At 41.6% G+C, this 72,089-nt stretch overlaps 2 protein-coding genes across 2 annotated transcripts in view; both read right to left on the bottom strand.

The window, feature by feature from the left end:
- The window catches only part of sost (sclerostin), a 6,554-nt gene extending 6,419 nt beyond the window's left edge, over positions 1-135 (bottom strand). The window contains exon 1 of the mRNA XM_049564475.1: positions 1-135. This exon is cut by the window's left edge and continues 298 nt beyond it. The gene's annotated coding sequence lies outside the window, so the exon portion shown is untranslated.
- A 28,150-nt stretch (positions 136-28,285) lies between these two features.
- On the bottom strand, positions 28,286-58,224 carry dusp3a (dual specificity phosphatase 3a). The gene is made up of 3 exons (XM_049564476.1): positions 57,831-58,224; positions 44,760-44,992; positions 28,286-38,369 (listed from the first exon to the last, which is right to left on the bottom strand). Exons 1-3 carry the CDS (start codon positions 58,013-58,015, stop codon positions 38,140-38,142), a joined length of 648 nt encoding a protein of 215 aa, XP_049420433.1. The 5' UTR covers positions 58,016-58,224; the 3' UTR covers positions 28,286-38,139.
- Positions 58,225-72,089: the final 13,865 nt, after the last annotated feature.

Genomic DNA, 72,089 nt, shown 5'->3' with positions numbered 1-72,089 from the left:
GAAATGAAGTCAGAGACGCGCGAGGAGGGTTAGAAAGACTCACGCGATAAGGAGACAGAGACAGAGATGCCCGCCTGGATAAGTTGGTGAGGTCCTCCCTCTGTGCACGAGGCGCACGCGGTATTTAAGGCTCCGCGAGTTCCCGTCAAAGATGATAATTAAGCTCTTACACGGAGTGGGCGGGGCCACGGCTTCATTCAGAAAGCACGAGGGAGAGGAGTGGGAGAGGAGAGAGGACAGGAGTAAGGAGAGGAGGAGAATAGAAAGGAAAGGAGGAAAAAAGAGGAGAGGGAGAGGAAAGTAAGGAGAGGAGGACAGAATAAAGGAGAGGAGGGGGAGAAGGGAGAGAAGAGGAGTAAAGAGAGGAGAAGAATAGAAAGGAGAGAAGGAGAAACTAAAGGAGGAGAGGAGAGGAGGAGAAAAGAAAGTAGAGAAGGAGAAGGGAGGAGAAGGAGAGGAGAAGAGTAAAGAGAGGGAGGAAAGTGGAGGATAAGAGGAGAAAATAAGGGAGAGGAGTGGGAGAGGAGAGGAAGACAAGAGTTAGGAGAGGAGGAGAAAATAAGGGAGAGGAGGGGGAGAGGAGGAGAAAATAAGAGAGAGGAGGAGACAAAAAGGAGAGAAGGAGAAGGGAGGAGAGGGAGAGCAGAAGAGTAAGGAGAGGGAGGAAAGTGGAGGATAAGAGGAGAAAATAAGGGAGAGGAGTGGGAGAGGAGAGGAAGACAAGAGTTAGGAGAGGAGGAGAAAATAAGAGAGAGGAGGAGACAAAAAGGAGAGAAGGAGAAGGGAGGAGAGGGAGAGCAGAAGAGTAAGGAGAGGGAGGAAAGTGGAGGATAGGAGGAGAAAATAAAGGAGAGGAGTGGGAGAGGAGAGGAAGACAAGAGTTAGGAGAGGAGGAGAAAATAAGAGAGAGGAGGAGACAAAAAGGAGAGAAGGAGAAGGGAGGAGAGGGAGAGCAGAAGAGTAAGGAGAGGGAGGAAAGTGGAGGATAGGAGGAGAAAATAAAGGAGAGGAGTGGGAGAGGAGAGGAAGACAAGAGTTAGGAGAAGAGGAGAAAATAAGGGAGAGACGAGAGGAGGGGGAGAGGAGGAGAAAATAAAGGAGAGGAGGGGGAGAGGAGTAAGGAGAGAAGGAGAAAATAAAGGAGAGAAGAAAATAAAGGGGAGAAGGAGAAGAAAGGAGAGGGAGCGTGCACAAGGAGAGGAGGAGAAAATATAGGAGGAGAGGGAAAAAGACGAGAAAAAAGAGAAGAAGAAGATAGAGGTTGGGGGAAAGAGAGGAGAGGAGGGAGAGAGGAGTAAGGAGAGGAGGAGAAAATAAAGGAAAGGGGGAAAAGAGGAGAGGAGAAAAGACAGAACAGGAAGATAGAGGTGAGGAGGAAAGAGAGGGGAGGGAGGAAAGTAAGGAGAGAAGGAGACTATAAAGGAGAGGAGGGGGAGGGGAGTAAGGAGAGAAGGAGAAAATAAAGGAGAGAAGAAAATAAAGGGGAGAAGGAGAAGAGAGGAGAGGAGAGGGAGCGTGCGCAAGGAAAGGAGGGGAGAGGAAGGATGAGAAGAAAAGAAAGGAATGGAAGAAATAGAGGAGAGGAGAAAGAATGGAAGGGGAGAAGGTGAGGGAGAAAGAAAATAGAGTAGTGGCGGAGAGAAAGATGAAAAATGAGGAAGAGAAAGGAGAAAGAGAGGGGAGGGAGGAAAGTAAGGAGAGAAGGAGACTATAAAGGAGAGGAGGAAAAAAGAAGAAAGGAGAGAAGAGCGGATGGAGAGAAAGTAGAGGAGAGGGGGAAAGAGAGGAGATGAGGAGAAAAGGAGGGGGAGAGGACAAAATAGGGGAGGAGGAAAGGATGAGAAGAAAAGAAAGGAATGGAAGAAATAGAGGAGAGGAGAAAGAATGGAAGGGGAGAAGGTGAGGGAGAAAGAAAATAGAGTAGTGGCGGAGAGAAAGATGAAAAATGAGGAAGAGAAAAAGGAGAAAAGAGGAACGGAAGAAAAAGATGAGGAGAGAAAAACAGAAAATAGAGGAGGCGGAGGAGGAGAGAAGGGAGGGGTGGAGGAGCGGAGGGGAAGATAGAGGTGAGAGGGAAAGAGGAGGAGAGGACGGAATTGAGGAGAAAAGAATGAGGGAGAGAAGAGGAGATGAAGATAGACGAGAAAAGGATACAGGAGGAGAAACGGACAAAAAGAGAGGAGAGAAAGATAGAGATGAGAGAGGAGAGGAAAGGAGAAAATGGAGTAGAGGTGGAAATAAAAGAGGAGAGAAGAGAGGAGGGGGAGAAGGCGAGGGGTAAGAAAGAAGAAAGTAGAGGAGGAGAGAAGGGGGGAATATAGAGGAGGAGGAGAGGAGAAAAGAAATGGGATAGGAAGAAAATAGAGTTGAGGGGGAAACAGGAGGAGAGAAAATGGGAGGAGAAAAGAGGAGGGATGAAAGGAGAATAAATTATGTGGACGGAAGAATGAAGGAGAGGAGAGGAAATCTTAAGGTGAGAGGAGGGAGGTGAGGAGACAAAAAATAGAGGAGAGATGGAAGACAATAGTAGAGGAGAAAACAGGAAAAAAGGAGGTGAGAGGAGATGAAAGGGGAGAGGTGAAGAAAATATATAGGAGAAAGGAGAAAAGAAAGGAGGATTAAGCAGGAAAGAGGAGGAGAAGAAAAAGGAGAGGAGAAGAAAAAATAGAGGGAGGAGAAAGGAGAAAGGAGAAAAGAAAGGAGGATTAAGGTGACAAGGAAAGCTGAGAGGAGAAGAAAAGGAATAGGAAAGGAGAAAGGTGAGGAGATAGCAGAAATATAGGAGAGAAGAGAAGAAGAAAAGAGGAGAAAAGATGAAATGGGAGAGGAGAAGAAAATAGAGGAGAAAAGAGGAGAGGAGAAAACAGGGAAAAGGAAGGTAGAAAGAGGGAAAACTGAGGAGAGGAGAAGAGGGGAGACAAAAACCAGAGGTCATTGAATAGAGGACTATAGAAGAAAAGACAGGAAGAAAAGGGAGGCGAGAGGAGGTGGCAGGAGGAGCAGTGTGTTAGACAGCAGGTCTGAACATCTCTGTGCTGTTGTTAAATGAACTAATGAGTCTCCTCCTCCTTTAATGATTTCCGCTGCATTACGTGTCTCAGAAGCATCCAGCCGTTTCTAAGATGGTTTATTTTGGACTGCGTCTCTCAAGTTGCTCCCACATGCTCCTCACACTCCTCCTGAGAGTCCTCCTCCTCCTCCTCCTCCTGCTGCTCCGTCATGATACACAACAAGCTAATCATTAACTCCTCACGTTAATGACCCATCACTACAGCTCTCTGCAGAGACACACTGTGACGAAGTTGGGCTCCGTCTGACCTGTGTCACCTCCTTCCTCCTTCCTCCTCCTGCAGCGAGACACAACTCATGTGTACATGATTTGAGTTTATCTGCTGATTTAATATTTCTATATCCCTGTATCTGGTATGAATATGGGCCGAGGCCGGCTGAGCGCTCTCCTCCGAGCTCTTGGCATCCGTCACCTCTCAGTGATGTGATGAGTGCTGACAGATGGAGGCTCTTTCATTCAAACACTGCCCTCTGGAGGGAGAAGACACAAGTTCTTTAAAGGAGGAAGATGAGATTAAATCTTCATTAGCATCTTTAATGTCCAGCAGAGACGAGTCAGGAGCTTTAAGGATTAAAATAAATAAATAAAGTCCGACACATGAAGGGGAATATCCCTCATGCCTGTGTCAATATCTCTGCCTGTCACATCTTGTACCCATTCATTTGAGGCCCAGTGACTCTTCCATAATCATACACATACTCCTTACGCTCCATATACTTTTATACAAGCCTTAAATCAGGGTTTGCAGAGCTGCGGCCAACTGGTTGTCCGTCGCAATTTAAAATGGTGTACGTGATTGAGGACAACACTAAATTAAAGTAATGATATTGTAAGATGAGGCTTAAATATCGTCCGTCAGCAACGTAACTCTTTTCTCACAAAGGACCAGTGACAACAGCGAAGTCTCGTTAAGTCAAACGACACTGAAACAGTGACCTCTCTGAAGTCCGACCACAATAAAGATCTTCACGATTAATAAATCCTTAAATGTATCTTCTGTTATTCAACAGCTGCCTGCTGCCAAGTTTGTGATGTTGGTACAGTATAATTCCTGGAGTTGTTCAACAGAGAGTACGTTAAGAATTACATTAATTCATATTTCATGTGGTTTCGGTTACAATTAGCGCAAGGAAATGAAACCCAGGGACATTTACAGGTCAGAAGTAAATATATCATCAGTATGATATCCAGTGTTATTATATATGAAATTAAAAAAGGGGGACAATTCTGGTTTCATGTACTGCAATAAATTAAGGTGCAGGCCGACTGATAAAATAGGATACTAAGTGCCAGAGGGAACGACGTGATTCTGCCAAGTAGGAAATGTTTCTGGACCAACATTGCAATCAACCAATCACAGCCCTCTGACGTCATCATTGTGCTGCACCTGTGCGTCTTTTAAAATTCCTTCGTGCTTCTTTAGCGTTATGCTAGTTTTCAGAATCGAAGTTGAGACAATTGAATAAACTCCTCAGTAACATTAAACAAAAACCTTATAAGCTACTGCAGGGTTACTAACGAGTACGTTTTGAATAGGCTGTAAAAAAGGAGGGAAAATGTGTTTAGCACATAGCCTGGAAATCCAGACCCAAATCTAGAAAGATTTAGGGTCTGGCTATGAGTAATGCAAATGGCCCAACTCGAGGGGCGGCACCAAGCATGCATTTGTAAATATTGCTGCAGGCAATTAGATAACACTACGACCAATCAGAACAATACACGGAGTGACGTATCCTAAGCGCTACCAGTGGAGCTAACTGGTACATCGGACTCTTGCCGTATCCGGTCGGCAAAACAGCAAAAACAACAAACAACAACTGGTGTTCAACCGTAGCTATCTTGCAATGTTTACTGACTGATTCCAGCGCTGTCGTACTCTGTTTAGCTCGCCTCTGGCCCGCCTATATCAGATACACCGATGTGATTGGTGCAGCTCGGCTCCAACGGCATGGGTAATGAGCATCATTGACTTGCTGTGACTTGCTGAGCAAATTCAAATTGTGCTCTCACGAGAACTCTGGATTTCCAGGGTAGGCCTATTTAGCGCAGGTATTTGCAACTGAAAAATTATATTATCCACACTGTCGTTTCACTTTTCGAACAATATTCTAGCCTATCGGCAAGCTTACTCAATATTATACTTAACAGCATAGCCTTCCTCGTTAGCAAGCAAGATTAAACAGGCCGCAGTGAGAGTCTCTCCATGGGATATTAAAAAAATAGCAGATTTGTGCATTTAGTCCTTCTCAGGCAAGCTCAGGGGTTTAGTGTTGCTGTAGCCCACAGGAACAACGCTCCATGATGCTTTTTTTCCCCTCTGAGTGAGGATTAAATATATGCAGCTCACAAAATCCGGTTGAAATTAAACACTTGAAGATCCACTCATTACTAAAAGTGTTGTCACATAAAAATTGAAGTGTTGGTCAAAGTTGTCACAGTGAAATTTAAGGTGTGTTGATGGATTCATGTTGTCAACTCATACACTGAGTAACATTACAAGTAAACGTTCCACCTTAAAAGTCACTGGCAGTCGGCCCAGTGAATTAACTTAGTAAAACATCCTTTCATTTTATAGTTACAGTTTACTAATAAAACTCTCCACAGTATGAACAGTGGTTACATGAGCCTCAAAACCAGACACAACTCAGCCCTGAGCAGAGTGACCGTCCTCTACTGACCAATCAGACTGCAGTGTTCACAGCTCCACCTTTTAGTACCAGATCTGTGTGCTAGGTACCCCAACAGAGGGGGGACCAAACATGGGGACGGTACAGAACGGTTCCAGCTTAGAGGCAACTGTGTCTTTTGGAACAAGTGCAAAACCCAGAATAGTTTATGCATGTAAATGTTGTCACTGACGGTGCAGCTTTAAGTAATTACACATTTAAGCATTAGTGGGTAACAGTGCAGTATTTGAGTTCATTATGTGTGTCCAGGGAATCATTGAGGTGTTCACATTCACGAGTATTGATGGGGCTGTTGTAATTCTGCAGCTGAACATGATTCTCATCTCATAAGCCAAGAGGTCTCAAAGTAACTGGAGCAGACTGCCATGTCCTCCTATTGTGTTCAAGCTCTGAGGCTGTGCCAGAATTTTTTTAGTGAGCGATGGATGGTCCCACTGTCTACACAAAGCCAGCTCTGATTACAGCCTTCTCGCCGACGTCGTGACCGATGTCAGTCCCAGTCTCAATTTAGACCTCTCTGGGTTTCTTTATAGAGCCCTTGGGCCCCAGCGCAGTGTTTTTTATCATGATAACAGTACAATGAGGTCCAAATAACAATCAGATGCTCCCCAGATTGCAAGAAAGCCTCCAGCGCTGCAGAGGATGGCAGAGCGTCAGTTTTATGGAAATGGAGAAAAACACTGTTTTCAGTCCATAAACAAAGCGTCTCTGCTCCTCATGTTCTGCGTTTGCTCGAGTGATTCAGCATACAAGTTTGTTAACTACTTGATCATACAGGTTAGACACAAACTTCCCCTTTTTTCCAACACAATCACGGGCCAGTGAAAGTAAATAAGGAGATACTGTTACAGCGCTGTGTGTTCGAAACTCTGCAGTGTTTAACTCAGAGTTTGAGACGGTGAATTATTCATAATGTGTCTGCCACAATTATGCAAAGTAGGTTCAAGTTCAGCTTTCTGGCTTCCCACATTAACCCTTACAAAGACATTACAGTGAAGGCTTTATGAATGTGAGTGAGAGTGAATGTGTGGAATAAATGGCAGCACATTACTGTGTCCCTGCCACATATTAAAAAGTCAAATTCATATATTCATTCCATCAGTGCTGAGAAGGGCTCGGTGAAGGACTTCGAAACTATTTTGGTACCAGCTGAATTGTGTCAATTGCACCAAGTATCAAAAACTGTCAGCTACTTAAAGTCGGCAATAAATGCCTGGACAGATTTTGACACACAGTCGTTATACCTGACGGCACAATCAGGTGCTAAAGTGTCTAGCAGCTACCCTGGAGACCAGACGGACATCCATCAATGCCCCAACTCCTGCTTTATTCCATCCCACAATTACAAGAAGGTTCGTCCACAAAGGTGCAAAGTAACCCAAGTAAAGTAAAGTCAGACAGCAGCCAATGGGGAGGGAACCGAGACTGTACTGGCAGATCTTATCAGCGCCTATGCTTCCCATCTGAGATCACCTCTACTAACCTCAGACCAGACCTCGTGCTTTGGTCCTCCTCACTGCACCTTGTCATTGAGCTCACTGTGCCCTGAGAGGAAGCTACGGAGGAGGCCCATGAGTGCAAGAGCCTTAAGTATCCCGAGCTGGCTGGAAAACAGAGGTTTACCCAGTTGAAGAGGGCTGCAGAGGCTTGATAGGCAAGTCAACTACCAGGCTGCTTACAAAAATGAAGCTCTAGCAAAAGTTCAGTTAGGAAGACAATACTTTTCATGCTCAGGCTGTAAGTTTCTTTCTCATCCTGCCATTCAATACTTGCATGTATGCTTACCCACTATCTCTAGGTGTCATTGTCTGGGTTTGTCAACTGAGTCATCAGCTGATTCACAATCAACCAACAACACAGTGACATACCTTCTCTGTCAGCCTATCATCTTACTGCTCCTCATTTGAAATATGGTTCTTTATTGCTGCCGTTGTGCGTACCTTCCACCTCCCGATCACCACCTAGTCTTTATTCATCAGCCTTATCCACCTCATCAGCCATCAGCCTCAGAGTCATCAGCCACCACCACCTCCACCAGTGCCTGGACTCCATGAGGGGGATTTATCCTGCTGCCGCCCAGATGTCCCTCGATTACAAAATATCTCCGTCTGGTATCCAAGCACCAAAAACTTCAACAACAATCAACCAGTTAGATAGCTAGAGGGGGAGAGTTCAGTCCAAACAGACGTCTCTCCTTGGCTCTGCTTTTCCTAAGCTCCTTTTTACTTTACTATCTACCTTTGCTCTATCTACCGTTGCTCTTTCCTACTTTTCTATCCATCTAATCCTTTGGCTCCCGCTCAGACACCCAGACGGCACTATTACTCCCACTCATAGTCTGTGTGCATCTCAAGGGTTTGTAACATCTAGTTGTAAACTGAACTGAACTCAAAGTAGAATATTAAAAAAACATATTGTTTCGGTACCAATTAGGTAGGGTTATTAGGTTGATTAGTATTGAAAAATGTAAAAAAAAAAAAAAAAAAAATACAGTTTTTGATCCAACTTTACAGAAATTTAGCAAAAGAAAATTCAAGTTGATGCACATTTCTGTGAATATTAGGAAGTTGAGCGCATAAAGATAAACTGCTGATGATGTTAAGTCTCCAGTCGAGTGCAAGTGAACTGTTAGAGAAGAGGAACATGCAACAAGGTGACAACTAAAAAAAGGACGCATTAATACAGCAGCAAACAACAGTGTGTTAGGCAGAGATATAGTGGAGTGATGGCATCTTGAGCAGCAAATGAAGTCATGCTATCACTGTGTGATTTGAAAACCAAGTTTTTCTGTGGTTTGTTGTGGTAAGCTGTTAGCAGTTAGCGGTGATATTGGGACAGCACTGACTTAGAGACTTAGATTAACGGCATTGATATATGGCATTACAATTTTTTTTAATGCGCAAAATACATGTGGTAAAACATACGCATCGATACACAGATCAGCCAAAACATTAAACCCACTGACAGGTGAAATGAATAATATTGATCATCTTGTTACAACGCAATGTTCTGTTGGGAAACTTGGGGTCCTAGCATTCATGTGGATGCCACTTGACACGCACCACCCACCCAAACACCACTGCAGATCAAGCAAACCCCCTCATGGCAACAACACTTCCCAATGGCAGTGATCCAAATCCAATCGAGCATCCTTAGGACATGCTGGTACCTCATCTCGCAACCCACAGGACTCCAAGGATCTGCCATGAAGACCCTGGTGCCAGACACCACGGGACATCCCCAGACTTCCTGTGTCCATACCTTGACATGCAAAGCTATCTCTAACCTGTAGAGGCCCCACCGTGGATGGACGGTACATTTGGGGTATTGGCACGTCCTACGGATGCTCAGTTGAATTGGGAACTGAGGCCAGGTCCATGCCTTGAGCTCTTTGTTATGTTCCTTGGGCGATTCCTGGCGCATTGTCCTGCTGGGGGGCTCTGCCATTACAGAGTCTGCTTGATCTGCAACAGTGTTCGGGTGAGCGGAGCGCATCAAGTAACATCCACATATATGTCAGGACCCAGAACATTGCACTGTAACAAGATAATCAATGTTATTCATTTCACCTGTCAGTGGTTTTAATGTTTTGGCTGATCGGTGTATGTTGTTTAAACCCCATAAAATACAATAAAAGACAATCCATTAACTACATGTGACTTTCATTACAGACCTACATATGACTCAGAGTGTACGAGAAACTACATAAAATGTTACATGGTCAAAACCACATATACTGGATATGTATGGGGACCGGAAGATTCTGCAGTGCTTGTTATATACAGTCATATTTTGAATATTTGTTGGTATTCTTTAGATGTGGTTCAGCGATAAATGTCCTGATGCCTCAGTGCGGTTTATTCCACTTGAAAAGCTGTCATGTGCTGTATATCTAAGAACAAATTGGACCAACTCCTGCGCACAAATTAGGCTTCAAAAGAACGAGACTGTATCACTTGTGACAGAACAAATCTCGGTTAAAGAGCACAGATAAAGTTACAGAGCAGACTATTCTGGAAAATCTGTGGTAGACATATTGATATTTATCAGTGTTTGTGCATTTGAAATGTAGATTGTATCATATCTACATTTCAAGTAGCCGCACATCTGGATGTATTTAGCTCTGTTTGTAAGTTATAGACTTTGTGAACAGGCTGTATTCCCAGTTTTAAATCTGTTGCTCTTCATGGGAGCAGCTTTCTCCACAATTTTACAAACACTACATATGTTTTCTCTCACTGTTATGGCATCAGTACTGAAGTACAGGTAATGTACTGGCATTAGTACTGAACAATGTCAAACAATGCCCAGTGGTAGGGCTAAAAATATCACCTTTTCATATTTTTAATTTGGAAAACAAGAAAAGGAGCCTGCTAAATTTAGTGCCAATTTTAACCACATTTTTGGAAAATTGTCAAAAGAAAATTTGAGCTAATTCGCGGTGTTGCACATTTTTATTATAAACAAATTACATAACGTAAGAAATTAAGAAGTTTTCCATCAACATTTAATGCAAATTTTAAACAAATTTACAGAGAACTGAAAAGTTAAAGTTAATGCATGTTTCACCGTCTACCACTGTTGACTTTGCTTGGTATTGATCATATTTTTGGTACCTTTGATCACCTTTTTCTATTTATTCTGAAAAAACAGCCAGTTTTTTTCCATCAAAATTAAGTGCAAATTTGAACAAAATTTCAAAAAAATTGGCAAAACAAAATTTACATTAATGCACATTTCCATCCACTACCATTGTTGCTCATGGAAGCAACTTTTTCCACAATTTTACAATACATATAAATGTTTTCTCTCTTCGACCTGTTTGGGTATCAAAACTGAATCCCAGGTAATGTACGGACACTAGTGCTAAAAAAAATTTCAAACAACATCCAGTGTTAGGGCTAAAAATGTCACGTAAATTAAAAATAGACAGCTTTTCTTCCAAATTTACTGCAAATTTTAACCAAAGTTCCCTAAAATTGGCAAAATGGGGCGGCAGTAGCTCAGTCCATAGGGACTTGGGTTGGGAACCGGAGGGTCGCCTGTTCAAGTTCCCATCTGGACCAAAATATGGAGTGTGAACTGGACACTGGAGAGGTGCCAGTTCACCTCCTGGGCACTGCCTAGGTGCCATTGAGCAAGGCACTGAACCGCTCAGAGTGCCTGTCATGGGCAGCCCCACTCTGACATCTCTAAAGGTCCTGTTTGGGTAGGACTAAAAATGTTACCTGAAATAAAATGAGACAGTTTTTCATCCAAATTCGGGGCAAATTTTCACCTAATATACAAAAAATTGCCAAAACAAAATTCATATTAATTCACATTTCCATCCACTACCATTGTTGCTCTTCATGGAAGCAGCTTTTCCCACAGTTTTGTTATCACTATATGCATTTTCTCTCCTAACTTTGCATTAGTCGTCCTCACAAAACACCATTACTGACCTTTTAAATACAACAGAGGATACTGAAGTGACATTTATGTTGCTTTTCAGAAACATGCATTCTTTTGTTCACCTTTTCAACACACTCATGATTCATACACATGTAAAGAATCTAAAAACGACTACAAAGAGCGCTGTAATGTTGATCAATGGCTGTGCATCGACCCCTGGATGTATTTGAAAGTTTCATTATTGACAGTGGCTCTGCTTTGTATCACTTTGTATATCCACTGTAGAGAACACCAGAGCTGACTCTCTACACGCTTTCCAACAGCTCAGCTGATTTATCAAGTGTTCATAGTATACACACAGTTCTTTCCAAACCATATCTGTGCATTCTCCCATAATGAAAATCATTTATCACAGTGCAGCTGAACAACAGGAGGATGCAGAAACACTCCTTGTTTTCATGCATCTGATTAAACGACACGATGAAGATTGTATGCTGACTTCTAACTAAGAACTATTTGACGAGTTTCTTCAGGAGAGCAGCAGGTCACGGGGAGGTGACGGACTGAGCTGAAGCCAAGACACGATAAGCCTTAAAGTCCACAGTGGGATTCTTCTTCCACTCTGATCTTTTATGTGGTTTCCACGCGCGAAAACAGAGACTTAAACCCTGGCTGTTATAAATTAGACTCCAGCCATTCCCATTGTTTGTCTTTGGGCTTTTTAGAGAACCATCAAAATAGAAAGTACGCCCATCGAAGCAGCCTCGAAGCCAAGTAGTAGGAACTGTGGGAACTAGACTGGCTGGACCTCAGAGACCACACTAAGCTGTTTACTGACCACCCCGAGCCTCTCAGCACACCGCTCACCACCAGCACGCTGCCTGCCAGCCGGCTGCAGGTGCTATTCTTAGCTGAGAGAGGAATTACCCAACAAATTATTCAGTACACAAAGTGGACTGCTATCTCTCTCTCTCTCTCTGTGAGAGTCTCTCTCTGTGAAATACATCCACAAATAGCCCAGTGTGTCGTCTGCTGGTTTTGTATTAGTATCATGGAGGTTTCATATAGTCCAGGATATTTTTAGATCAACAACTGAGCCTCTTAAGACCAGTTTTTGACCAATTTACAAATATATACATAAATATATGCAGTGGTTGAATGTAACTGAGTACATTTACTGAAGTACTGTGCTTATGTACAATTTTGAGTTCCACTCCACTACAATTTGGAGGCAATTATACTTTTGAAGTGTTTTAAAAGTCATGACCCACATCAAAAAAGCAATCCTAGCCACTCTTGTCCCTTTGTAGTTTGCATATCATCAGAACCAGTCCACTGATGATGCGGTCAACGCCACCATCCACACAACCCTAACACACTCAGAGTGCAAGGACACATATATGAGAATGATATTTATTGACAACATCTCGGCATTCAACATGGTCATACCACACAGATTCTCTGAGCAGCTTCTCATCCTTGGACTGACACCATCCCCCTGTACCCAGGTGCTGAACTTCCTGTCAGACAGACCCCAGTCAGTCAGAGTTGGACACCATACCTCAGGCATAAGAACTGTAAGCACAGGGATCCCTCAGGGCTGTGTGCTGAGCCCACTGCTATACACATCAGCTGCGCATCATGCTGATGTGACAGTACAGCTTTTTTCATCGTTGTCTGACGCTGTAAGTCACTGCCTAGGCGCCACTTCTCGATGACTTCGGAGTGAGACCAGGTTCGAATATATGTAAACTTAAAGAAATAATCACAAGTGTATAATAATAACTAGATACTGGACCAAAACTTTCTAGCTTCCGGGTTTACTTCTGTGGTATGCAGCCCACTGAATATGTGCAGTAGTGTTTGTCCTGCTGGGCCCTCCAGCTCAGCTCATAGAGCCTGTTTACGCCTGATTTCATCATGTGGTTTGGGTAGACAGCTCTGTCCGTCTGGTCGCACCTGGCATTAAAATGCGTCTCCATATGTGTCTCGAACACTTGCTATCAGATCTCACTTCCCACAGTGGGCAACACTGGAAGTTACCAGCACCATGATACCAATGACATCTTCATTACAAGACGCTGATTATTCCACACCACTGGTCGTTCAGACACAAATTTATTACCTGAACCCTGATGAAATGGATTATTGTGTAAACTTAATATCCCGCAATTCTCACATGATCTCGTGTTATCACGTGTGGAGCTTGTCGTGCATGTCAATATCATCACACAAAAACACAAGAACAAACTTAGCAGGGTACAACGAGCAAATCAAATTCATGATTTACGCACAACATCAACAATATTGTGTTAAATGCTGTAAAGGTTTCAGGTTAACAAGACTGTAGATTAGTCTGTGCCTCCAGCCGCAGGCAGCAGCTTCTGGCTGACTCAGCAACTCACATCTTCCCGTACTTCACATACTGTACCTTCCCTTTAATCTAAACTGTATACTGTCAAACAGCAGTGCCATAAAAACTCTAAATATAACCTGTGTAGCAGAGATGGAAGCAAAGAGGGTAATTAACACTGCTGCTGAAGCCAGGCAGACGATCCACTCTTTGTCTCTGCTCGCATTTAGCTGCCTAACATAAAAAAAGCTGTCAGAGCTCAATATAGGATTTGTAGATGTACTCCTCCTAACCAGAAACACACTTTATATACTCTGCATGCACTATATCCAGATTTATATGTATATTGTGAGTCACCTGTAATGTGATACACGCTATGTAAATATCCAAAAGAATATGTCTGACATTTTGGATGTATTTGAGGGTGCAGAAAACGTGGCATATGTACGGCCCCCTAGGCGACTAAAATGTTACACTTAACTTTCATGAACTGAAACACACTGAAAGAGACAGTTGTAGTGACGTGTCAATGGACTGTACCCATGTCACTCAAACTGGCCACGAGTTATATAACACCCCCCCCCCCCCGGCACAGTTGTCATGAATGTTGAAATTAGCTACAGAGACCAAACCCTTTTTTGGTACCGGGCTATAAACTTGTTTTTTTCAGCATGAAAGTTGGGCATTTTAAAATTGGGGTTTATAGGGACTGACTTGCTTTTGGAGCCAGCTTTCTGCGTTAGCTTCATTTTTCAGCCATGGAGGTCACCGCTTGCCTTCAACTAAAGCTGGATTTATACTTAGCTTATGCATCAAATTGATGCCGAACCAATGACATAGGTTCTGCGTTGAAGTAGCGCCTACGCCGTACCCTATGCCATAGCCTGACGTGCACCTCCCCAGAAATATAACTACACGTAAGCTGAAACCATTTCCCTCAGAGGAAACAAAGCTTTTATTTACTTTAATTTCACAGATAAGAAACAATAAATTGTGAAGACAGTAAAGCCTCCACAAAAATAGCATTTTAAATCGTGCATGTGATTTATCCTGGCTTCATATGAGCAGAAGAAATCTCCGCTCGTCGCTAGGCTAATTTATACAATGTAAAATGCCACAGGCTTGTGCTAATAACGTTAGCATGTTGTATTTGTTTGGAAAACGTGTTTAGTATAAGACAGTTGTTTTGCCAGTGTATTTTGAATCTTGTAACCTTACCTTTGTTAAATGTTGCTGTTGTCCCTGGCTTCATATGATTACGGAAGCATCCGCTAGCCGCTAAGCTAATCTTTACAATGTAAAATGCCAGAGGCTTGTGCTAATAATGTTAGCATGTTGTATTTGTGGGGAAAATGTGTCCAGATAAAGACAAGTGTTTGTCTGTGAATGCTGCGAGTTATAGTGAAGCTGATTTGTGTTCTTGTGTTTGAAACTGTCTCTATTAAGCCATGTTTAATGTGTGTTTAATGTGTGTTTTGAATCAACTAAACTTTACAGCACTTCACAAAACCCCCACAGCCGACTAGTGTTTTGGAGGTGTAGCTGCAGAGTGACACAGACACACCACCGCACGGTATAAATGCTCACAACGACGTAGGCTCTGCAAAGAGCTGACGCACAAGTATAAATCCGCCTCAGCAGCTCCAGCTTCATACTTAACACAAAAATATGAATGCGGTGTCGATTTTCTACTTCACTATGAGCAAAGCAAATAAATGGATTTGCCAAAAATGTTGAGCGATAAATCCAGTCAGATTTGACCTTTAACTTTACTTCATACAGTGTGTAAGTCTTCAGTCATGTACTCTGTAATCTGTGTTGTTATAATACACATTATAGCTTTTCCAGTGTTGCATCAGGTGCCGAGTGACGACTGACAAGTGTTTTTGGAAGCTGAAACAAAAAAATATCAGCTTATGAAAATATCAGCAGAAGCTCGCTGTGATAAATGTAGGTGGTGAATGAAAAATCTGGTGCTGCTCCAGCGCGACAGCTTCCTGACTGTCAGAATCTCCCAGAATACTTTGCAAGGTGTGCTAATTAAGCATGAAAGTACAACCAGGCTCCGAGAACGCCTCTCTGTGCCGAGACGTTTATTTTCAGGGAGTATCGCCCACAACTTTGCTTCTTTTTTTATTTTTAACAAGATTAATAAAACAAGATAACAAGCGTGTGAGAATAATCCGCCGCTCTTGTATTTAATCCAATAAAAGCTAATTAAAAGCAGAGGTATTAAAAGAGGTTGTGTCTCAGCTCGTCACGTGAAGGTGCTGCAGCTTTGCTGTCAGTTCCAAGCCCACCCACTGTGCAGCTTCCTGAGTGAGTCCAGCCTTTGTTTTACACGCAAATGTTGCTTTTCCTGCACCTTTTCACAAAGTGTGACTGAAGTCTGGGAGCAGAAACGGTTGCATGCTTTGCAGATATGATCACCATCATGGTACAGCTGAAAGAACAGTGCAAGAAAACCTTCGCTAGCTTGTCTAAAACAGACTTCTGCGTAAACAGGGTGGATCCGCTCAGTGTGCTAATACTGACTGTGATGTAAGAATACTTAAAGGTGCATTTTGCATATATTCTTAACAAATAAAGTCAGGTTTTTATGATTTCTCATGAACAGGATGCCACTTCACTTCCTCTAAAAAAGCTCACACATGCTTTTCAGGAAAAATAAAAACACTTATTAAAAACCTAAACTGTGCCTCAAAGACAAAGGCACTAACACCCTTATTAATAGAGTGCACAATGCTACAGTATAAAGCTTGAGTAGTTATGAATATGAGGCTGTTAACTTTGAGCAGGTGATAGTTATTGAGCGGTGCAGACCATCTGGAGCTGATTAGGTTAAATGCATCAGTCAAACAGCACAACAGCGAGGATACGGAGCACAGCCCGGTCTGCAGTATTTGCATGCTTATAATGAGCAGATATTTTAAAAGGGTAATGGTTTGGGAATACTTAGTTTTGTTGTGGATTCAGAGCGCTGTGCTTGTGCAGTCAAACATGTTACTTCTGGTGACACAGTGGGTTTTTTGATGTACAGCCCTTTGCAAATAATGTGGCAGCGAAATCTGTTTTAAAGCTGAAAATGAGGCCTGTGTTTCAACAATGTCACCAGCTTCTTTCCACGACTATTAAATGTCACTCTCAGAAACCACAGTTCTCTACAAGGATGTTTTGGTTTATGGATAAATTCAGGATATTGTTCGTCTTGCAGCAATCAAGTGGTTCCTATTAAGTGTATCCTTCGGCGGCTGAAAACAGGCTGTGCTCATGCACTGATCGGACGTTTTCTACAAGAAGTACCAAAATTTGTACATATCTTGAGTAATAATGAGCCAGTAATTAGTGTTAAAGGAGCTATATGTAAGAAATCTAAAGCAAATAGTCGTAAACTCATCCTAATATGTCACAGAGACTAAGGAATAATGTTCATATAACATACTGATCTCACCAACAACAATAGTACAGCCAGAATATTTGCATTTAAAAAACATTTTTACAGTCTGCAAATCATGTTTATGTTTTGAATTTGTGTTTTGGCCTGTTGCACCACCCACCGCCATCTACCAGTCACACAGTCAGTAGAGTCTCAGCATCAGTTAAAGTTACAACTGAGCGACAGCAGCACGGCAAGCAGCGTTAGCAGTGTCCCGGTACATAGCATTAGCAGCCGGCTCCTCATGAGCTGTATCCCGGCAGCAGCGTTAGCAGCAGAGAAGCCGGACTTGCTCTAATGGTCTGCTGGAAAACCGCAGATCAAGGACGCGGCGACGCGGCCCTGCCACAGCAGTCGCCCGTGGGCAAACAAATCAGTCTCCAGCGTGCCGCTGTCCAGCAACCTCGAATCTGTAGGGGAGGGGGGGCGGACACGACTCTCGGCAGTATTTTGAATTTGAGTGCAGTAACCGTTTTGGCCACATTCTTACATACAGCGCCTTTAAACAAACGTATTTAGAAAGGTTGCGATCAGAGTTGGACTTTGTAAAGCTTTAGAGTACTTTGATTACTTTTTGCAGTAACGAGTAACCTAACGCGTTAGTTTGCTGTTTGAGTAATCAAATACTTAAGTACATTTTCAAACAAGACATCAGTTACTTCCGTTACTTTTAGAACGCTGGTCCTTCAGCTCCGAAACAGCAACAGCTGTCGTTTGGTTCTAATAACGGAGATAACGTTAAACCTATCAGTCTGAAAGAAGCCACGGAGCTTGTGGCTCGCTACGTGGTCGGAGAAATGCTGCCGTTGTCTACGGTGGAGTCTAAATAGGTGGAGTAGGACTCGCTGACAGATGTGTTTCAGACTCAGGACTTGCATTATGCCTGGTACACGCTACACGCTGGTACTCACCAATTATCCCGTGTGTGTGATGTCATCGGGTTATTCTTGTCCTGTTTTTATTACTTTGACTATTATTTGAGTCACTGTGTGTGTGCATGTGCCAGCCGACATGTTGTTGTAGTCACCTAAAAGCGCCAGCAGATGGCAGGAGCTACATTTTAAGTGCCATATGTAAACTATCAAGCTACTGTATCTTCCACAGGAAGTTCTGACAAATGTTTCAGAATAAAGGCCTATTTAGAAAATGGAGGGATTCTCTCAGCCGAGGTTATAAGGGGCTTTTAATTTGAAACAAGTGTTGAGTTTGAAATGATGGTGCGATATGTTAACTTTACAAAGACAACGGAGCGGATAAGAAGTAAATATATAAACACACAGAGGGATTAATAAATAACGGAGCGTCTATAATGTAGTTTGTTTCAAATGAAGCTGGGAGCCTCTGCAGTTGTGGTGAGTAAAAGCCCGGCGCTATTTGTTAATGTTATTACTTTATGTCCGACCGTGAGGATGTACCATTGTTTGCTAGCTTGATGCTAATGACAGTAAGGTTAACTCAGCGGGTTGACAAAGTGCCTCTGCTGTTTCACACCATCATTTCCCCCTTTTACTCTGTGTGGTAACATCCCTAGAGGAAATATTAAAAACGCTGGGGTGTTGTTGTCATACAGTTGTCTACCGCAGCAGATAGTTCTGTGTTTCTACTGGTCAAAGTGACGGCTGTGATGGGAGAATTGGATCTCAGTGAAGGGCAAGTGGTCTATAACTTTAATTTTGGAGACAAAAAAATGTAGGCTTAGCGCCCTGTGGTCCATTGCCCAATAGGAAATGTAGAATACTCAAAAGTACTTTAAAAGTGCTTGAGTTACTTTTCTCAGGGAGTAACGTTGGAAGTACTTTTAAAGTAATTGAGTTACTTTACTCAGGGAGTAACGCAGTAAAGTAACTGGTCACTTTTTAAAAAAGTAACGCAGTAACGTACTTTGATTACTTTTAAAGTAACCCTTACCCAACACTGGTTGCGATCATGTGACCAGTGGGCTGACAGACGTTAAGAATAAAGAGGGAAGCTGTCACCTTAAGAGGCAGGATGGGGCAAAGGATGGATCACAAAACACAGGACTTTCCCCAGAAGACTGGTGTTCAGAACCTTGGGAAATCTGAGTCATTTTAACGTACGTTGTCACAGTGTTTCTTTTCCTAGACCTAACCTCTGTAAATTTACGTTAAGTGCATCTATTTTCATCCACTTATCCGAGCTGGGTCACGGCAAAGTATTCGAGACGTCCCTCTCCCCAGCAACACTTTCCAGTTCCTCCTGGAGGACCATGAGGCATTCCCACACCAGATGAGATATGTAGTCCCTCACCCAGGAGGATCCTGATCAGATGCCCGAACCACGTCAACTGACCCCTTTCGATGAGAAGGAGTAGCCACCGTACTCCGAGCTCCCTCCAGATGTGCAAACTCCTTACCCTATCTCTAAGGCTGAGCCCATACACCCCATGGATGAAACTTATTTCGTCTGCTTGTATCCACGATCTTATTCTTTCAGTCACTACCCAGAGCTAATGACCACAGGTGAGGGTTGGGAGGTAGCTGGACCAGTAAATCAAAAACTTTGCAGAGCTTTCATTTAACATTAATATGTAACGTAATTCGTGGGGCGCTAATCTGTAGGATATCATATAAACCGCTGTATGAGGATACGTTGCCGAAACGTGCTGCAGCTTCAGAAACAAAGCCAATTCAAAAACCCATTCAAAAAATCCATAACAAATACAACAGAAGGGGTGGGGAGCTTGACTTCAGACCTGAAAGAGACATGACAAAAGTTTGTTCTGTTTTTGAAGCAGGAAGCAAAGTAGAGTGTCAGGAGTTGACATAAAAAGGTATGCATGCTTTTTTACACTTGGCCTCAGGCCTTGTCTACATGTATACAGATATTTTTGAAAACTGATTTTCCTTTACGGTTTTGCCTCTGGTCACATGCAAACGGAATTGTAGGTCACTAAATCAGAGAGTTTTTAAAAAGCCTTCTGCGGTGCAGATTTTTCAAAACTCCAGTTACTGTTAAACTGTGTAGACACGTAAAACGTTTGGGAAATGACGTCATCTCCTTCATTTGGACATTCCCATTGTTGCATTGTGCAATGAGCATATGCTGGAAACAACAACAGCATGTTTTGTTAGCACTGCTTGGTCTAATTACTACTTTTTCACATTTTAAATAATGAAGCTCAGCCTAAATTCAATCAGAAGACTTTCTTTGTGCTCATCCATTCACGGTTATCTCCATCACACTCCCACCGCTTCCTCTAATCAGCTGACTTTGGGTGGTCACTGTTCTAGTTGTCCAATCAAACTTTGCCACGATCTCTTTCAGCCACCCTGTTCACCTCCAGCCATCATATTCAGAGTCCGGGACGAGCTCATCAAAGGCCCTTTCCCTTCTCAACCAGATCATCGGTACTTCATCTTCTCTAGAACTTCACCACCTCTACCACCACAAGCATCTAGACCCCTGAGATGGTTTCCTATTTGACTATGGATTCATCACCCTCCTTTAATATATAACATCTCAATGGGGTCTGATCGACTGTTCACATTTTTCATGCTTATGTGCACAAGTAAATAAATATTCTTTTCACTAAAAAATTAGTCTCACCTGATTGAAGCACTGCTGCACCACTTCACTGTTCAACAGAGGCCTCTTCTGCGCCCAAGGTTATTTGGTCCACCTCTGCATCTGCGGTTTAAAGTCCGCCAGAGACAATGGTTTTGGATGAGGCCCAGTCAAACCAGCAGATGGTGGGACACTTTCCAGATTGGGATTGTTGGTGAGGAGGAATGAGGGAATGTCCAGAGCATCACTTGTATCTTCAAGTGAGCTCTACCGCCCTTGTATCTTAAAGGACTCAACAGTGATGAGATCTCCAGAAGGTGTTTTGAAAAGCATAATGTTAGCCTGTGTGCTTTACTACGTTAGTGACCAGGGGCAACTAGTGAAGACAGCTACAGAGACTGAAGACGGCAGGCCAACACATTCTCACTCCAACTTCTCATTGACGTTTGGTCACGTCCACATACGATGTGTAAGGTACCCTGGTTGCATTGGTTGTTGACGTTCTGGGACACTGTGTCAAGTTCTGCCCGTTACATGTATTGTCTTCTCTCAAAATACACTTCCAATTTCACAGGAAATTTAACGTTTACATACAGTCTCTTTTAAAATAAACGCACTACACCAGTACAACACCATGAATTGACGTTTGGGTTTGGCTTTAGAATCTTACGGGATGCTAATACTGCTCTCCTTGGTGAAAGTCGGTTGGTGTTGGACCCATCCACCACCCCTCCCACCTGCCCTAGTTGGACTTTCACTGCCGTAACTTTTGTTCTGTCCTGCCGTGTTACTGTGTGACGTGTAATGTCGACGTCAAAGAATGGCTTTTTCCGTTGGTTTCTGCCCAAGCGCCGGATTTCGATGACCTCGGAGTGAGACTGGGCTCGGCAGGGGCTTTGTCTTTTACATTATCTTTAAAAGAGCAACAGATTTACGTAGCTACTTAGCGCACTTTGCGTTCCCCTCAGAGGCCTCGGGAATGTCCGTTGTGTTGACCGGACATGCAGCGTTTTCCTGTTGCATTTTTGGCGGGATCTGTGTTTTTCTGAATTTGCATTGTTTCTTTATTTGCAGCACATTATTTTCATTTGCAGCATGTTTTCGTTGTCATTTGGTTTGGATTTGTGTACATTTTTGATTTGATATCATTTCTGAAACGGCAGCACGTTTCTCTCGATGGAAATGTTTGGGACCATTGTAGTGTGTTTGCTTTTGTCAATCACCGTAGTTTCCCATATCTAAGGAATTAAGCATGTAACGTAAAGTTATATAGTTTTAGGAAGAGAAACATGGAGATGGCGTTTTTTAAAATAACTCAAAATTCACTTGTTTCCACACCGGACACAAACACGCCCTGTGTTTGTTTGATCCATCCGTCACACCAACCTACCTCCTCTCACAGACTTTAACTCTTTATAAAACTTCCTTCTTTACTCCTGTCAGCTCATCGGTCACATGATTACAGCCTTCATGATTACATGGGTTATATACAAAGTGTGTTCGTTCAACACCTCATGTCCCAAAAGAACTTGTTAAGTGTCTTTTGTTGGGCCTGACATGGCAGCCTTGTCGTCATATGTGTGTGTGGGTTTGATGTATAAACACTGAACCTGCTGGATCAACACACAGCACAGCAAGTGCAGTAAAACAGCACTTGAGAGACGGAGATGAAACAAGCAACACCACCACGGGCACAGGCACTTGGAAGAGGATCTGACGCTCGCTCAGCTCCAAAGCCCATTCTCTCTTTCTCCCCTCAATATTTCCTAATAATTAGCGCTGCGCCGCAGATGTGCGTTTCTCCCTCCTCGCCCTGCTGCCTTTCAATCCTCTGACTGTGAATGTAAGATATTAGGAGGACGATTTAAAGAGAGCATCATATGCTTTCTATTTCATAAAGCCATTAAAACTGAGGACAAAGATTAAAGCTGACTGGCCCATATGAGGAAAAAAAGCTGTAGAGAATTATAGTCAGGCGTATTTAGGGACTGCAATCATATTTTAAGTAGTCTGATGAACCCAAACATATGGAGGAAAAGAGAAGAAAAATGCAAGTGACTTTGGAAGTTTGAAAATCAGTTTACTGGACTTTATAGAGCCGGGGGGAAACGGGATAAATGAGTCAACTCGCAATAAAAAATTTCAAAGGCAACTGATAATTTTATTTAGTTAGATTATGGGAGAAAAATTCATCAAGGCCAAAAGTATCTGCAATGTCCTGTTTCTCAGCAATGAATCATTTCCCCCATAAACAAATACCAAACACAAGCTTCCGCCCATATTATTCAACCGTGATGAGTGACTCTGAGGTCACATGATGGAGGACAGACGAGACAGTGATTCAGAGCACAGACAAGAAGAAATGTGTTTTCAGCTAATACTTTAATTTTATTTAAAAGGGACAGCATGTACGATGTAGTGGAATCTAGCGGTGAGGACTGCAGATTGCAACCAGCTGAAACTGTGTGCAAAGCGTGCACTCGTTCCCTCAGTGTTTTGTTCAGGAGGTTTTTACCAGAAGCTGAATTATTAGCAGAGGTCTCTTCCTCTCCAAAACAAACAGACCCAGTGATTTAAATCAGTAGAAACACAGAATAAAAGACTTTCACATTACAAATCAGTGTTTCTCCAATGCTGTTTGGCACGTAACACATGGGTCGCTAGCCCAGCACTTGCTAACGTGAGCTCACCTAATTTCCAACCCAGACATTCAGGAGGTTTTTATTGGAACTAAACTGTCCACAGAGGTCTCTTACTCCTCTAACACAAATGGACCCAGTGATTTAAACCGGTAAAAACACTAAGTAAAGCAGTTTCATGTCACAATCTTGCCGCTAGGTTACTAGCCTAGCGCCTGCTAATGTGTGCTCACCTTTTTTTTTAAGATCCAGATGTTCAGGCGGTTTTTAACACAAGCTGAATTATTTGCAGAGGTCTCCTCCTCTCCGCAACAAACAAACAAACCTGGAAATTTAGACAGGTAGAAACAGTGAATAAAGTCAGTTTCACATTAGAAATCAGTGTTTGTCCAACGCTGTTCTGCACGTTCTAGACAGGCTACTAGCCCAGCAGCTACTAATGTGTGCTCACTGTATTTATCTGATAACCGGACATTCAGGAGGTTTTAACTAGCGGACAAATTATCCGCAGAGATCTCCGCCCCTCCAACACAAATGGACCAGGTGATTTAAACCAGTAAAAACACTGAATAAAACAGTTTTGTATCATAAATCACTGTTTTTCTGATGCTGCTCATCGCTTAAGAGCTGCTAACTACCGTGGCCGATGTGAAAACATGAAAACAAGAATGGCCCTATCCAGAGCCAGTGTTTGGTTTGTTCATTCTTGGCTGTCTGTAGAAACATGGCGTTACAACATGGCGATCTCTGTGGACGAGAACCTGCTCCCAATGTAGTTATAAACCAGGCCGTTCTCACCCCCAACTCCACAAATACCACTGCTTTGTCAGTGATGTGGGCGTCAGACAGCAACACACAGAGGCACCTTTTGTAGCAGTATGATACACACCAGGGGTCTCATTTGTAAAACAATGAATAGGATCCAAACTAAAAATCTACGCTGGGAGAAATGCAAAAAATGGTGTGCGCCCAAAAACATTCAACCATTTCTACAATCAGGCTTCCACCTCACCATCTGCGTTGCCAATTTCCCGTCTCCAAAATGTTCGTAAGCATGGGTCAAAGTTTCTCCCATCAAGTCTGTCTTTACAGATCACAACTTTTGCGTGGGAAGTGACGTACACCTCTTTCAAGGCCTCCTTTTGTGTGTACGCAGTGTTTATAAATAAGACCTCAGGCACGTCAGGTCAACTACCCAACTCGTCAAATACCGGCGCTTCGTCAGTGGACGTCGGCGTCAGACACAGTGACAACCTTCTTGGCTGTATAAGACACACCTAGCAGCAGCAGATTGTAACGCTGCCCACAACTAGCAAAATGTAAATAGCAAGTAAGTTCATATGAGGTGGGCAGGAGGGCAAGAGGATGGGCCCAACAAACTCCAGACTTTGACACAGGAGCCTGCTGTTTGTTTCCCGTGTGAATTTTCAGCCAAACCATGATGTCTTTTGTCACCTAAACTTAAGGAAATAAACTGAAAAACAAAGCGCTTTACCTTCACTGTAAGTTTATTTTGAAAAAGACTGTACATTTCCTGTGAAAACAGAAATGTATTTGAAAAGACTCAAAACATGTAATAAGCGTAAATTGACACGCTGTCCCTGAAAGTCCAAAACAGATGCAGGAGTGTACCTGGTGTGTCGAATTTAGACATGTAGGTGTACTGACCAAGCAGTGGTATTTGACGAGTTGGGATGAAAGGTGTAGATATAAATGACTTATTCTAAGGAAACAAAAACAACTATTTTCAGGAGATTATACACTAAAGAAAACATACTTAGTATATTCCATTTCTGTATGTCCCCTAATATTCCCCCTTAATCTTACACACTGAACCTTTAATCTAAAACAAACCTGCAACCAAATCCATCTTAAATTTAAACGTATCCTTCCTTAAAGTCATGTTTAAAGTGTCAGCAGCACATGTGACTGAAGGCACGAACTTGTCTGCTCTTGTCTGCTTTAGCTCTTTGGCTATAAACATTTCCATGCTGGAAGAAAAATGCTGCTGCACATAGCTGAAATAAATGGCACTTCATCACACGAAGCCCGGCACTGTTATTGATGAGATTTTGGGAACAAGCATCCTGGATTCCTTCAAATAAGTGTCAGAGAGGGACCTATAACCTGCTGCAACACATAATCCCTCCATTTTACTCCAGCTACTTCCTGACCCTCGCCTCTCCCTCGTGAACGCTGCACCTAGCATATTTCTGCATCAGACACCCTGGATGTGGAGCTGCGGACGCAGGCTAATAGTTCTTTTAAATTTCAGTAACAAAACATCAACTGTACGCCTTTTCGAAGCTTCAACAGGAATAAAATGGCTGCTTTCGTGCTAAAATTCTGGACTTGTAGTGATAGTTTGAATTCAGCCAGAGCAGGGAGGAGGTCCCTGGTTTACAGGGGCCCCTGAGGGACCACACAGCTGGTCTGCAATAATTGCTTGTGCAAGCGACCATGGAGAGAAAAAGACCAGTGCAGAAGGTAGAGAGAGTTAAGTCCAACTGGTAACCCTGCTGTGTGATGATCCGTCCCCAGGTGGGTCGCTACAGTCTTGTGAAACATAAAATAGCATTTGCATCAACACTTGGAAGGATTTCTAATGTTCTTTAAGTCAACTCATTCCCACTCTTGATGTCATTTTCCCCTCTGACCCTCCTGCTTTCTCTCACTGCGGCTCTATTTTTGTCATTTGTGCTCATTGATGGTTCAGAGGGAGTTTGAACAGAGGTTTGCCTCCATCTAGTGGTCAAGTCATGATACTGCAGCTACAGACACACACCAGTACTGTGTCAGCCAGATGTTTTGTTTTTGTCATGTTTGTTTTCAAATGTCTAGATTATAGATAACAAGTAGAATGAGGTTGTATACACTCACCAGCCACTTTATTAGGTACAAATGTTCAACTGCTCTTTAACACAAATAGCTGATCAGCCAATCATGTGGCAGCAACTCAATGCTGGTCTGAGTATTTACTGGGATTTTCACACACAACCATCTCTAGGGTTTACAGAGGATGGTCCCAAAAAGAGAAAATATCCAGTGAGCCAAAATGCCTTGTTGATGCCAGAGGTCAGAGGAGAATGGCCAGACTGGTTCAAGATGATAGAAAGGCAACAGGAAGTCAAATAAGCACTGGTTCCAACCAAGGTGTGCAGAAGACCATCTCTGAAGCAACAACACCTTGTCCAACCTTGAAGCAGATGGGCTACAGCAGCAGAAGACCACACCAGGTGCCACTCCTGTCAGCTAACAACAGGAAACTGAGGCTACAGTTCACACAGGCTCACCAAAACTGGACAATAGAAGATTGGAAAAACCACATTCAGATGGAAGCATGGATCCATCCTGCCTTGTATCAATGGTTCAGGCTGCTGCTGGTGGTGTAATGGTGTGGGGGAGGTTTTCTTAGTACCAACTGAGCATGGTTTAAACACCACAGCCTACCTGAGTATTGTTGCTGAGCGTGTCCATCCCTTTATGACCACAGTGTACCCATCTTCTGATGGCTACTTCCAGCAGGATAACGCACCATGTCACAAAGCTCACATCATCTCAAACTGGTTTCTTGAACATGACAATGAGTTCACTGTACTCCAATGGCCTCCACAGTCACCAGATCTCAGTCCAATAGAGCACCTTTGGGATGTGGTGGAACGGGAGATTCTCATCATGGATGTGCAGCCGACAAATCTGCAGCAACTGTGTGATGTCATCATGTCAGTATGGACCAACATCTCTGAGGAATGTTTCCAGCACCTTGTTGAATCTATGACACCAAGAATTAAGGCAGTTCTGAAGGCAAAAGGGGGTCCAAGCTACAGACGGAGTGGGTAGGACAGAAAAAACAAAGTTACGATACCTTCCTCCATCATGGACTCTCTGGCTCTTCATCCCATCAAAGATCAGCTGTCAGCGTGGCTTGCTGTTGGTCAAAGGTGCAAATTTGCATGTCAAATACAGTTGAAACTAATGATGATTTTCATTGTAAATCATTCTAATTATTTTCACATTAATAGATTGTGTAATCTATAAAAAAATAAGATAACTGAAGCCCAAAGTGACATCTTCAAAATTACCATCATGAATGGTAAAGAAAAGCAGCAAATTCTCACATTTAAGAAGGTGGAAGCAGCAAATGTTTGACATTTTTACCTTAAAAAAAACCCTTGAAACAATTGGTTGATTACCAAAATAATTTTCTTTTAATGTACTTATAATTACAGCTCTAGTGTCAAAGTTGTTACCTTTATGTGAAACTTTTGTGCGGATTAATTTACCTCATCAGGTGGATCCCTTGGTCATGCTGATTCTGCTGGTTCTGCTGTAAAATTTCACTGTGTTAAATCCTGATGTGTCCAGGCTCTGTTTACATTCTGACACTTTGCAGACCTCTGATCTTTGTGGTTGATTACTATGCCAATCTTACAAAGGAGGACGACACTTGAACGGTTTCCTCCAGCTTGTTTTGCTATGTAAGCTTACGTTAACTAATGCGCTAATGAGTGTTGCCACCTGTTAGCGCTGTAAGGCAAGGCAAGGCAAGGCAATTTTATTTATATAGCACCATTCATACACAAGGCAATTCAATGTGTTTCACAAGGGAAATAAGTTAAGATAAAACATTAAAGGAACAATAGATCATTAAAAACAAAAGCTAAAAGCAAGAAAAACAGTGCAGAAAATGCATTTAAAAAGCAAACATAAAGCAAAAGCAACAGCAGACAAATATAAAAACAATAGCTACAGATAATCCTAACAGTAAGTTACATATCTAGTTCACTGGTAAGCTGGAGTAAATAGTAATGTTTTAAGCCCTGATTTAAGTGAGTCGTTTACACAAGTCAGTCCACAGGCTGCTAGAGGTAACCGAGAACTTTAAGAAAGGTCTCTTTTTTTAAGTGAGGTTATAATCCATTCACCCTTTGGCAATAAAAATGATTACTGTAAAAAGTGACATACAGAAACTTTAATAAGACTCATGATATACAGTAAAAAATGTACTTACACAAAACAGACCCGTTCCCATACTGTTCAGCACAGACGAGACATTAGATGTACTTCACATGTATTTACAGTCTGTATACACATATTTATACTGACAGGTAGATACTGATCTCCATCTGCTCTTACAGAACAGACAAACCTCTTGGTTTTGAAAATAATAAGCCACTCATGTAAGATGTTAGTACCTCAGCCATTTATTTCTTAAACATAAGAAAGACGGGACTTCTCCAAGGTAAGAAAAATAACATTGCAATTTAAAATCAAGTGCACTTCAACAATGTCTCATCCTGTAAGGGAGTCTGTCCCTTCCTGCTGCATGAAGTGAGATACACAAACTGAAAAACAATCTAAAGAATCGATCTTTACTGTAAGGCTTTGGGTGGGGTGCTGTGTTCGTCGAGATGTCGGTGGCGGTGACAAATATATATGTGGATATACCCATAAACAGCCAATCCAACATCGCAACAATGTCCTCCGCGACACCTGTGCACGAACAGAAATGTGACAAGATAGGACGTGGATTGTGTAATGGACTCCAGGAGGAGTCGGGCAGTGGGCTCGGTTGTGCTAAAACTCCTGCTGTAAGCTGTTTATCAGGATGTGAGCGAGAAGAAGGAGAAGAAGATGGCAGCTCTGCTCTTTACCTGGGCCAAACACTATTTGTAAGTAATTTCCGGTGTTTGTTTGAACACTCTCAAGAGTACCAGATGGATGGAGTTTATTGCATCACGGACAGTTCAAATAAGTTCAGCCAGATGAGTTTCTATGATGTAAGGTATCGACTGTCCGTCACAGAGGGTTTAAAGATCTCAGGTTTTTGCCTACTTCAGTGCAGATGGCTGAGATACGCCACGTGGGACTAACCAAAAGTCAAGTTAATGTACTTTCCTGTGATAAAAAAAACTGCCTGGCTCTCTCTGAATAATTTAATCCTCCTTTCCACTGTGGTAACTTGCACAGTCTTCAACAAGCACCATGAATGAACTACAATTACTGCCTGGTCCAGGTACCATTATTGGTGACTCACCCAAAAACAACACGGATAATGACGCAGTGTGTTTAGCTTCATGGTTAAGTCAAAAGAAGTAGGTCACAATCACACTTTCATGATTTCCTACTGTACCAAAAATAGCCTTCTTTATTAGCAGAGAAAAAATAATGAACCTAAAATCAACTTACAAACTAAACTTTAAGGAGAAAAAAAGTTTCATCTGCAATTTCAACTCACTACTAGATCCAATATCAAACAATGTCCTATCTATATAGTAGGCCAGTTAAGACGGTAAAATGCAGCAATTCACAATTGCCTTAGTGCGTGTTACATACTCAGTATATATAACAATATACATCAATGGCATTTTACATTTGACATTCTCAATAAGACAGAAAGTACCTGGAGTATAACCCACGAAACGATGCTGGTACCTTGTTGAACTTGTAAAACTGTTACAGGGTTTCACATCAAGGAAGAAAAAAAGTGTCGTTTGATTGAAAAGTGGTTGGATTGTAACTATTGGACGTATCCTCGTACAACAGTTCGTATGATAGCTAACGAAACTGCACATTCAATGGTTTGTATAATATCCAATGAATGAATGCCCCTACTGGTTAGGTTGAAGAAAAGAATCATGGTTGAGTGTTGTAACGTTGCGTACTTTAAGTTAGGTTACTGATGTAATGTCATGTAACTGACAAAGTTACGTAGTTTAGGTTTAGGAAAAGAATCATGGTTGGGGGTAGTCATAATAGATACATATGTTAAGTAAGGTACATAACATAAAGTTACATACTTAAAGCAAAGTTACTCAGGTTAGGTCTGGGAAATGTAATGTTATCTAGGTTTAGGAAAACAATCATGGTTGGGTGTCATCACGTTGAGAATGAAACAGAAAGTTATGTGGCTAACGTTAAATTACGTACTCAACTTAAAATTAGGTACTTAACGTAAAATTACGTGGATTAGGTTTCGGAAAAGAATCATGGTTGTGGGTAGTCACGATAGATACACATGTTAAATAAGGTACTTAACGTAAGGTTAAGCAGGTTAGGTCTAGGAATGTAATGTTACCTTGGTTAGGTGTAGGGAAAGAATCGTGGTTGGGCGCCATCACGGTAAGTACGAAACATAAATTGACGTAGTTAACGTTAGGTTATGTACTTAACTTAAAGTATCCAGGTTAGGTTTAGGAGAAGAATCATGGTTGGGCAACATCACATTATGTACTTAACTTAAAGTTAAGTATTTCAAGTAAAGTTATGTAGGTAAGGTTTAGGAATAGAATCATGGTTGGGCACTGCCACGTTAGGTATTTAAGGTAAAGTTACGTAATTAGCGTAAACTTATGTAGGTTAGGTTTAGGAGAAGAATCAGGGTTGGGCGTCATCATGGCAAGTACTTAATGTAAAATTAGGTTGTTGACATAATGTTATGTAATTAACGTTAAGTTATCCAGGTTAGGGTTTAGACAAAGAGTCATGGTTTGGCGTTGTCATGTTAAATATGTTACAAAAAGTTACCTACTTAACATTAAGTTATGTACTTAACCTAAAGTTACATAACTAACGTTAAGTTCGATAGGTTAGGTTTAGGAATAGAATCAAAGTTGGGCGTCATCATGTTAAGTTCTTTTCTTATAGTTACGCACTTTATGTGATGTGACAATGTACCTTAAAATGACTCAAAGTCTTTTAGGGGAAAGTCGTGTGTTTGTTTGTTTTGTTTGAACCACCCCTACCTGCCTCCTTACAGAGACTTTCGCTCTTTATACGACTTCCTTCTTAACTACCATCAGCACTTTGGTGATCATAGCCTTCACGGTTACGTGGGTTACAAATTCAGATGCGTTACTTTTCATAGCTATACATATGAACTGTGCATGAGAACAGCCTGAACTATCTATGACGTCAAATTATCATCAGTTAACTTGATTTGTTGAACAGCAGGTGGCAGTGTTTCTCTGTTACTCAATGCATAAAAAGAGTGTGAAGCCAGCAGTGTAGCCATCATAGACGCTTTCTTTTTAGGCAATCTGTCTTGATCTTCGCTTCACCCAAAAAGGAAGAGCTGTACAATTTTGTCGTGTAAATAGTGGCTACAAAATGTGACAGAAAACATCTACCATGGCTAGTGTTTATCAGGCTCCATCTTAGGAACCGAAGACTGTCAATGATTTAATCAGTAAGCAGGTTGGTGTAGGCAGTTGATGCTATAGAGTACATACCCTCATCCTGGACCGATTACCCCAATAATTCTCAAATTTTGAAGACATATTGAACTGTGAGTTAGTTGTTGCTTTTTGTGAATTCAGAAGGAGGGCAGTATTGTAGAGCAGATGTGAATATTTGTATGAGTGAAACCCCAGTCCATGTGAATGACAAGAAAAGCCAATTGAAAACAGAAAAATAGAAATGTTTTTTTTTTTTGTAAAACACAGTAGGTCACTTGGCACAAGACAATCTTGGTGTGTAACGTGTTTGTGTGAGGGCACAGAGGCAAGTGGTTCTCTGTCTGTTATATAATCTATTCAATAGGGAAAACCTCACTGTTGTGTGGTTTGGGGTTCATGACGAGGTGGTGGGAAAATGCAGCGTGACACATGCGCAAAATTAGACTTGAAAATGGACTCAGATTTGAACTGCAGCACCCGATTTCTCTTGCAGGCAGCAGCGCTTGCAAGATGTGTGAAATCAAGTGTGTTGCTTTTACACATCTGAAACATTTTCAAGTGCATGCGATGGCCAAATGACGGGAACAACCTGCACATGAACCAACACTGGGAGCCAGAATCAGTGCAACCTTGTGACGTCCCCCCCCCGTGAGAGACATTACAACTGCACTCATGTTCTCACTCAGCAAAGTTTGAGACAGTTTAGCCTCATTTCCAACTCCCTGTGATAATATCCTGTTCTCTGACTTGTCCTCCAGGCCAATAATGAGTCAGAGGCTACAGCAACACTTGACATTTCAATGCATGTTTTGAGATTCCACTTAAAGATTGGGTTTTATGAGAGCAGATCGCTGTATAAACATACTGGCTGTATTACCTTAGTTTTAAGTCTGCAGCAGGACTTCTTCCTCACTGACCTTAGAAATCTTCACATCGGTTATACTCACATTCTGCTGGGCTTCTGCCAGGCTATGTGAAACTGAAATCATAGTGCTCTGGACCACAGAAGCAACAACTTCTTCATTATCAACTGACCTGATGACTGCTTCCTTCACAATTCAATCAGCTGTTTGGTCTATAAAACCTCAGAAAAAAGTGAAAATGAATATCATAATTTACTCAAGCCAAAGGTGATGTCCTGAAACAACTTTAACTGAATCTTTTTTGGGTTTTGAACTGTTAAACGCAGCAAATCTGCACATGAGAAGCTGGAACCATCAAGTTTTTAGAAATGAATTAAACGCTCAAGTGATTTAAGTTGCAGATTATTCTACTGTAGGGTTGCAGTGGTATACCAGCTTCAAGGTAAGGAGACTTTTTGCATGTACTTCCATTTAGAAAATGGTTTCAAGTGTCAGATATAGTAATAAAACGTTTGTATAACCAAAAATAACTAATTCTGTATTCACATCTGCCCAAACGGGCCGCACTTAGGGGGCAAACGGACTTGAGTATGATTAAACGGATCCAAATAGGGCAGGTGTGAAAGCACCCTTAGTTTCACACCAACTTTGGACTCCTGGGTCAAAGTCCTGTCTTTGTTTGACCCCTCCACCATCCAGACCACCGCACTACATGTACTTTGTCCTTTGCTCCCATCATATGACAGACGACGGCCTGCAGTATGAATGTCACATAAATATAGCCTCCTTGCTCACAAATATGTGGGATATTTACGAATTTAGGTGCATTACTTTTCATAGGTACTGTAAGAAAGCCAGTGTTTCACAGCTAAAACACTGCATTGAAATGTTAAGTGTCGCTGGAGAATCAAGTCCTTGTCATGCAAAGAAACCCAAATATCAATCTTCGCAGAAAACTTCCGACTCCTGTCGGGGAAAGAAAGAGCTGTAAATGATTTTGAAGCACCAAATGAATGGGTGACGGGATGAATGCATCCTACATCCATGACAACACGTGCGGTCATATGCAGGATAATCCGTGTCCATCTGAAGCTGCCACCTGCATCTTGTTGTACATTATGAATACATTACCATGGAAACTTAAAGCTGCACAAAACATTAGTAAACACGATGATCACATGCCTCAGTATCCCAGCTCAGAAAAAAAGTCCTGCTGTCATAAGCAAGTTTTGCACAATTGTGATAAGAACCATCACAATCAAACATTTTACATGTACATTATATCTGAATATGAATGTACATGTAGTCAACCGTGGAACAGAAAGAATGGAGGAGCTATTCCGTGATGTCATATACAAATATAACATGATATATAAGACATACTGACAATACCTACACGTTATAGACACATTGCTCATACATTCATATATGTCAACACTTAAATATGTATATACAGTATACATGTATATATTCATATGTATACAGATATATCAAAGGAGGAATAAATAGTGCCATTAATGAGGTGAGACAGCCTAGTTTCCATTCTACTCTCTAGTGAGACAACTATCCCCCTGGATTCATGCTAACGTGCCCCGAGGTCGTTTGTTCAGGAGAAACAGGCAATCTGATGTGTCCCAGGTAGCCGAAATGACCTGGCCCAGCATCGGCCCAAAGTCGGCAGAAATAAGTTGGCTGAGACTCAGGATGAATGATGCCCCAGAATCGGGCCAGATAAACCGGCTGCTGACACTGCCGTCAATGGGCCTATATCAGAAATGACCTCGCCCAGCATCAGCTCAAACTCAGCATGCCGGAAGAAATAAATTAGGCTGTGTCTGGTTGCTGGACTTGGCTGAGACTCAGGTTGAAAGACACCCCAAAATAAGGCGAAATAAATTTGCCCGATTTTGGCTGCTGACACTGCTGTCTCTGGGTCATTGTCAAAAATGACCTGGCCCAGCATCGGCCCAAACTCAGCATGCCAGAAGAAATAAGTCAGGCTGCAACCAGGTGCCTGACTCGACTGAGACTCAGGATGAATGACGGCCCAAACCCAGGCCACTAAATACTGCCATTACTGGGCTGTTATCAATACTGACCTGGCCCAGCACTGGCCCAAACTTGGCATGCCGGAGGAAGTAAGTCAGGCTGCATCCTGTTGCTAGACTAGGCTGAGACTTGGAATGAATGTCACCCCAAAATTGGGCCATATAAACTTGCCTGATTCTGGCTGCTGATAGTGCCATCACTGGGCCGTTATGAAAAATGACCTGGCACGCACACACGCCGGAAGAAACGAGTCAGGCTGCGTGCAGTTGCCTGACTTGGTTGAGATGAATAGCATGAATAACTCCCCAGAATCAGGCTAAATAAACTGTCCAGATTCCGGCTACCGACACTATCATCACTGGGCCGTTATCAAAAATACATCGGCCCACACACTGAAGGAAATATGTTGGGTTGCATCCTGTTGCTTGACTTGGCTGAGACTTGGGATGAATGACGCCACAGAATCAAGCCAATAAACCATCCTGATTACGGCTGCCAACACTGCCGTCACACAGGTGGGACATAGTGGCTGAACTCCAGACACTCGTTACTGAGTGATGCTGGTGTTGATCCAGCTCAACAGCTCCGACTTTCCCTCAAACCGCCTCCTCTTTGATGGGAATTTGTCTCAGAAACTCTCGAGGAGTGACCTGTTGCAGGTTTTAAAACACTCCGTCACCATCCTTCCTGGCTCTAGGTCTACTTTACAGTAATACACTCAATAATAAATACTTTCAAAATGTACTGCTGAACTACTACTGCCTATATGTAACAACTACAGCCTGAATATTTAGATGTGATTACATTCTATATATCTGATGGGGGTATTGACATATATTGCAATGCTTTACAAACAAAAGTTGTGGTTTGACCCTGTGTGTGCATGAAGTCAGGCATAATAAATTACTGTATGACACACACACGTAGGAGTGAGACATGTTGTGCATGGACCTCTGACAGACTGTTGATGAAACAGTGGTGTTGGATGCTGACCGAATGGCTGTGTCAGGGAATTGGCAGTGGACAACTCTCTGGCGTGATGACTGGAACGTTCTGTTGAAAGAGCGGGTGGCATCTTTTCTCTGGGGATGCATCTGACAGCTGAAACTAAAGGCCTCTAGTTTGAAGGCGGTAAACTGGTAAAATCAGCTTTTAACACCCCTCAGCTGCTGCCAAGTTTTGGTAATGTGTGTGTTATGAAAATTAGAATTGTTAACCAATATTATAACTGACATATTATACTGAAGAACCTCAGGGTGTTTCCACACTAAACCGGCTAAGTTAGAAAATGCATTTTCTTGATAGTTTAACCCTCTGTCTTCACAAATCTAGAATTTTTCTCACTCAAAAAATCAGCTTTTGGGAAAAATGACTTAAGCTTGCCCACAGAATTGGAGGCTGTGCTACAGTAAAGCTGAGAAAAGGACTTCCTGTCGCCTTTCACCTGCTCTGAGATCACTAATTTTAAAAGTCCATGTAGCCGATTACATGGCAGAGCTGCAACTAATAAATATTTCACTGTCGATTTTACTGCAGAGGAGGAAGAAGAAATTTAGCAGTGTGTTAAGGGCCTTTGCACACTGAGTCCGTAACTTTCATCCATCGGAACATGTTCTATTTTCTGTGTTTTTCCACATCCGTCAGCGCCTTTAGAGATGTTTGACCAAGAATCAGTGAAGAAAATGTGGCGGCGGGACACAGCTGCGACAAGACAGAGGAGTAGGGCGCACAGAATCATTTCATAACTCAGACAGTTCACTTTCAACAGGTCAGATCACAACGAATAAAACACAACACATTAGAATCAGTTTGAAAAGTTTCTGTGCGATAGGATTTTTTTCAGATGACGGATTTAAAAAACGCATCTGAAAAAACTGACTGTGTGCAAAGGCCTTTACTGTGAGTGGAGATCTTCACAAAACAACTAAATGTGTGTTTGCGTGGTTGAATGTTTTTCACATGCCTGGTTGGGTAAGGGGGTCACAAATCTACTTGCCCAAGGTCAAGGTCAATTTTTACTTGTCCCTAATCAAATAGTTTTATTAGCTGTTTGTAAATTACAGAAAAGTTAGTGTTGATGAAAATGGACCCATTTTTATCCGCCTTGCTCTCAAACTTGAGGAAAACCTGCGAAATACATAGTTGGAGTTTCACCCACATTTTCTAACTCCACCCAACCTAACTACCGTATACAGATTAACTGAAATGGTTGCACATACTTCTACCCACCGCCATTTTCTCTCCAGTGCCTGAACAGAGGTGAGAACAAAGCAAGATGGTTCACTCCTTCGCTACTTTCATCATCAGCTCTGGAAAAAACTGTGTTCATATTTTACCAGTTGCCTGATCGGGGAAGTCAGTTGCTAGATATACTACAACCCAACATGACATTTTACTTGCCTGAAGCAATCAGGCAATCGTTATTGTTGAGCCTTGTGGACGCCATCTTCCCCTGTAAACAGCATTTTCAAAATCAGTCGGCTTAGTGTGGACAATGTCTAAGTCAGAGGCAGAAGTGCAACAACTGTCAGTGTCTACACAGGATGCATTCAGGTACAGCATTGAGTGTAGGTCATCCATGTTCTGGCAGCTCAAAACACAATCACTGATATTACACATTTAAAGCTATCCATATGAAAATACACTTGTGTATACTGCAAGCAAAGCTGAAACTGCTGCAGAAATATCTGTTCTGCCAGATGATTAAAAAGCACCTCCTGTGTAGACTCGCCGTACGTCAGATCAGCCCTTATGGGAATTATACAGGGCTTAAAATGATCAACTGAGCTCTGAGATATGTTGCAGTGTTTATAAAAAGTGTGTCTGACTGGTGTAACATTTGCCTCTGACACACAAACTGAACCAGCAGATTGTGTTTCAACTAAATGTCTTTATCAAGTGTAAACGTCTCTTCTGCATCTTCGAATGAATGTCACCCTTATTATTTCTGATTCAAGAGGGAGCTGATATTGTAAATAATCCACTTTAGAAATTAAACCCTGTAAATTAGCTCATTTGAAGGTTCTTTTGAGGAGGATATTCAGCCCAGTGTTTCCTTAGATACTGTTCCTATTTACCTAAATGTGATTTGTCTCGTGTGCAGGCTGATTGAGCTCAATGACAAATTAAAACGTCACATGACAGCTGCTCATTATTTTTAATTAGCTTGACCTTTGCTGCCGTCGCTACCAGTGATACAACCATTGAATATACCGCTGTCAAACTAGAGGCCGCAGAGTCGAGGACTGGAAATGCTGCACAGAGCTACAGCTTGCATCAGAGTGTGAATCATTGGTGTTTGTGCATTTAAATATCTGCCCCTAAAGGTGGAAGAGAATTGAGGATTTTTAAGGATCGAGAGGGCAAAAATAAAACTCTTTTTCAGTTTTCATGGAATGTTTGGGATTTTCCTCCATCCATTCACATATCGCTTTCTGACTTGCGTTGTCTGCATCGTGTGTTTTAAAATCTAAGAGTTCATTTGGAATTTATAGAGTACTCCTGCTGGCGGAGACATCACTGACATTCCCGGCAGTGGAAAACTATGGAATGATTGTGCTATAATCTTTGATTCAAGGAATATCTTTAAAAATCAGGGCGAAGTTTTCTCAACTTGTGGGAAGTGAAGGAATGCTTTAAGGTGCTGCGTTCAGGGACCCGCAGCAGTGTGGAAGTATTTGAGATCGCACTCTTTGTGGGAGCAGGCGGAGGACTGACAGACATCCTCGCACAGAGCAGCAGTGAACAGAAGAGTAGAAAGAAAATGTGTGTGTGCGTGTGGAATAATTATCTACACAGACAAATGCATGTATGTTTGTGTTTCAGAATACCCCTTTGTGTGTCAGATGGGTGCTGGTTTGGTCAGGGTGGGGTCAGTCTCCGAGAGCAGCTGAAGCCTGTGAAAGGCATGATGAGAGGGAGACAGGGCAGAGAGTCTGTCCTGCTTTCATTTGGTCTTTAGTTTGCCCACCTCCCCGTTCAGCTTGCCCTCCTTTGCCAGCTTCTCGTTAAGTTGGCACAGTTGGCGAAGGAAGCCGTCGTTAGGGCCAATTTCTCTCTTATGCCTCACGGTGGCCACCGCCAGCCGGGCATCCATTTTGTGGCGCAGCATGAGGTAAGCAACAACCATGGTGGGGGAGCGGCTGTAGCCTTCTCTGCAGTGGACGTACACCTTCCCTGGAGGATGCAAACAGAGGATAGAACAATAAGATGAGTGCTGCTGTGTATGTGCTGCAGAGTCACAATAACATACACCACAGAGAAGTGCTGAGTCTCATCATAAGTCACTTTAAAGCATTCAGCTTGCAGTATTCTGCAGCATCTGTATCTTATTCTCAACACATAAAGACCGAAACAAACAATCAGCTACAAACCAAAATCAGATGGTTTCTCCTGAACATTTAATTCTTAGAAACATCTCAGGAAAACATACCGTCATTTTAAAAAGGTTCAATAATCTCCTAAAAAAGCTGCTCACTGTGGTGTTAACAAATGCTACTCAAACTGCAGCAAATAGTGCATTTAATGGGAACTATTTTCAGCAGCGGATTAATCCACATCTGTATGAGTGTTTGTGTCAGCAGGGCGGTGTGTGTGGGAGTCAAAATAAACTAAAGTGTGTGTGAAGGAACATAATGATGTGGCTCACTGATGTTTCTTTGACAACACATTCTTGCTCTAAACTTGACAAATATGGCAGGTGGCCCTACGCTTCAAACTTTGATGCTCTAGGTCCTCCAGTCGGTTTCCACATGCGCAGTGTCTTTTAAAATGAATGTCTGTGTTTACAGGAAACGTAAGTAAGAACTACTTTCGGTTTCGGCAACAAAACTACTCAGTAAACTTTAAAAAAAAAAAAAAAAAATCATGATTTCAGTTAAATAAAAGTATATTTCTTGCGTAACTTAAATCCCCTAGAAGGAACTTTCATTTTGAGTTGATTTTGGCGACCCTGTGGACAAAGCGGTAGTGTTTTGCTGGAATGAAGCCTACATTTCCCATGAGCGTTTTGTTGTAAAGACGCTTACTTGGCTCGCGCATGTGTTTGTTTTGGGGATGAATGAAACAACAAGACGGGAAAACTTTGCCCCCGCTCCTATCGGGGATCCTAGCTCACCTCTGCCGTGCCCCAGCTCCACCTCTCCGGCATAAGCGCCACCGCCGCCGGGGTAAACGCAGCAGTCGGCTGGTAAGGCTGAAGGCCTGTTTGGCGAGCACTTCCACGGCTTCTTGGACTGAGTATGGAGCGGTGCCTCGCCTCTTTATTTCTCGGCACTCGCTGGACCCTGTCGGCGCCTGGCTGGTACCTGTCGTCAGCCTGGATGAGGTGTTCCAGTCCCGCAGCTCTCCTCGTCCTTGCTGGCGCGGGGTGAATCTGCGCAGCCTGCGGCCTCTGGGTGTGGCTCCCTGGACAGCTAACGTCGTGGACTCGCCAGCTCCTGCCAGGACTGGGCTGGTAAATGCTAGATCACTAGCGAACAAAACGTTTATCCTGAAGGATTTCCTGACTTCCCGAGGATTGGATTTTCTCTGTGTGACTGAGACGTGGCTGACTGTTGGTGAGTCCAGTGCTTTCACAGAACTTTTACCCGATGATTGCTGCTATTTTAACTCCCCGCAGACGTCGGGTCGAGGAGGAGGAATAGCGACTATTTATAAGAGTCACTATAAATGTAAGCAGCTAGGTAAGATGACGTGTGCCGTCTGAGTGCAGTAAATCGTTTCGTCCTGGAAGTGACCTGGTGCGGACCCGGACACAGTTTCCTAAAGGTATGGATATACACTATATAGAAATAGCTTATCTTCACACCGATGGTCTCATTTGCTGTTGTAGGTCACGCACAGACATCAGCAGAAACGAGACTTTCGCATATCCAGTAAAAAGTTCCTTGTAGCGGCTTTAAGTTACTGAATATGTCACGTGACATTACCTACTAGTATAGGAAAAAAAACAACAACTTTAACATTGACTTTTGGTTTCACATAGGACACAAACACCTGCATTCTGTGTGAAAGTCCTGCATTCTTTTGACCCATCCACATATTATTTTTAGGCCAGATAAAACCAGAGGAATGTATGTTTTATATGGTATTTCTTTTATTTTGCACATTGTTATAATGCAGATGTTAAGCCCCTTTCCACCCACGAATATCTGGGTTTTGTCTTTAGTGGGAAAGGGTACAATCAGCATTCATTCATGGGACAAATGACTCCACACCAGTCACTGGTACTGAACAGCTGCAGCTCCGATCAGCAGTGATGGAAACATGATTGTATTATTCTCGCCCCTTTCCAGGTCAATGCAATGACTCCATTGGTTGCTTCTGCAACTCGTCATTTCAGCCACAAAATCTTCACGCATCATCCCAAATTAGTCTGCACCGAGTTTTAAAGAGATAGACTGAAGAACCAATATGATAATACCACTGTAATATTCTCACTGGCCTCCATGCTGCTTTCTACTTTTAACTAACCTGTGCATTTGTGACATTGAAGGTGACACACCAGAAAAAACACAAATACGCATACTCTTCTACTAGTATTAGGAAAGGACCCTATCGCCTATTTTTAACAGGTTTTCCCACATTTAAAAAAAAAAAAAAACTGCATATATGCTCTGGTTTTGGTGGAAGCTGTCTTTGTTTTTAAAGTCACAGTCAAAAGGCAGTTAGAGCATGTTTTGCCTCCATAATGTGTCACATCCATGGGGAATGCTCAAAAGTGACTACCTGTTAAAATTCAATTAGTAGCCTGGGCAAAGTGTTGTTTTATATGTTGGGTGTGGTTAGCTAGTCACCCCAAATCCCATTTGACTGGATAAATGTATGAACATCAAGCCTTAGTCATTGACAGCATTTAAACATTTTACAGAACAAAAGAGGATTTGATGTAACAACACCCAAAAAGAAACCTTTAAACAGATGTATGTTACATTTGACAGGATGTCTTTAAAGAACCGCACAGAAATGTCAAGTAAACCTGACAAATCACCATACAGGATATCTGCTTCATGGTGGCTTTTAACTCTGAGACTCTGAGGAGGAAGACAAATGAGTGAAGAAACAAATTAACAAAGAAACACAAAGAAGAGTAAGAGTGGTTTGGGAACATATGCTGTGATCAAAGATGCCTAGCGAAGCATCTTCTGTGCCTGGAGATGCAAATACGTGACCTGACCTCTGCTGCAGACTCGGCAAAGTCAATCATCTTCACCGCACCCACATCCTGTGTAACAACTCAGTGTGTGTTCACACGATACGTGTTCTCTGTTCTGCATCTGTGTTTTCATGTCTGCCTGTTTATTTGTGTGAATTCTGTCTTGTTTGTGTATCTAAGATGTATTTCTATCCAACTTACACTTTCATTACTGACAAGCCAAAGGCCCCATGAGGACTCTGCCTTGGCGAGCAGCACAGAGCAGCTGATGTGCCGAGCTCAGGTCAGATCTGCAGATTCTGCACTTTATTTGAAACCCAACACCTCTCTGTGTCCCTCTCCCAGTGTTACCCCCAACATCTCTCTCTGCTCTCCTCTCCGTACTATAATCTGCTCCTATCCTTCTCCCCCTCTGTACTCCACCAGACCAAGTCCTCTGCCAATGAAATGACCTCTTCAATACCTAATCACCCGGCCTGCCACAGATCAATGCTGATTCTCCTGTATCCTCTTGTTAAGACACGCAGGATCTCTGGCTCACCACTTCACTCAGCCTCTCAATCCATCACTCACTCGCTAACAGGGCTGTCATTTTTAATTTGAACATCGAAATAAGTTAAATACTCAAACTGTGATGTAAAAATTCAAACATAAAGTCTTTAGATGGACACACAATGGGAGGTAGTTTTCCTTGCAGTCCAGCAGAGGGCGCCCCTTGCATGACGTATTGACCTAAATCTAAGTTAACAAATAAAACTAATAAATAATGTAAAAGCTAATGTATACTCGAATGTAACAAGTATTTGGTATGGATAATGTAATCTTCCGAATTAAATCTTTCAATATCTGTACTATGAAGGAAATATTGGGTGGTGTTCAATATCATCAACACTGTATCTATGGCGCAGGACCTGTGTCGACTTACTTCCCCAGAAATGTAACTACAAGTTGACCTCCTGTCTGTTTCTGTAAGCTGAAACCATTTCCCTCAGTGGAAACAAAGCTTTTATTTGCTTTAATTTCACAGATACAACAATAAATTATGAAGACAATGAAGCCTCCACAAAAATAACATTTTAAGTCTTGTGTGTGATTTATCCTGGCTTCATATGAGCAGAGGAAATCTCCGCTCGTTGCTAGGCTAATTTATACAGTGTAAATTCCATAGGCTTGTGCTAATAACGTTAGCATGTTGTATTTGTTTGGAAAACATGTTTAGTATAAGACAGTTGTTTTGTCAGTGAACCTTGTGAGTTGTAACGGAGCCAAACTTTGTAGCGTTACCTTTGTTAAATGTTGCTGTTGTCCCTGGCTTCATGTGAGAAGGGAAAGTCTGATAGCTGCTGAGCTAATTTATACAATGTAAAATGCCATAGGCTTGTGCTAATAAGGTTAGCATGTTGTATTTGTTTGGAAAACATGTTTAGTATAAGACAGCTGTTTTGTCAGTGAACCTTGTGAGTTGTAATGGAGCTGAATTTTGTAATGTTACCTTTGTTAAATGTTGCTGTTGTCCCTGGTTTTATATGATAAGAGGAAAAGCCCGCTAGCCGCTAGGCTAATTTATACAATGTAAAAAGCCATAGGCTTGTGCTAATAACATAAGCATGTTGTATTTGTGGGGAAAATGATAAAGACAAGTGTTTGTCTGTGAATGCTGCGAGTTATAATGAAGCTGATTTATGTATTTGTTTTTGAAATTGTCGCTATTCACCGTGTTGTTACCGGCTTCTTCTTCTGTTACACATTTAATGCTACTTGAATTCTGGGTCAAAGCACGGGACGGAAACTGTGGAGCATGCTCAGAGCGTCTAGGCCAGTGTGGGTCTGATTGACTGTATACATGTAGGAGGAATTCAACTCCCAATCACATTGTCTAGGTGTGTTAGTCCGAGTTTGAGAAATTAGAGTTAATACGACTAACACGTTTACGTGTATTTTAAAAAGTCTGGTTTTAGTCAGACTAACACAATAAATCAATTTTCTCTAATGTCATGCAAACGCACTGACTGTTAAACTATGGAAGTTACAATTAAAATTACGGCTCTGCCTATTTGGAAATTGCAATTTAAGACTTTAAAGAGGTTCTGTAGAAAGTTTGCTCATTAACACGATCACTTGCTATAACATGCAGTAACCTTGTGTCTTCATTATGACAGACACACAGGAACAACACATCCATGCAGCTCCTCATTAAAATCCCAGACCTATGACTTTCTCAGAGCTCGCAGCGAGGAGGTCACAAAATGTCAAAGATAATGTTGCACATAGCACAATGTCAAACTACAGCAACAGCAGGCAGCAGAGTGGAGGTGAAACACTGTCTCATATCATCCTCCCTCTGCTCTGCTCTCCTCGCTGCTACAGTCGCTCCTGATTTACCACAGCATCGGAGATCCTTCGCCAAACTGCCTGAGAATTAAGATGCCTCTCCGTGTCAAGGCTGACAATAAATCCGTGCCATAAAATACAGGGTTCAGCACACTAATTAAACACATCCCTCACGTGCGGTGACAAATTAACTAAATTTAGTTGCAGCTTTGGGAGAGCTGGGGAAAGATTTTTTTTTTGGTGAGGGGAGGGATGAGGCCTCCTGGGACTGATTGTTCCTTCAGTCTGCATTTTCTGCTTCACAAAATGCAGCACATGTGAAATGTTAAAATACAGAACACCTGACCTCGTAGGTATATCACAGCTAATTTAAGACCTAACTCCCGTGTGATTTCTGCATGTGCCAGACACTGTTGCATTGTTTTATTCCAGTCCAAAAGTCTCGTATCACCCGTTTAACAAAGCTGCTGTAGGACACAATGAGGTGCATCTGGTGCTACAGGTGAGTTCTGCGTGGAACATTTCGACATGATCTGATAATGGAAAATGGAGCAGGGCTCAGGAGTGTGTCAGATTTAGCCCGAGACGCTCAGGGCCGTCGTGATTATCCTCTGCGTTCACTTTAAGATCCACAGCGATGAACTGAGAGTGAATCATTAAAAGACGCCTTAAATCTTGTCTCCTTTGTTCAACGAGCAACAAGAGGAGCTTGTTTTCGTGTCTCAACCTGTGGAGACAAATTACTTTGAAGCGGGAGCTACTGAAATGAGAACGACACTGTGTTCCCCTTTGATCTGCTCTGCCTTTGAGGGGTTTAGTTAAGACATGAACTCTCAGTTCTCTTTGGGCTTCAGGTGCATTTGCACATACCGATACCAGATGATATACCGTTCTCTGCCAATATCCGATAATCTTTAAGTTTCATGCTCATTTTGGCCACGCTGATTCTGATATTATTACTGCAGTACCATCATTAGTCTCCCTTACAACAGTGGAGCTTACCAGTCATTTCTAGGGGTGGGAACATTGCAGCATATTTGAAAAAAAATGAGAAAAATAAAAAATTCAAATGACCTCACCTTTGCCATTATTGTGTGCGAGGGCCCTGTCGATAAAATCAGCCCCCTCCTCAAAGAAGGCACTGAGGTTGAACTGCTCCGTGTCGTTGGCCTGGATGCCGTGGTACGTGATGCCCGTGCCGGCGTAGAAATCCGCACTGGTGTTCACATGCATGAAGGAGGTGCCCTCTGCCACGTTGAGGACGTGCGTCACCCCGAGTTTCTGCAGACGCATTGCATTCTGGGCTACGAACCTGTGTATTCAGGATCAGAGTAGAAAACTACATTACTTCAATCACTTTAGCAAGTTGCTGATGTTGAAACAAACTCTGTGCACCAGTAAAAACTTATGAAGTGCCACTGTTGATGATAAAACTACTTTGTTCTCTCATAACACAAAATGATGAGTGTACAGCAGCAGAGCAAGACATCAAGACAAATAACAGCACTAATAATAACACCTGACAGATACAGCAAAGCAGCGTGTCAGCACAATTTATTTTAAAGTGATACTTTGACAATGTAGGTTGCATCTTTCACGACCGCTCTGCATGAGCACTGCGCTGGCACCATCACAGACACTCTTAATCTGCTGGGAGCTGGAAACACTTCTGCATGATGTTGTTTTTAAACAGCTCTCAAATGTGTCTTTGTACATGTTATCCCAAACTGTGGGACTAATTTGATAATCACTGCTTTTATTCATAATTTGATTTAAATCTTTTTAATAAACAGCCAAAGGTGATGTCTTCAAGGCCACACAGGTGTTTTCACTTGTTCTGCTCAGGTTGAAGTTGGGCAGAGACAATTCATCTGATTGTGTACACCTGTTTCTTTTCCAATTGAAAACACTATAAAATTAAAAAAGTGTTTGTTTCACTGCCTTAACATTTGCAAGAAATAGTATGCCTACCATGACCAGAAGACTTGATAAAGACTTTGAAAATACTTTTACAACTTACTTTTACTTCTGTGTTGAATCAACACCATACCAACGCTGTAGCCTGACGTGCACCTCCCCAGAAATGTCACCACACCTCACGGTAACGTAGACCTCCTGTTTGTTTGTGTAAGCCCTTCCCTATTTACTTTAATTTCACAGATAAGAAACAAATTGTGAAGACAATAAAGCCTCCACAAAAATAACATTTTAAGTCTTGTGTGTTTATCCTGGCTTCATATGAGCAGAGGAAATCTCTGCTAGCTGCTAGGCTAATTTATACAATGTAAAATGCCATAGGCTTGTGCTAATAATGTTAGCATGTTATATTTGTTTGGAAAACGTGTTTAGTATAAGACAGTTGTTTTGTCAGTGAACCTTGTGAGTTGTAATGGAGTCGAACGTTGTAATGTTACCTTTGTTAAATGTTGCTGTTGTCCCTGGCTTCATGTGAGCAGAGGAAATCTCTGCTAGCTGCTAGGCTAATTTATACAATGTAAAATGCCATAGGCTTGTGCTAAAAACATTAGCATGTTGTATTTGTGGGGAATATGTGTCCAGATAAAGACAAGTGTTTGTCTGTGAATGCTGTGAGTTATAGTGAAGCTGATTTGTGTACTTGTGTTTGAAACTGTCTCTATTAAGCCATGTTTAATGTGAGTTTAATGTGTGTTTAATGTGTGTTTTGAACCAACTAAACTTTACAGCACTTCACAGAAATCTCTGCCGCTGACTAGTGTTTCGGAGGTGTAACTGCAGAGTGACACAGACACATATTATTTGGATATTTGCAAGACTATGGCTGCATCCAAATATCCACCCTCTGGACTTGCGCACTGAGCCCTCACAGGGCTCAGTGCGCAAGTCGTACATACTGTGACGAGTTCACCGCCATCATGTAAAGTCTGCGAAGGCAGAGACCTCCAGCCGCTGATCGACAGGCCTCAAGTCTGTTTCACATCACAATCATTGTAACTGTGGTCCTATTCTGTCTGCTCATCTGTCCCTGCAGATACCAAGATATAAATCTCATGTACAGGGTTGTTTTGTGAGTGAAGAAAATAAATTCCTGTAAAACACGCAGACTTTTTTTTTGGAAACAATTTTCAATCAGAACCTAGTGACTAAACAGCTTCACCTCCATCTTCATCTACTTATCTTTCAGGAAACAATAAATCTGCTCCCCTCCTGTTTCACTGTTCTTTGTTTACAAGGATTACAATACTGCATATTGGGCCTACACAGAGCAAACAAACTGTAACAAAGCAATACGGGGATTTGGCTGCTCCAGCCCGCCTGGCTCGATGCCTGTGTCCACTGTTACGATCCAACCTGGCCGAAGGCACTGCCCATTGATTCTGAATAAAACGCCTCTTTTGTTCATGTTGTGTTCAAGTTTTATGGAACATTTAGTGTCACTAATTAGCTGTACAGATATTTATGTTTATATGACAGAAAGCTGCATCATATTGTTGCTCTGCAGCTGACAGAGACACACACATCATGATTTCAATCAAAAATAGTAAATATGCTGGTGACATGTGTCTACCTCTCTCCAGTGTGTTTTCTCCTTTACTGTTAAATGAATACTTCACTACCTAAATTACCATTTGTATATCAGTTACTCACTCTGTGTTACGCTAAATTTGCCTGCCGTGAAGAGTCCAACAATGGAGAAAGTTCTTGGTGAACTGAACTCATAGGGGTCTAACATGTTTAACAACAGCAAAACTATGTGAAAACATCAGTTTACAACCTCTCACAGAACTCCTGCAGTGTAATCCAAGTCTCATTTATCCAGTTGTTTGCTCAGTACTTCCCAAACAGACAGCCCTTCCTGACAGGAAACTGAACGTGAAATTAAATCTGCCTTGTTCAGTTAATTTGTTTGTGTTATTGTGTGAATTTGGTGAGTCTGAATTAAACCTTCTAAGAGGCTGTGCACATGCCCCTCCTTAACCACCTGGAAAACACAAGGTCAGGCACTGGGTCCTACTCTGTGCCAACTTTTAAGGGTGTGGAGGCAGGTTGCGCCTGAGGTTGCCGGACATGACCAGCATTGTACCATAGCCTATTTGTCAGAAATCCTGAGTGCAGAGCTGATCTTCTTCTAGGCCTGGTTTTGTAAGTGTATTAGGCCAAATATATTGTCCATGGGACAGATGTAAAACTTCTGCTTTATAAAAATGAACTGAATGCCTTTCAAGGATCTTTTTCAGGATCCACGGAGACCTTGTTTGATGTGGTTTTGCTGATGTTAAAAAATGCAGTCGCCAATTACTTCAGTCCATCAAGAATTCTCTTTGTTTTTGGATTCTTCGTTTATCGTGGAGGCATGTGGAAAAAAAACAATGCTTTCTTTACAATTCTATGTAATACATTGTGAGTAACTGATACATAAATGGTCATTTGGGGGGTGAAGTATTCCTTTAAATGCATTTAAATTAGGGATGTAAAATAATGCATTAATTTTGATTGATTAATCACAGAAAAAACAACACACTAAAAAATGTAACGCTGATTAATCATGTTCTGTGGTGCCCTTTGACCCGGTGCATCTTTGAAGGCCACAATCGCTTTGTCACGTGATGGAGGCAGACGAGACGATGCTGCTTCACCAAAAGAACAGAAAAGAAACTTTCTACACTTAATCTATTTTGAGAAGAAAAAATGAACCTAATTACAGTACTGCTTCACCCCGCGAATGGAACACCTACATTTTAAAAAATGTTTCATTTTCATACCATCGGAGTACTTCAAGCCTGAAATATCACCTCAACACAAAGCATTCAGCAGCAAACCTGGAGGTCTGAGCTAACACATCCTCTGATGTTAGCGCTAGCAGTCAGTCTCGTCAAGCCACACTCGACCAGGCGTTCAGATACAAACTGAGTCAGTCTACCTGTGACTGAATAACTACCTCCCTTGCAAAATGGACTGCAGACCAGTTTCGTTGGTAGAGGACAGGGGGACAACTGTGTCCAAAATCCAGCAGCTTTACAACACACCTGCCAAAATTCATTTGAATTGAATTTTTTTAAAATTAATTTCACAGCAAAAATTGATGTGATTATTGATGTTAATTAATCACAATTTAATTTAAAATGAATAAATGTATACCAAATATATACCAACACTGTTATTATCCCTATAATGCCTTATATAGTGAGCACAAATGTGTTGTTGTCAAATATTATAAAAGCTAAAAGCTTTAGTTCTATATTTGCTTATTTTTATTTGGACCTGAGAATGATAAATCTTTGTGTAAAATGCTCACCCTGACAGCGCTGAGTGCTTTTATTGCTAGATCTCCTTACAGTCAATATGAGGCTGCCGAGGCGAGGCTAGGTGACCCTGGACAGCTCCCTAGAGGTGGTGGCTGCAAAGCCCCCTCTGCAAGGTCTAATAAAAAATCCTCCCTGCCACCATTTTTGCTTTATGGCTGTTGGAGAAGGGATGAAGCAGCCCATCTGCTGGTGTGTCAGCTGCAGGGCACACAGTCCTTCAGACGGGAGGACTCTTAATTCACATTATCCTCTTTTTTATTCAGAATATGTCAGGATATATTAAGACGTATGCCTGAGTACATGCTTACATGTACAGTACAAGCACTTACAGTGCAACATAAGTAATGTGAGTGTGGAAGCAGAAGTGACTGTACTCGTACACAACACAATGCAGAGGCACACACTGTGGTTCAAGCGAGTTCACAGCCAATGGCTCCCTCTCCTATTTTACCTGGCCTGTCCCAGCCTCCTCCACCCTGGGATCCGCAGTCCCACAACATCCATTATTAAAGACCAGCTTCACAAAGAGCCAAAGTGTTCCTCAAAGCAAACAAACCACACCTTAAGTGTGTCCCTGAGCTGCACACGGCGGATTCATAGTGCTGACTACAACTGATCTGAGAACAGTGGAAGGAGCTCTGGAAAATACACACATAATGCATTTCAGAGAGAGATGGGAGCGTTTTACTGACGAGTTCATCAAAGTGTGGGGAGTTATTGACATTACTCATGGATCATCATTTTTAAAACTACTGTATTATCGTTGGAGGTTCGATGGGGATGGGCCCGCATTTCTTTCTTCACCCTGCCAGATGTCTGTTTTTAAATTTCTTCAGAATGTATTCTTGCTTCATCCCTGGGATCTGTTTTTATTTTTCCAGGAATGTCACAAAAAACGCTACCTTAGTAGAAAGCTGTGCCAAAATTCTGAAAACATAGTGGTACTTGTGTTTCTCCAGTACCATAGGTACCGATGATGCAGTTCTTCTCAATCTGGCGGGGCAACTTGAACATCTACAAGTGTTCTAATCTGCTTTCATGCTGGAAGACTACCAGCATGAAACAACAACAACAATAACACATGAAAGCGCCAACAACAACAATAACACATGAAAGCGCCAACAACAGCTCCACTCGAACTCACCAAAAAGCAATGTATTTATTTCCTAAGGCCTATGTATTCTTTATAAGTCTTTGCAGAGAGAGTACTACGTGTTTACACTGCGCTAAGGCAGCTGAGTGTTTATTCATCTAGTTTTGTTTTTTTTGGTCCTCAAGAGTTGAAAAATGCTAAATTCCAGTAAAACGCTGCACTCATCAACGTCACTTTTTACCCAATCACGGTGTAAAAGGGGCAGGACAAATAGCCTACCACAAAGCAGACTGCTCTCATGCACACAGCCAGGAATTGAGCCAAGAATTCATGTGTAACACGCATGCTGACGGAGGTAAAGAAGGAAGTGATCCAGAGTGGTCTAGTTAAGAGACAGGTTACAGCAGTGGAAGGGTCACAAGACATAGGACTTTCCCCAAAAGAGAGAGAGAGTTCGGAACCACGTGAACCTTCAATAAAGTTTGAAGCATTTTAAGTTGAGCCGTCATCATATTTCTTTTGCTAAATTAAAGCCTGGCGTTTGTTGGTGGATTTTCTCAAGTCTACATGAAGGATTCCACTGCCTTGCCTTTTTATTGTGCAGAGTTTGGAAACAACTTTTTGCATAAACCGAACCTTGTATGCTTCATCTTGCATTGGTTTCAGCTGTGCTGAAAAATCTTGGTTAAATAGCTCGTTTTCTTTTAATCTGCACTCCCCATGACGTCCAGCGCACAGTGACAGCTTGCTAACAGGCAGTTGGTGCTTCTCAAAATCAAGGACAGATCCTTAGATGGAGGCTACGTCATCGAATCCCCTCAAAGGACTGTCCTAATTTCAAGGGTCCTTCTAATTCTACCAAGGACCAAGTCTTTCCTTCAGAGAACTTTCAACATTGTGTATCCTCAGCAGGTATTAAGTACCCACAATTATTTTCGATCGATTTGCCGGACAAAGAAGCAGGGCCTCTTAGAATGATGCACACCTGGGTACTCAGTAGCCTTTTCCAATGTGTATTCACCGAATGCTAGGAAGGAGTCTTGCCTCGCCTCTGTAGGAGCTGACCTGGAAGGACGCATACCATCAACAAAGCATCTTTGACTTTGAGAAGCACCAAGTGTATCTTCTGCTCTGAGTATCCCGGACGGAAACAGTATGATGTTAGTTCCTCTACCCTGATATGCCGGCATTTAATGCGAGTGGCATTCTGTAAACTGTATAAAATAAATAAATCTTGCCATTATTTTGAGATGTTACTATGCAACTCCAGAAAAAATTAAACTTCCCATGTCTGAACATTTCTCAGACTTTTGAAGAAGATTTAAGACATTTTAATACCAATTAAACTTTTTTTTTTAGATTAATAAATTCAGTGCCATTTAAGACTCTTTTAGGATCCATGAAAACTCTGATAATGTATTTTTAGTTTCAGAGCAACCATCGAGCATTTAATTCTGTCCTAGCTGTTGCTAGTATAGATCGTAGCCAAAAATAGTACATGGGCCTACTCTCTCTGGGGACGAAGAGACGTTGATGAATATTTTCAAGGACAAAGCCATCGTTCTTTTCCTCATTTGACTCCTGAACTGTGATGGAAGAAGTGTGTGCACCATATACGGTATATACAGTGCATACTGTGTTAATCACCAGGTTTGTTTTGATCTCGGCCAGCTGCACAATTTAAGTAGTAACAGTGTTCGGCTGATACACAGGATACATCAGCAGAAAGGCTCAGTGGGTCCCAGGAATAGAAACAGTGGACAAGGTGCAGGCTTTCATCAACAATCAATACCACCTCGCCTTGCCTGAGCCATCTGTGATATCACATTACATTATGCTGCCCTCTCCACTCGTTTGATGAACTTTACTGGTAAAATATTTTACTAATTACCCCACCGTACTGAACATGGCCACTGAGTAAAGACAAATATTACTTTAAATGATTACAAAGAACATAATTTTATCAGAAATCAAAATCTCTTCTTCAAAATAAAAGATAAAGCAGAGACACATCAGAGTGCCACAGTTTTGTCTGATCAGCTTCAGCTGAGCTAACGACTGCCAGCACTTTGTTTGGAGACTTGGCCGGGGCAGGTTGGCATATTCAGATTGATTTTGTTGTAGCACAGAGGTACAGTAATGTGCTTGTATTCCTCCACCGCTCTGTTGGCAGTGGCTGGAGCCAAATGATGGACTGCACAGAGACACTATGTCTCTAAGGGGCATCCCTGAATCTGTCCTCCACCATGAATCCGTAACAGTGACATGAAGAGCTGCTGTGTGAAAGCTGATATTACGTTACAGCACTGCAAAATGTATTTAAATGTTATATTTCCTGGAACTGTACTTTTTTCATCACTGGGTGTTACGATAAATGTGACACTTGAAGCCTGAAAATGATTTCTGATTGTTATGTTTTATGCTGTGTTCCCACCAAACGCGAATTCGCGCGTCAAGATTACATACAAAGTCAATGCAAAGACGCGATTAAACGCAAAATCGCACCGGGCGGCGCGATGGACGTGTCTAGCGCGACGCGATGAACACGATAGAGGCGTCTAGCGGCCGCGATAGACGCGAAAATCGCATCCAACGCCTCATCGCTCGAGTTGAAAATATTGAACTTTTGAGGCGAATTTGCGTGACGCTGTGCCACGAAAGCCAATCAGCGTTGAGATTCTCCCGACGTCACTGGCGTGTCAACAACGTCCAGTTGTTGACACAGCAATAAACTGCTACTCACCGGAGACAGATGGACAGGCGCTCCGCAACGGAAATGGAGCACCTGTAGTTGGTGTCCTGCCAGGAGATCCTGGCGCCACCCTCGCCAACAGGTCCTCAAACTGGGCCCCAGTCAGCCTGAAGTACCGCTGAAAGCGGCTGTCATCCAGACGGAGTTCCTGGTGGAGGTGGTGAAACTCGCCGAGCTGGATGCGCTTCTGCAGGATAGGGTAAACCCAAAAACGACGACGTTTGGCCCTCCGACGCATCTGGGACTTCCAGAGCAGGTACAAAGGAGCGATAGTGGTTATCTCAGCCATGGTCGTCAGTGGCTACCTGGAGCTATATGATACTAAGTGTCTACTCTACAGAGACCGCAACAAAAAGGAGCAGGCTTGGGTGAAAGACACCGAGGAGACCGGTCTACTTGGTAAGTTCTGTAAATATGTGTCTTTAATTAGTTTGCAGAATGGTTGTACTATGAACGTTAGCACTAGCTTAGCTCCAGTTAGCACAGCCGGCTTCCCCGCTACTCGCACGAATGACGCGATAGCGCAAATTAACAAAATGGTCAGGCGTCTAAACTCGCGCGTTACGGGCGGTGCGTTACGAGCAATTAAATCGTGTTTGGTGGGAACACAGCATTAGACTTCACTGCAGAAGATGTGAGATCACAAAATTAAATTCTGTTTTCGATCTTATTGGCTCGTCTGCTATATTTTGATCGCGTCTTTTTCCACATGCTGATATATAACTATAACTATATGTCAACAAACTGAAATATTACAAGCATCACACTATGAATTTTTCATACCACCTTAAAAATTGTACCCGAAAAACTGAAAAAAAAAAACAAAAAAAAAACATGGCTAGTAGTTTCTATCAGGTTTCTATCCATCCGTTAAGAAATGCACTTCCTGGTGTTGGACACTAGAGGCATCATATGCATATTGACGGATCTACGGCCACCAGTCACATATGTAAGAGTAAATGAGGCGTTAAGGTGGCCCTGGGCTGAGAGAATAGAGCATAAAAAGCCGATGACACACACACACACAGATCTGAAACCAAACACCTCTGACCAATGCTCACTACTGTGTTATTCTTTAGCGAAACTGTGAATACACACTGAGCAGAACAACACACCTTCTGATAACTCCAGGTCTGTAAGAACTGAGGAATGTTTGTGTGTTTGTACACAACACATCTCATTCACAATCTGAGCAGGAAGTACCAGGAACTGGTTTTACTGGAACACTAAGCTGTAAATTCCCGAACAGTCGGCATGTTCATTACAAAGCCAATAGCACCCAGTCCACCAGTAACTGAGGATTTATGAGCCGCCCTCTGCCATGTTTGATATACATGATACATCAGCACCCTTTCACCGACACAGGTGATAGAGATGAAATTAAAGTACACAGCAGATATTTGTTTGTCCCACAGTGAGATTACACACAAAGAAATTTGGGGATATCACTTTTGGTTCCAGGAAATTATAATCAACATCAACAACAATCATCATCAACAATTTTCTGCCAAAATGCCAAAAAAAATGGATGGTTCTTGGTTGTGAAATGTAATTATCTGTTGCTTTTCTTCTTCCTATAATAAGGCAAACTGTAGCGATGCACAATAATATCAGCACGTCATCAGTATCGAGCATCAATTAATCTGTAGATTATTTTCTTGGTAATTTCTTTGGTCAATAAAATGTCCCAAAATTTTTGAAAGAGCTTCACAGAGCAAAAGGTGACACCCTCAAATCACTTGTTTTTTTGGACCAACAGTCCCAAGTCCTGAAATATTCAGCTTCACCACATGACAACAGACACACAAACATACTCACTAATTAAGAAGCCGAACAATGTAATATTTGACATTTTTGCTTGAAAATTAACTCAAACAATTGATCACATATCAAAATATCTGCAAATAAGTTTTTATAAGGCCTAACTGATTAATTAACTAATTATCTTCTCCCTAAAATAATAAAATGGTATTTATTGTGCAATTTACAGGCAGTCATGATACTCAGGTCTGTGTCAGGTTTATAATCTCTACACATGTCATCTATGTTATTAAAAAGCAAAAATTGTATTTCGAGCACTGTCTCACTCCAAAGTCGTCAAAATCCGGCGCTTGGGCAGTGACTTGCAGAGTCAGAAACCAACAAAAAAAAAAGCTGTCCTTTAACGTTGGCATGATATGCAGCCGGGTGCCGTTAAACTTTAACGGCACCCGGCAGGGGTAAACGCAGTAGGACGAGAACATAGTTAGGGTGGCGAAAGTCCAAGTTGGGGGTTGCCTAAACCTAAGTGGGTTTTTGTTGCCTAAATTGAGCCGTGTTTTTGTTGCATAGACCCTAACCACGTGTTTTTGTTGCCTTAACCTAACCACGTGTTTTTGTTGCCTAGATCTAACCATGTGTTTTTGTTGCCTAAATTTAACCACGTTTTGTTGCCTAAACCTAAGAGTGTTTATGTTGCCTTAACCTAACCACGTTTTTGTTGCCTAAACCTAAGTATTTGTTTTTTGTTGCCTAAACCTAACCATGTGTTTTTGTTGCCTAAACTTAACCACGTTTTGTTGCCTAAACCTAAGAGTGTTTTTGTTGCCTTAACCTAACCATGTGTTTTTGTTGCCGAAACCTAAGCATTTGTTTTTGTTGCCTTAACCTAACCACGTGTTTTTGTTGCATAGACCCTAACCACGTGTTTTTGTTGCCTAGACCTAACCATGGGTTTTTGTTGCCTAAACCTAACCACGTGTTTTTGTTGCCTAAACCTAAGAGTGTTTATGTTGCCTTAACCTAACCACGTGTTTTTGTTGCCTAAACCTAAGCACGTGTTTTTGTTGCCTAAACCTAACCATGTGTTTTTGTTGCCTAAACTTAACCACGTTTTGTTGCCTAAACCTGAGCATTTGATTTTGTTGCCTAAACCTAACCATGTGTTTTTGTTGCCTAAACTTAACCACATGTTTTGTTGCCTAAACCTAAGAGTGTTTTTGTTGCCTAGACCTAACCATGTGTTTTTGTTGCCTAAACTTAACCACATGTTTTGTTGCCTAAACCTAAGAGTGTTTTTGTTGCCTAGACCTAACCACGTGTTTTTGTTGCCTAAACTTAACCACGTGCTTTTGTTGCCTAAACCTAAGCACGTGTTTTTGTTGCCTAAACCTAACCATGTGTTTTTGTTGCCTAAACTTAACCACATGTTTTGTTGCCTAAACCTGAGCATTTGATTTTGTTGCCTAAACCTAACCATGTGTTTTTGTTGCCTAAACTTAACCACATGTTTTGTTGCCTAAACCTAAGAGTGTTTTTGTTGCCTAGACCTAACCATGTTTTTGTTGCCTAAACTTAACCACATGTTTTGTTGCCTAAACCTAAGAGTGTTTTTGTTGCCTAAACCTAACCATGTGTTTTTGTTGCCTAAACTTAACCACATGTTTTGTTGCCTAAACCTGAGCATTTGATTTTGTTGCCTAAACCTAACCATGTGTTTTTGTTGCCTAAACTTAACCACATGTTTTGTTGCCTAAACCTAAGAGTGTTTTTGTTGCCTAGACCTAACCACGTGTTTTTGTTGCCTAAACTTAACCACATGTTTTGTTGCCTAAACCTAAGCATTTGTTTTTGTTGCCTGTACCCAAACACGTGTTTTTGTTGCCTAAACCTAAGCGTGTTCTTGTTGCCTGTACCCAAACACGTGTTTTTGTTGCCTAAATCGAACCATGTTTTTGTTGCCTAAACCTAAGCACGTGTTGTTGCCTAAACCTAACCACGTGTTTTTGTTGCCTAAGCTTAACCACGTGGTTTTGTTGCTTAAACCCAACCACATGTTTTTGTTGCCTAAACTTAAGCGTGTTTTTGTTGCCTATACCCAAACGTGTTTTTGTTGCCTAAACCTAAGCGTGTTTTTGTTGCCTATACCCAAACACATGTTTTTGCTGCCTAAATCGAACCATGTTTTTGTTGCTGTGTTTGCGGTGTTGTACCAACTTAGTGCATTTATTTTGAAAACAGACAAGCATGTAACAAGCACAACTTGACACGGCATCCCAGAACATCAACAATCAACACACTCAGGGTACCTTGTAAGTGTATATGCACGTGTAAAGTTCATGACCAAATGTCGATATGTGACGAGGTCAGAGTGAGAATGTGTTGGTATTTCATGTCTCCATCTGCTGGGGGACCATCACGATAACAGTATGGATGCATAATATGATGAAATCCACTACAGAAGAGACTTGATGATCACTAAAATAAGGTGGGGAAAAGTGGATGTATCAATATCGGTATCAGTTATCCATTAAATGAGTTGTTACATATCAGCATATCAAATCCTACATCGTGCATCTCTAACATGAATGGGTTTGTTCCTGTGACTTTAGGCGTATGACGCTGCGTGACCAGGCTCACCTCACTGATACGTGCATGTTCCCACTCACGACTCCAAATTCACGTGCTCCTTCTCCTCCCTCTTTGTTCTGCTGGAACCCACGAGACCGCCTGTTGGGTTTTTTTTTGTTTTCTTATCAGTTTATGAATGAAAATAAATCGCATGCATGTGTGAGATGGTTGATGTTGCAGCTGAGAGCAGGATGGGGAGCGGCTCGATGGAGACGTGATTACACGGCGGTGATATTAATGATGGAGGGGTTCACTGAGTAGAAACAAGGGCTCTGTGCCCGTCCTTCATGTGTTCACCGGGCCGGTATAGGGTGAATTAAAATGGGAAATATATATAGTATAATTACTATAATTATCATCACTGGTGTGTGACACAGTGAGGTAATGTCCACCTGTCTGACACAGCACAACAGCACGATGTGTTGACAACAACAGGCTGTCGCTTCCTCCATGATGAGAGTGGAGACACCAAAATAACAAGCCCGCCCTGCGCGCGTGCTCCCCGGACATGCGACACTGTTGTCACTGTCGCGTCTGCTCGGTGGATGGGGCGCGAGCGTGTTGACAAAAGACAACAACCTGTCTTACCTGTCAGTGTCAGAGCATGATAGAGACATGATGAATGACTCACGCGTTACCGATGTATATCCGGGGGAAGACCTCGTTGAAGTGCTGTGTCGGTAAGCTGTAGAAGCCGCTGCCGTTAGACAGCAGCTCGTTGAGTTGTTGGACGGTCACCTCGCCGCCGGGAGCCACCGGGACATCCGCCGGTGGCTGCTGCTGCTGCTGTTTGGTTGGACTCAGGTGTTTCTTCATGGCTCCTCTTCTTCTCCTTCTTCTTCTTCTTCTTCTTCTTCTTCTGTGTAAACTAATGTTAGATAACAGCCAGCTCCAGACTCGTGAGCATCGTCCGGTTATTCAGCTGCATTTTACCTCCGCACGTGAGTCGTGCGCGCGGTTGTCTTCTCGTCTACAAGGTGTCTGAGGATGAGGCGCGAGCGTTTTTACAGCGTCTCCCGTCGACGTCAAGCGGGAGGAAGTGTAAGCACGTAGTTCCGGTCACGGCTTTCAAAGTAAAATAACAACAAAGCGATCAAGTCAAAATCAAAGACGAGAGAATTCATATGTAAGTAAAGTAACAGGCCCAATCAATGGTATTTTATTTTTTATTTTTTTGTAAGGCAAAGATCATTGTTAATACTTTAATACTACTTTAATATTTTATTTTATTTTATTTTAATGTCTACTTTAATATTTTATTTTATTTATTTCATTGTCTATTTTAGTATTTTATTTATATCTTCATCTTTATCTCTTGTTTCCATTCATGCTGTATTTCTATTTCTACTTTTCACGGAGCATTGGAACAAAAACAATTTCCCCCCAGGGATTAATAAAGTATTCTGAATCTGAATCTGAATATATATTAAATTATGTGGGTATACCTACATGTATACTGGAAGAATTACATTTCACACTTTGTATGGCCTAATTCATATGTTCACTTAAAAATTAACAGGACAAGATGATTAAGACAGATGTAATATTAATATTAGTATTTTTTGTAAGGCAAAGATAATTGGTAATTTATATTATATTATGTGGGTGTACATACATGTATACTGGAATTATTATATATATTCACACTGTATAATTCATATGTTCACCTAAAAGATAGCAGGACAGGTTGATTAAGACACATATGTAATACTTGATATTATCTTTGTAAGGCAAAGATAAGTGGTAATATATCACACGTTTAGACTGGTTTATACTTGAAAGTCACAAGTACTTGGTAATTTATATTATATATTAAGACAGGTTCTGTAAGATAGATATTTGGTAATTAATATTATATTCATATACATGGGTTATCTCTGTGTGAAAAAGTTAAAAGGTTGTAACAATGGTATATTTAGAAAAGTTTGAGGTATAGGTTTATCCATATAAGGAAGCTGTCTGTTTCATTTTACTCAATGACTTATGGAGAAAAGGTGGGGTTTAATAAGTTCATACTAGCTCCCACTCCTATTTGGCTGTGTAAATCAAAGTTACTATACACTGACAATTGCTTTTACATTATTTGTATATATTACTTTCCTTCTGTCTGTCTGCCTGTTTGTATGTTCATGTCTGTTTTTACATGTTTGAAATAAATATCAAAGATAAAATGTAAGTACATTTACTCAAGTAGCCTACTGTTCTAAGGTAGGCTAGAATTTTAAGGTACTTCATTTGAGTATTTCCATTTTATTCTACTTTATACCTCTACTGCACTTCATTATGATATTGCTACCACTTTTTACTATGGAACATTTATTTGACAGCTTTAATGATTAGATACTTTACACAGCCTATTTAAGTTATTAATACAAAATATAAATAACCGTGTAAATGATCATGCATTATATATGGATAAAGCTACCCAGTAGTATATAAAGTAAATAAAATTTGCACCACCTTACCAGCAGCAAAGTTAAAGTGATGTACACATTAATGCACCACTAATTATAATCCAGTAATTTAATCTGGGCTATATGATTCCTATTAAAGGCTATATGATTTTACATCCTGGATGTAAAATCCTGGCAGCTCAGCAGGAAAAAAAGCAGCATGTATCACCAAGTTCTAGTAGGAGGTACACACACCGACAGTAGTTTTCTGGGTTCATAACAAAAGGTAGAAGATATTTTATTTTCTAAAAAAAAAAAAAAAAAGCACCCAAAGGATATATTAGGGGCCTAATATGGAACCTTGTGGTACTCCACCGTCGATGGTTGCAGAGGACGAGAACAGATTAAAGCTTTTGACTGTCCTGCACAGAGCACTGACCTCAACTGTGTCCAGTACATTTGAGATGAACTGGAACACTAGCTGAAAGGATTTCATCCAGCATCACTAATATTTTGTGGCTAAGTGGGAGTAAACCCCTGCAGCCATGCTCTAAAATCTGGTGAAAAGCCTGAAACCAGAGTAGTGGAGGCTGTTATGGCATAAGATTATTAATTGTAGTTTTGAGATGATCACATGGGTGTTCAAGAGTCTTTATACTATATAGAAATGAGGGCTAGAATCTGAGGGGTTTAAATCTGTCGAGGGAAATGTCTCAAAATTCACAGTTTTGAGGGGATTTGTTTTAAAATTTCTTTCATTTTCTTAATTATAAGCTTTCATTATGTTTGACCTTTTAATTTACCTAGACAGTTCTTTATGTGAAAAAGACAGTAGCAGGCATTATTATGCTTTTATTTTAAAGACCAAATCGAGCAACTTCCGGTTCCATTCTGCCTGTCTGTGGTTGACTTGACGCAGCTGCCTCCCTCCACCACTATCTCCAGCAGACACACCCCACCGGCAGTCAGACACTCAGGAGACGGAGCTGGACCCGAGGAGGAGGACAGTGGTGACAGGAGAGGAGAGCGTGCTGCCTTCAAGTGCTGCTCGTAACATCCTAAAATTAGGCCCACAGCGCATTCTGGCTGGGAATCATAACAGAGTAGACACCCTATCACAAGTACCCACAAGCCCCTGCTTCACAGATCAGCTGTGTGTGGATCATTTGTGGAGATGTTTTCTCTGCTGGGTCCACAACAAGTGGTCATTTTTTTTTTCTCTTAAAACTGGGAATGCACTTTAAAAACTCAGATTTTAATCCTCATTTCCTTAAAAGCTGAAAAGCCAAGGTCAATTTATTGATTAGGTATTTTTTTTTAAATTTATTTAGCCTATTTATTGGCTTGTTTTATCTGTCTAGAGAAGATTTGCAGAGCAGATCCTCCTGCTCTTTGCTTCATTTTTGTCACGTTTACACAAATAAACAAAATCCTAACGACAGTATTTCATTTGTGACGGTTTTTAATAAAACTGACCTGCTTGTGCACATCTTTAGACAGATATGTGTTGTCTATAGTGCAGTGACTTTCATTACTTTACTGAGCCATGTATATTTACGTAAATAATGTAAGTAAGTAAAATTTTGAGGTGCTTGTACATACTAAGTTCTTCCATTTTCTGTGACTTTACACTTTCCTTTCCTCCACAATCCAGATAGTTTTTACTTGCCTCAGTTATCTGATAACTTCAGTTATTTTGTAGATTCAGATCAATAATATAAAATACATCAAATAAAATAAGCTGTATTATTTATTTTTTGTCCCACTACATTTCATTTTTTTAATTTAATATCTACAAAAAATAGATATACAAACACACTAACAAACATACTTGACCTATGTACAAAAAAAACTAAAAAAAAAAAAAAGCCAGACGTGATCGAAATAAATACAACCTGTAGCCTGCTACGTAAACACAAATGAAAAATGACCAAGAATAACAAATTTAGAATTTATTTCAGTCTGCAAATAGAAATAAGAACATCATATATTAATCTACAGGTGTAAATAAAATCACAGCGTCTCACAGAAAATGGCTCATACTTAAAAAGCACAGTGCAAAACATTACAATAAAGTAATTTGACTTATGCAGAGAGAGACACAAGTGTAACATACAATGTAGGACGTAAAAGAATATGTCGAGAAAATCATGAGACCAAAGGAAGACAAGAAAATATTGCCTGATTCCTGGCTGACACGTTTCACACCTCTTCATAGATGTATTACCCTTAGCCGCCACTAGGTGTCAGCACAGCCTTCACTCAGCATCACAGTGGTGACGTTAGTGTATGGAAAAGCTATTTTTAGCCCATGTTAATGTATGCGTCTTGTCACGTCAGTACAAATCTGAAACCAGCTGAAATGTATGTGACATTTAAGAGTTTGGATTTATGATCAAACTAATGACTTACAGTGATATTGAGGACATTTTGGGGGTTGTATGTGCAGTGAGTTCACGTTACTTTAAGCTGAAACAGTCAGGGCTCACCCACTGTGCATAATATTTACTGTCATACTTGCAACCACAAGATGGCGCCACGTTTCTATCAAATCAAGCCACTGATAACAAGTGTGATTTCAGGAGGCAGTGAGGGGGGAAATAATTACAGCAAAGCACACAGTGAGAAATCAGTAATAGATTAATAATGATCAGACTGGGTTGTGTTTTACAGCAGAGGTAAGAGAGCTCAAATCCACAGTCAGGGAGTGAGAGCTGTTCTCGTCTGTAACCTCGTGACTGAGAGGTTTGTAAAGTAGGTTAATGAGTCAAAGTAATTCAGGTGCAGTCAGTCATGTTCAGCCAGTGGCCCGAATTTAAACAGTGATGTCATCCGGTAAAAATGACTGAATGAATGTTTGCTGACCAAAGCAGATTTAAAGCTTTTCATCTCATCTCGTTCCAAGTATTAAGTTCACACATTTCTCCACGAACTATGTTTCAGTTTAAGTATTTTGGAGTATGTGTATCACCGTTTTCAGACGCTGTTGAAAGTTACACAACTGCATTAGGGAAACTGCCCCCCAATGTTCCTAACTTATCTAAAGTGGATAAACTCAACATTTTATAGACTCTACGAGCCTTTTGTTCCCCTATGTGCTGAATGATTTGAGGGTTTATATCACTGTCTCATAGATCCTGACCGGCTGGGTGAAGCTGTTTGCTGTCGGTGGCCTGTAAATCCCCCCCCGGGACATTTTTATGTGATACACGTAAATTTGGTTCGACTTGACTTGACTCGGATGCTCTTGACCCACTTCACTTAAAGCCCCATGCCAGTCATCATTTTTGTGTTTCCATGGCGATGTAAGGAGATGCAGTGCAATACCATGGCAACAACAGACCTTGTGGAACAAAATTTGAGCTCCCTGTTGCGCACACACCTGCATGTGTGTGTGTGTGTCCATCGTAACAGAGGCCTGCACTTTTTTGATGGTAGATGAATGGAACATTGACACTGATTCAGTCCTGCACAAGAGATGCTTTACGATACTGTTAAGTGCCAAATAGGGAACACTACTACTAAAGTTCATTAGTGGATTCTCATGTTGATACTGCAATAGATCCATTGTCCAATAGAGTGCCGCAGGGATGATGTTTTCCTAGCTAGAGTTGCCCTGGTTCCCTTGCCAGAGAGCCTATGAGATTTTTCCACTGGATTTTGGTTTATGGCACTGTACTTACACATTTTATTCAGAAAGATAATCTTCACAAATGAACACCACTTTTATGATTTTTGAAGCCTAAAGGCAATCACCGAAAGTAACAAGCTAACATTAGGCTATAAAGGAACTATACCACGGTTGTATGTCTTAAAGCTGCAGTAAGTAGAAAGCCTGAAAATGGTTGATTTTTGAGTCTCATCTGAGTTAGGTTTCGTTCGTCTCCGCCCTGAGCCCCTCCTACCAGACGAGCATGCGAGTATTTTATCCTACTTGGTTCTATTTCTCCCTCTCTGGGAGCCTCGGCTCTCCCTCTCCATGCAGCAGCCTGCCCCGCACATACTCCCTCGGCTCGGCTCTCCCTCTCCGCGGAGAGCCCTCGGCTCCGCTCCCACGGCCAACCCTCGCGCCCTCCGGCCGGGCCCGGCCCCACCTCACCCTTCCCCTCCCTCCGGGGCTCCGGGTAACCGAGTTTTGTCTTCCTTTTTTTGGGTTGTTTGGCCGTGTAGGCAGTTGTAGCCAATGCTGGAATAGCTATTTCACCTGGTGCACTGTTTGCTTGCTCTCCCCTTCTGCCGGCAGCACGGGAACGCGCATATGCAGTAGAACAGCCAATAGGAACGCAGTGGTCTGAGCTGACCTTTGATTGGTTGATGCACATGGGCACGATACTGATTCTTTAGAGGCTGAACACAGAGCCATGGTGAGGTGCAGAAACCTATTGTTTGTCTCAGACCACTTGATTTACATTATGCTTAGAGGATATTAAAACTTTTTACTCAATTATACCAAAACAATGTTGCCTACTGGAGCTTTAACGTCGCCCCCACAGGGAGGCTGTAAAGCTTCGTTCACTACGATGACGTTCTGTCGTCTCATTTAGCCACTTTTTAGCAACCGCCTTTTTTAAAACACATAAAAGCCTCAAATTTCATGAGTGGGGTTTTATTGACATATTTTATGTCATAGAACAAAACATCGAAGTCTCTTGAGCTTGTGTTCACCACAGACCTTATTTTAAGCATCTAACCAAAAACCTATTGACTTTGAGAAGATGGAAACAGGAGTGCAAAAATCAGGGGCGTGAATAAAGACAGTGTGGACAGTGTAGTTGCACTGGGGCCCGCTGTGGGGTGGAGGAGGCCTTGCAAATTATTCTGACTGCCACCTCTGAGCTACACCTGTGTTCAAAGAACTCACATTACATTTAAAAAATAGTGCCATTTACTATACGCTTTTTGCCCTGGAAAATGCAAACCCATCTCCATCATGATCCTTTCTTTTTAGCTAAAATAGTCAGCAGCAATCTATAACAAAATTCTATGCTTATTTTACACGAACTAGAAAAACTATAACTAAATTATATATATAAAACAATTCAATTAAATGAATAATTTCTTATTCTCCTTGATATTTTTGTCATATACAGATATACAGTGGTGCTTGTTGTCTACAGTACAACATATTTAGCCACCTAAAACAAAAATCAGTGTCAGTTTAAGTGAACACCATATCTGGCTTACCTCACACACTAACTGACGGACGCAGGCGTAGATCAGCAATTCCTATATTCAGTGAAGTAAAATTACAATTTTGGTCGGTGGCTTTGTGCAACCCGGTCTCACTCCAAAGTTGTCGAAGATTCGGCAGTGACTTGCGGTGTCAAACACTTACAAAAAAGCTGTCAGCATGAAACTTGTTACCCAAAAGTTAAGGCCGTGTTCGCATCACGTAAGATTCTCAAGCCAAACCCTGTTCAGTTTTTCCTAAACCTATCCATGTGTGTTTGTTGTTGGAGGAAAAGAAATGTAAATTTGCAGTGTTGTCCTGACGTAATGCTTTTATTTTGAAATAAACTGTATGGAAATGTTAAATTTACTGTGAAAACTGAGGTGTATTTTGAAAGAAGACAATGCATGTAACAGGCAGAACTTGACACGGCGTCCCAGAACGTCAACAACTAACACACCCAGGGTACCTTGCACGTCGTATGTGGACGTGGAAAGTCCATGACTAAATGTCAGTACATGACGAGGTCGGAGTGAAAATGTGTTTCTTCGAGAGAACAGCTTCAGCTCCTTGCCAGAAAGGACTTCCTGATGATGATGATGATGGTAGATTTTGTCTTTCAACGAAAGCAGTGTTTGGTTGTGCCATGTTATTTTATGAACATGAGGCAGAGGGTTTTCTCTCTGGAAATGATTGTAAACATTTGATTCAGTCTATTGCATTTAGTAAAGATTTACCATCCTCAGATGCAGATGTTTTAAGAATTTCTTTTGCAATTTGCTTTACAATCTACCTAAACAATCTTTTATGACTGCCCATTTAGAGAAACAATGCACAGCAGCAGGCAGTGATGATGTGACATAAAAATGCAGAACAGATAAATTACATAGAGGGGGGATGTGACCACGAGCCCCATCTGGCTGATAGAAGTCAAGACTTAACATTGATTTAGTAGCATTTTTATTGACAGTCTCCTCTTCCCTCATTCTGCATCATGATGCTGCACGACGGTTAATTGGACAACCACCACCTGAGTCCTCCTGCAAATCAGCTATCAGTGACAGGCAGTGGAGTTACACTGCGCACTCAAATCTGATTTGAAGTGACCCTGTTCTGAATAATATCTGATATTAGCTTTGTTATCTCAATAGGGAAAACTGACATGGACTCTGTGAGAGGCTGATTAGAGAAACAACAGCTGAGTCCCACCTGCAAATAAAAACTGATAGGTGGATATATATATTTTAATCATACGTCTGTTTGATTTTTGCTTTTAATTTTAGGGGTCCATTAGGGGGGCTGTTGTTTTTGTTCTCATCATTGTTGCTTTCTTTCGCTGTACATGCAGCAAAAACCACGAGAAAAAAACTCACCAATATTGGCAGGTGGGTTGCAGATTACGCTCACTACTCAAGCACAAATACTAATTGACCTCAAGTTGACACTGTAACAATCAAGTTTATTTCGAACACGGCTTGGCTAACGAGATTTATACTTCAGCATCCAATCAACAGCGTAGTTATCTGACATGCACCTCCCCAGATATGTAACTACACGTCACAGTGATGCAGACCTCCTGTTTATTTTTGAAAGCTGAAACCATTTCCCTCTTTGGAAACAAAGCTTTTATTTGCTTTAATTTCACAGATAAGAAACAATAAATTGTGAAGACAATAAAGCCTCCACAAAAATAGCATTTTAAGTCTTGTGTGTGATTTATCCTGACTTCATATGAGCAGAGGAAATCTCCGCTCATCGCTAGGCTAATTTATACAATGTAAAATGCCATAGGCTTGTGCTAATATCGTTAGAAACAAAGCTTTTATTTACTTTAATTTCACAGATAAGAAACAATAAACTGTGAAGACAATAAAGCCTCCACAAAAATAGCATTTTAAGTCTTGTCTTTAAGTCCATCTCTGCTCATCTCTAGGCTTATACGATGTAAAATGCCATCGGCTTGTGCTAATAAAGTTAGCATGTTATATTTGTTTAGAAAACATGTTTAGTATAAGACAGTTGTTTTGTCAGTGAACCTTGTGAGTTGGAATGGAGCCTAGTTTTGTAATGTTACCTTTGTTAAATGTTGCTGTTGTCCCTGGCTTCATACGAGTAGAGGAAAGGTCTGCTAGCTGCTAAGCTAATTTATACAAGGTAAAATGCCAGAGGCTTGTGCTAATAAAGTTAGCATGTTGTATTTGTGGGGAAATGTGTCCAGATAAAGACAAGTGTTTGTCTGTGAATGCTGCAAGTTATAGTGAAGCTGATTTGTGTACTTGTGTTTGAAACTGTCTCTATTAAGCCATGTTTAATGTGTGTTTAATGTGTGTTTTGAATCAACTAAACTTTACAGCACTTCACAGAAACCTCCGCTGCCGACTAGTGTTTCGGAGGTGTAACTGCAGAGTGACACAGACACACCACAGCACAAGTATAAATGCTAACAATGGCGTAGGGCACCTCCGTAGGCTTTGTCTAGAGCTGACGCACAAGTATAAATTCTCCTTAACTCCATAACCCTTGGGCCAGTCATCAAAAACTTAAGTAAATGTCCTAAGAGGTACCAGGAGAATTATATTTGAATCGACCAAGGGGTGCCAAAAATGCAGAAAATGGGCGTGGTATACCACATATCAGACTATAATAAGAAGTTGTTTGAACTACATGTGTGAAATTGTCCAAACATCATTAAACCCAGTGGATATTTTTAACTAAGCCACTGAAGCATGTCCCCAAAATGTTTCTGATATTGACCAACAGGAAGTGACAGTGTTGCCAAGAAGACCGGGCCCAGTAATGATCTGGACGTAAATAAATGAGCATCCTAAAACCTGCTGGTTATTTTTAATGCAGCTGTCATAAACTGTCTTAGTCTTGATCCTACACAGCTTTCAAGTTTCAAAGGTCCATGCTGGCTTGAACTCTGGAATCGCTGCTTGCGGCTATATTTTTTGGGGGGTGTTACTGAAGGAAGCTAAATTTGTTTTTCCTTCTCTTCATTTCTCAAGAAAAAAAAATCTATACAGAAGCCTGGTAATCATTGTCAAATTTTTCCCAGGGAGCTCAAAGCAGCTCTGACTGGGTAAATGGTTTTGTTTGCATCTCTATCAGCTACATGTATTAGCAGGGCAGATTGGATATGGGCCAACTATCAACATGTAATATGCATACACATTTTCATGTGGGATATTCTTTTGCTCGTGTATTCAGCGGGCAGATACATTTGCATTTCATGTCAATCCAGAGACAGCAATCTTCTTCAAAACTTGTGTGGGTGGAACATGCACTAATGGGTTTTCCTTTCCTCGACCAACGCAGGATCCCTTCTATAAAATTACACCCATGCCTGTACAAAAATCACCAGCAGAGGTCTGTAACCATCGGTCAGCTGCTTTTTGTGGTGCTGTTGTAAAACCTTTCCTAGACTCAGCATCTACTTTAAGAAACATATAAAATGAAGCTTTTCTCTTAACTCTACATGTAAGATTTCCACCCAGCAGCAGCCTTGTGTTGAATCATCCAGATGGTCTCTGCATGTGCTGTGCTGTACTCTATCATTTAAAGCTGCCTCTCTACATGCGCTCTCCATTGTAATGCATATCTGCACGTGGTGCCTTTTAGCCCTGAGCTCTTTTCATACCAGAACCAGTGCGTCTCAATCAATCTGAGTTCCTTTTATTCACAGTGACCCCTGCTCGGTGCGGCTGCAGCCAGGAGCTTTTGTAGCTGGTCAGTAGAAGGTTATTTGTCTTATGTTGGAGGATATATAACAATAGGAGTTTCTGTAGGAATTGTGAGGTGTGATTGATATAACCATCTGCCTGACCGGCCACCTTGATTAAACCCAAGGAGAGGAGAGGAATCTGAATGCTGATGTCTCAGGACAAGATAAGATACTGTGTGAAAGGTACAGTTTTATGTGAAATTACTCAGCTGTCTCCCCGTGTTTGCATACATGCATTTATTTGTGCATTCACTTCGAGTGTAAACGCGCCTGTCTGGTCTGTTAGTCAGAGCGTGCTGATGATTCTGGCCGCTCTTCTGGGTGGCCACTCTGTACCCACATTAATCTCACAGCGGAGAGGAGAGGTCCCGACCTCGGGTGTTTTTCTTTCAGGGGAGGTCATTTTCAGTCTGGCCAGTCTGCTTGTTTCTGATGTGACTTGTAAATGCGGAGCTGTGCCTGGTCCAGGAGTGACCTTTTGTCTGACTGTGTATTTCCTCAGTGGTTAATTAAAATGAAGGCCTGCACTCCACTGGGAAAATAAATACGGTTAGTTTGAAATGAAAATGGAGAACACAAATAAAGAGCTGTGAGATGCTGTCCATATTCTAAACCAACACATCCACTGTATAGTTTCTGTTTATTGGGTGAAGTCCTCTGTAAGAGTCAAAGATGAATTTGTAGGAATACTAGGCTACTATTTAATTGTTGGTTATTAAGCCTATTATTTATATTTAGTCTATAAAATGTCCGAAAACATGAAAAATGTCTATCATCACATCTTCAAATTGTTTCGTCCACAACCTAAAGAAACTATGTTTATCACATAAGACCACAAACAGAGATGCTCTCTCATATCTAAACAGCAGAATATGCCAATTCCCACTGACTTCCAAAATGCAAATATGTCCATCCTGTGGTTGCAGTTTTAAAGACATCTTATCGTTATAATACCGTCATTGTTACCTCACAAACTTTGTAGTAAGTTTTACAAAAAATATCATGGTTTGGCTTCAAGAACTTTTGTTACCAACGTACCACCACATAAGTCATGTGACAGACATCCCATACGTCACATCACTAGTGCAGTATGTTTCACATCCTGTGTTTCACAGGTGTTCCCCAAGGTTCAGTTCTCGGCCCCGTCCTCTTCATCTTGTACATTCTTGGTCAAATAATAAATAATCCGCCATCATGGACGTTAGTTCCACTGCTTTGGCGATCATTTTTTGATGAAATACTTTAATGACAAGTTCCTGCACCTAAAGTTTTAGGTGTGGGATTAGGATTAGAAACTCAGAGTAGAATTTTTCAAGTTAGGGTTAGCATCAGGATGATGAAATTCTAACCAGTCCTTCAACCCATATAACAGCACAAGTTATTAGTTTCTACTCTCTAATACGATCCACAGGAGTGTTTCCTAACTCAGTGCTGCTACTGGTTAGGTTCAGGAAAAGAATCATGGTTTTTGGGTTAAAATATCTACGTTTGTTAAGTTATGTACGGAACGTACTGTAAGTATAAGTGTAAGTTAAAATAACTCAGTGTTGACTTTTGGTTTCAAAGGGGACACAAACAGTGGGTTTATGGGTCAAAGTTCTGTGTTTGCTTTGTCACCTGATTTCCTCCTTTGCTTCCATCATAATTACTACAGCCGCTAAAGGTCGTCATCTAAATAAATGTAATATATGGGACATGATAAGCTGCTTGTACAAACAACCTCTGGGGTCATTTTTTGGGGGGAGGACAGTCTCTGATATTTGGTTAACCTATGGTCAGACAACAGAATCGTATCTCCTCTACGGTGTGTCCTGAGTGCATCTTGTGCTTCTTACTACACCAGAGAAAAATACTGCAGATTTACCTTGCTGACACTCCTTGAGACTAGGGGTAAACTTTCATTCAAACTGAAACAAGACTGACATGTTTAAATAGCATCTTAACATTAGCTAATTAGCACTAAACTCAAAGTACAGCCAAGGATGATGGGAATGCCAGTTATTATTCAGATATTAGGACATAAATCAAAGTTAACAGAATAACATTTGGACCTGTTTTTCCAAAGAGTAAAGAGGGTCACCAAAGTTTTTTGCACTTCATCCTGAAAGGGACATGAATGTCTGAACCAAATCATCCGATAGTTGTTGAGACATTTCACTATCACAAATCATGAAAGACTGTATGACTGTTACACAAGGCAATTATCTAAATCATGTACAAAAAGAAAGGAAATTTGTGTTTGGTAGATTATTTCTTTGTTGTAACAATGCTTCTTGGCAATAAATTTGATACCACTGGAAAGCCAGTTTTTTTCCCTTTTAAATGGTGCCACATTTGTAAGGAACATGCATTTGTGGGATGAGCAGCAGAGCTGAGTGTGTGGGTTGCGGCTTTGAAAAATTTGCCATATCTTCTCTACCAATGCCAAACAGCTTTTTTTTTTACTGTTGACTCTTGTTTGGTGGATTGGATGATTGAAGTCTGAAGACATATTGGCAATTTAACATTCATTCATTTAACAAACAGCCACAACAGCCTGGCACCTCCTCCTCATGCTGGTCACCAGCCTGGTCACACACTGCTGTGGGATGGCATCCCATTCTTCAACCAGCATTTGTCGCAAGTCAGCCAACATGATTATGTTAGTCACTCTGGCACAAACGGCACATCCAAGCTGATGTCACAAGTGTTCAATGGGGTTGAGGTCAGGACTGTTGGCAGGCCATTCCATCCTCTCCACTCCCAAATTCTGGAGGTAGTCTCTGATAAACCCCGCTTTGTGGGGTTGAGCATTGTCATCTTGGAGGATACAGTTCGGTCTCAGACTGTGGAGATATGGGATTGCCATTGGTTGCAGAATTTCATCTCGATATCTCTCTGCATTGTGATTGCCTCCAATGAGGTGCAAATCAGGCACTTGACTGTCAGCACCTGGGAGTACCAGAAGTTCAAAACAAGAGTCAATAGCAACAGCAAAAAAAAAAGAAGCTATTTGGCAAATTTTTCACGAGTGCAACCTACATTCTCAGCTCTGCTGCTCATCCCACAAATGCATGCTCCTTACAAATGTGGCACCATTTAAAAGGGAAATAAACAGGCTTTCCAATGGTATCAGATTTATTGCCAAGAAGCATTGTTACAACAAAGAAATAATCTACCAAACACAAATTTCCTTACTTTTTGTGCTTTGCAAACTACAGATTTGTTGCTTTTGCGCATTATTATGTGGATACGTTAAAACGTGGTTAGGTTTAGGCATAAAAGCCACTTGAATATGGCTGGAAAGGTTTATGTTTTGGCTTGAAACAAAGCAGTCTTTCAGTAAAAAACAATGGCATTTTGTGGCGTTGTGAACCAGTGACGGGTGGATAAGAAACACCCATGTTTGGCGGCTAAAAAGCAGTTCGAAAAACTTTTGGACTCACTCAGCTGAACATTTAACTACCTCTCTTCTCTCCGTTCAGTGATCCAACCATATATTTTAGATTTAAAGGAAGCAGTAACTGTGTGTTTCTTCCTATCAAAGATATTTTTATACTTTTCTAAAACTGACTGCGCAACTATGTAACCCTTCTTTCCTTACTCCTCTCCAATCATCTAAAT

This window comes from Epinephelus fuscoguttatus, linkage group LG20 (genome assembly GCF_011397635.1).
Source record: "Epinephelus fuscoguttatus linkage group LG20, E.fuscoguttatus.final_Chr_v1".
In the NCBI taxonomy this organism is placed as follows: Eukaryota; Metazoa; Chordata; class Actinopteri; order Perciformes; family Serranidae; genus Epinephelus; species Epinephelus fuscoguttatus.
The sequence above is the reverse complement of the archived record's forward strand: the minus strand, read 5'-3'. Positions and strand labels throughout refer to the sequence as shown.

Bases quoted from the DNA above. Each gene is read 5' to 3' on its own strand.
- dusp3a (XM_049564476.1), bottom strand. From the start codon at position 58,015: ATGAAGAAACACCTGAGTCCAACCAAACAGCAGCAGCAGCAGCCACCG. The intron at 44,993-57,830 runs GTGAGTCATTCA...CTGAATACACAG, and splicing joins CGGATATACATCGGTAACGC to GTTCGTAGCCCAGAATGCAA. The intron at 38,370-44,759 runs GTGAGGTCATTT...TGCATCCTCCAG, and splicing joins CGCACACAATAATGGCAAAG to GGAAGGTGTACGTCCACTGC.